General features: G+C 28.9%; 2 protein-coding genes across 3 annotated transcripts in view; both read left to right on the top strand.

Moving 5' to 3' along the window:
- Positions 1-1,327, top strand: part of LOC111682605 (intraflagellar transport protein 88 homolog) — a 10,962-nt gene extending 9,635 nt beyond the window's left edge. For both annotated transcript variants that reach the window (XM_023444594.2, XM_046950500.1), the window contains 3 exons: positions 1-819; positions 892-1,026; positions 1,090-1,327. The exon at positions 1-819 is cut by the window's left edge and continues 109 nt beyond it. In XM_023444594.2, the coding sequence (XP_023300362.2) occupies positions 1-819; positions 892-1,026; positions 1,090-1,211 (1,076 nt within the window). In that variant the 3' untranslated portion in view covers positions 1,212-1,327. The remainder of the gene's footprint in view (positions 820-891; positions 1,027-1,089) is intronic.
- Positions 1,328-19,416: 18,089 nt separating this feature from the next.
- On the top strand, positions 19,417-44,091 carry LOC111682600 (protein pygopus). Its single transcript, XM_023444586.2, has 2 exons — positions 19,417-21,602; positions 41,664-44,091. Exons 1-2 carry the CDS (start codon positions 20,792-20,794, stop codon positions 42,851-42,853), a joined length of 2,001 nt encoding a protein of 666 aa, XP_023300354.2. The 5' UTR covers positions 19,417-20,791; the 3' UTR covers positions 42,854-44,091.
- Positions 44,092-69,232: the final 25,141 nt, after the last annotated feature.

The following is a 69,232-nucleotide window of genomic DNA, read 5'->3' on the forward strand; positions in this document are numbered from 1 at the left end:
AGCAAAATTACACAGCTGCCCGTAATAAATTGGAGAGAGCTTTACAAATACAACCAGATAATTTTGAAGCGAATTATAATTTGGGTTTAGTTGCTATGGCGGAAAACGATTACGCATTGGCCGAGGAACAATTCGAGAATTTAAAGACCCAATTGATGGTACCGCACTCTGTACAGCACAGTCACGTGTACTATCAATTGGCCAAATTGCAGGAGAAAATAAATACGACCACCATTGGTGGAGGTAACTTTAAATTAGCAAATACCTCAACTGCACTACAATCGTATTTGCAAGTACTGGGCATATCAGCAGGAGAAATTGATTCGCATCTGTTTGAAAAAGTTGGTTCGATTTATGAACAATTAAATGATCACCAAGAAGCCAATCAGTACTATAATGAGGCTTATCGTATAAATCCCAGTGATATAAATATTGCCAGTTCTATTGGTTCATATTATATCAAACTGCAGGCTATAGAAAAAGCTTTGTACTATTACGAAAGAGCTGTTTTGGCCGATCCCCAGGATCCAAATCTTATGTTGCGTATTGCCAGCTGTTTCCGCAATTCCTATCTACCACCAAAACAATATTTGGGCATGTTTGAAAAAATTTACACCATGTTTCCGGATAATTTGAATTGCGTTAGAGCTTTAGTGCAAGTTACAAAAAGTTTAGGCATGTCCGAGTTAAATGAGAAATATTCTTTGGAATATGCTAGACTGCACAAAGCTCAGATGGAGCGAGAGAATGAACAGCGCTATCAGCAACAACGTTTGTCATCAGCAGCATCTGGTCGATTGGGTAGTAGTCGTCTAAGAGGTACCAGATAATGCTAGATACTTATATGTAAATGTTTACAACTTATAAACAAATTTTTTATTTTATTTTAAGCTTTTCGTAATCAAAATGAAAGTAGTTTTACTGGCAGATTGCCAGAATCTTCTGCCCATAGCGTGGTATCAAATGCCATCACAGCTAATTTTAATGGAGATCATTATGTTCGTACTACCGATACGTCTTTTTCCGGTAATATTTAAGAAATAACTGTTAAATGCTAATAATAGTAATATAATTATTTTTATCTATAAGCTCATCACACAGATCCTCTTGGCCCACCAGCTGAACGACCCCGTACTGGTATGATAAAACATGATCTCAGCCAGGACTCAGATGACGAGGAAATTAATGCTGAAAGTTTGTTACCCATTTAATTATATTTAGTTCTTGTTGTTTTTTTAATACACTTTAATTTATATCACTTAAGACAATTAAAGACCTACTAAATGATTAATTAATTGAATACACACAATAAATATCAAAGACAACATAAAAATAATAAACAGGTGTATTTCCTTCCTTAATTGTACATTTATCATTCTCCGGTTATTTAAACATGTAACTATATGTGTATATCATAATTTAATCCAAATCTCTACTCCTACGAATGAGAATGACTAAGAACAAATAAAATCTTTTGCAGAAAAAAATCCATTACTTACCTACGATAAATTATTATACTCACAGAAGAAATTCACACATTGAAATGTCCTTGGATATTTACATAGAAATATGCATTCGTTTTAATACTTTTTTATAAACAGGATTATTCGCACCCATATGTTTATAAAAATTTAAGGATTTTCTTCAGATTTACAGGACAATGCAGTCAAGTAGAGTCAAAGATACTTTCTTTATCAGGTCCATAACAAATTTATGGACCTTTATGTGTTTAAGTAATTTAAGAAATTAGACTTTACATAGGAGGTATGATTAGTTATCCATAGTGGAGGGTATTAAACGTTAGTGCTGATGTTTGTAACACCAAAAATATTGGTCCTAGACCCAGCTTAAAGTACCAATCGGCTCAGAATCACTTTCTGAATCTATTTGAAACCTTGTGCGAACGCTACAGTTAGCAATTTTAAAGACAATTTAATGAAATTTGGCACATATGTACTATTTTCTTGGTTCATGGACGAACGCTATTGAAAATGGTTGAAATCGGTCTATTATTTTGCCTAGCCACCATACAACCGTACCCCCCGAATCGAGCCATTAGGTGCATAATTATTTACCCTTACTCCCATATGATCCCTCTTGTAGAAAATCTATTTTTTTTAATAATACGTAAAAATATTCCACAAAACGGTTAAAAAAAACAAATTAAATGCTTAATTTAAAAAAATATCAATTTCTTAACGTACTGACTGGTGTATGATATCATATAGTCGGCAATGTCCGACTAAACAATCATACTTGTTTCATGTTAAATTCAATATAGGATATATGATAACGAACATTTTAAAAAATACTTCCAAAACACCTTTTTTTAATTTGGTCCAGCTCACGAACGGTCATCGCTAGGCTTATTTACATATTTTGGGAAGCATCATAAAACAAAGCAAGGTAAATTTCATACAGAATGAGTCGGTCTAATATACATACAGTCGTCAGTAGGTATGTATGTATGTTCAATAATTGCAATTTATGAACATTGACATTTATATGTAAATAAGTATTATTAAATATCATAACAATCTAACAAATATCTAATACTTTTTACTTTATTTGCTAGTTGGTTTTTTTAATCAAATATTCATGATGGCAATATTTTCAATCTGTATTTCAACATTTATGGTTTATCAAAACCATATCATAAAAAATCATATGACAATATTAGTAAATTGTTATGAGCAGCTGTACGTACATACATAAGTATGTATGTACATTTATATGTATGTAGTTGTTCTCGTGTGTTTGTTCTACTAAGCTGTTTTCTTTGTTATAAATTGACTATTTGTACAATAACAAACAAAACTATGTATATACCCTGCCAGCAACTCAACTAACTTTTAATTTTACTGGAAACACACAAGTTCTAGCGGAACTTTACAGATTTGATTATCGTGAACATTATATATTTGCTGAAAAAGGATTTTTTAGAACCACTTCTAAAGAACCCGTTTAATTATTAAGGGAGGGACCATGCCTCAAAAAAAAGTAATACTAAAACGTTCATTTGAAGAAATAGTTGAAAATTAAGTGGCAAATATTGAAAAAATGTGATTCTTGAAAAAATGTGATTGTTGAGTAAAAACTATTTTTTTTATGATATCGCACTTACATCCCAATGAACAATTGAAGGGCTTATTGCAGTAAGTCGGTATGCCACAAAAATAAAATTTGAGTAAATCGACATTAAAGTGTAAAAAAATTCTTAAAAAATATGAGTTTTTAAATTTGTACTTTAAACACGCTGAATAATCAGGTCTATAGCTATCGGATGCCAATAGATGAACATCATAAATACAGTGAAAACTATCAAGTTACTGCCTAACAGTAATTGCATATATGAAGGGCTTATTGCAGTAACTCGATAACTCCACACACCATCACAATTCTTTTTTATTTGCCTTTTTATTTACTAGGAACTATATCTATTGTACCTAAAAAGATTTTTAACATATTATGGTAAATTGGCGATATAAGGGTCATGCCTCTTTTTCATTTGAAACTATTTGTAATAATTTTTATTTTATTAACTCGATATACCACATATATTTTTTAAACTTTTTAAGAAAGTCCTCTATAATGATAAAGATGAACGCGGAATTGATAATTATTTATGTTGTTGTGATAAAAAAAAAGAAAAGTCAAGTATCACTCTACTAAGAAAAAATTATTCTTGTCAATATCTCAAGAGATATAATTTTTTGAAATTAAAGTGGCTTAACATGTTACTGCATAAAAATAATTTAATTTTAAATATGTGGCCCCCAAGTTCTGCTGATTTGAAAGTCCAATAATCTTTATAAAACATGTCACAATCATCAGCTTATAAAAAATTATTATGCCTGTTGCATAAAGTACATATCGAAACTATTTTTGAACAATGGAATTAAAATTTCTTAAATCTACCATGCATCGAAATTGGTTCAGATGTTCAAAATGACGATATCGAAGTAGAATATGAACTATGCTGAATAAACGCAGGATTATCTCAAATTTTTATCTGAATATTAAGTTTAAAACCCAAGCCAATGTCATTCTATATAAAATATTTTTTGCCTATACCATACTACAGGACTTGCCTTTTTCTGCAGAATAATTTAGTCTTTATTTATTTCATATGAAAAAGTAACTAAAAATATAACAATTTATAAATTGAAAATAAAATTTATATATTTTTTGTAGCAAGAACATTATAAGCCACTTTAAAAAAAAATAGTAGAAATTGGATTTTGAAAATAAAATATGAAGGGCTTATTGAAAATAAAATATGAAGGGCTTATTGCAGTAAGTCGGTATGCCACAAAAATAAAATTTGAGTAAATCGACATTAAAGTGTAAAAAAATTAGAATAAATTTCCTTAGTAGAGTGATACTTGACTTTTCTTTTTTTTTATCACAACAACATAAATAATTATCAATTCTTACAAATAGTTTCAAATGACCCTTATATCGCCAATTTACCATAATATGTTAAAAATCTTTTTAGGGGAAAATAGATATAGTTCCCAGCACTATAGTTCCCAGCACATAAAAACGAATTGTGATGGTGTGTGGCTTATCGAGTTACTGCAATAAGCCCTTCAATTATACATTTTGTTATACAATTTTGTTAGGACTAATAGGTGAAAAAATACACTCATATGAATAAAACCCTGTACTACCACAATGCTCAATTTCGGCCCACTCTGACTTCGGCAGTTCTTGACCGATAGATCTCTGTTTCGGGTCTACTATCCCACAATACTAACATTGCTAGAAATTTTATTCAAATCGGAAAACATCGATTCAATTGAAACGAAATTCCCGAAAATATTTTAGGAAATTGTGATTTGTTAATTATTTTCATGATTTCTATTGCTCCAAATATTTAAATTTATTAACTCTAATTTCACAATGTATAAAGGAAAATGCCAAAAGTATAAGGAAACTAACTATAATAGTTATTTTGCAATTAGTCTTTAACATTCGGACATTAATATTGCTAAATACCAAATTTTAGGATATTTATTAGGGTATTCAATTATTCGGGTTTTTGTCTTATTCGGTTTATTCGACAAATAATTATTTGAGGTTTTACGTTAGCCGGTTAATAATCGGATAATTAAAAATTATTCGGTTATTCGAATAAAAGGAAACTGGATGTTACTATTGCTTTTTACAACAATTTTCTTCATATTACACCCTGTAACAATTTTGAAAAATGCACTCACACATGGAAAAGTTGATAAGCATGTGAAAATAGATTCCACTTATAGAAATCCGATTTTTATGTCCTTATAAAACGATTTCAAAGTTTAAAGGACTACAGCACAGAGTTAATACTAATTGTCCACAGTTTCCTGCACGCATAGATTTTTTAATGTTTAAAAATAACTTTTGCACGGTTTATAAACAAAAATATTATTTTCACTTCTTTCACTTCAATTCTATGTTTCGTTTTTTCTGTAATATTAGAAGTTATTCCTGTTTATGTGAAATGCTTTTCTATATAAGGAAATTGCTGTTTTTAAGATTTTCAACGAGTTCTAGAATTCATACGTTCCATTGAACACTAGTTCAACTATAACTGTTGCTAAAGAATTTATTAGAAATATGTACTTAAGAACACAACAATGTTCCCAAAAAAACTGGTTGTAAAAATAAAGGCGATATAATTATTTCCGTGATTTCTTTTTAAAAATCATCAAATAAACTTTCTTTATTATAGAAAAATATTAAATTTTGTAGAAAATATATAGTAATTTTACTGATAAATAGTGAGTTTTTATTAATCGGTTAATTGATAGAAATTATTCGGTTTATTCGTTATTTGATATTTGACAATTTTCATTTATTCGAACGATTAATCGACAAAAATTAATCGATTAACCGAACGACGATTAATCGTTTGAATACACTAATATTTATACATTACATGTTAGTTAGCTTTTAACAAAAATCTGTAAATGTTAACTAGAAGTGATTTTTCTCGTAGTCGACCACAAAATTGCTGGCAGGATATGCATTAACAATAAAATGTATTTGTATGTTTCTATCTGAATTTTATAGATACTCGAAAGTTTATCTGTATATTCTTATGTATGATGAGATAAACTTAATACATATGGAATTATGACACGTATGTCATTTATATTTGTACACGCTTTTGATATTTTATTAAAAAATTGAGAATGTAATTTTCCGCCGGAAATGAAAACTATCAAATCTGGAATCTGTCAACAAGTATTTTACACCTAAATAGTACATAAAACGAATTTAATACTTTACTGTTTCTTAAACTAAATAAGAGGAAAGATGATTGTTTGAAAACGTAATTTTCTGTACACGTGCATATTTATTTATCTCATTTGATTTGATCGCATTAGCTTTATGAACACCTGTGATTTTGTTATTAGAGTTATGAAATTTAAATGTTATCATGACGGAATGAAATACCAAAAATTTTTACAGCTTCAAAAGTGGAATGGTTACAATTTTGTACCTATATTTAGTTGTTCATGAAAAATGTTGAAAACTCTCAAATTTTGAATTTTTAATTTGCAAATAACCTAGTAAACCTTTTTTGGGCTTGCGCTTGTATGGGGGCTATGAATGAAACCGATATTGCTCAAACAACCAAACCTATACCTATATACCTATAAGGAATATATGTGGAAAAGTTTAGCTATTTTCTTTTCCTGTATATCTGAAGGAACTATATGCTATTTTTTTTACCCTACACCACTATAGTGGGGAGGGTATTATGCGTTTGTGCTGAAGTTTGTAACACCCAAAATATTGGTCCTAGACAACCTTAAAGTATACCAGTCGCCTCAGAATCACTTTCAGATTCGATTTAGCTATGTCCGTCTGTCCGTCCGTGTGTCTGTCTGTCTGTGTGTGTGTCCATGTAAACCTTGTGCGCACGCTACAATGCAATTTTCAAGATATTTTGGCACATACTCTTTTTTTGGTTCAAGGACGATCGCAATTGTAAATGGTTGAAATCGGTCCATTATTTCTCCTAGCCCCCATACAACCATACCCCCCGAATCGGGCCTTTAGGCTCATAAGTACGTTAAATGTTTTATAATGTCAACGAAAATCAGCAACAATTAGTTTTAAAGAACAATAATTGACAATACTAATTTTTATAATGATCGGGCCTCATAGCCCCATACACACTCCCCTTCAGAATATGACTTGAAGGTCAAAATTAACTTATAATTACCTATAAAACGATTAAAATCTACATAAATGTCTCTGTAGTAGACGTAAATTCATCTACCAAAATTTATAAGGATAGGCCCATATTTACCCCTTCTCCCTTATGAGCCCTCTTGTAGAAAATCTGTCTTTTTTGTCAACAATAAGTAAAAATATTCCACAATAAAACAAATTAAATGCTTTATTAAAAAAAATTCAAAATTTTAACATACTGACTTGTGTAGGGTATCATATGGTCGGCAGTGTCCGACTATTAATTCATACTTGTTTTTATTTTAAAATTTCAATTAGGCGAGTTGCACGCCTACTTATTAAATAACTGTTAAAAGTCGTATACCTTGGAAAAAAATTATAAAATTGTAGTCTTCAAAGTCTCAATATGATTAGTTAGGATAAAAAGTGGGCGGACTTACAACGGGAGACGTGGAAAATCCCAATACAAAAATTCGTTTATCTTGGAAACTATTAAGTTAAAAACGTCAAATTTTGCACGAGGAACTTAAGCATCCATGTAAAAGCGGACTTTCATCAGGCGGTGGCTTAGAACCCACATATGAATTATATAGAAAAATTTGATACTGTAGAAGCATGAATAGCTAGTCTATACATAAAAAATCAATGTATGTTAAAAAATAAGGTACAAAATGTACCTTATTTTTATTTTTTTTATTTTTGTACCTTATGATGCTAAACAACTAAAACGGTCTTCTTGAAATTTCCATTGTGGGTTCCTCTATTTCTGAAAGGGACAATATGCTACTTTTTGTTTTGAAATTTCAAGTGGGCGAGATGCCACTCCCATATTAAATCCGTATATTTGAGATAATATAAGAGTTAAAGTCTTAAAATTTTGTCGGAGCAACTTTAGTGTCAATATGATTAGGATGCTGGAACCTCCCATATAAATGAAATACAAAAATTCGTTATTCTTGGAAATTATTACAGTTAGAATTTTTAAAATTTGCAGGAGTAACTCTAATATCTATGTATACATTTTGGGAAATAAATTGACGGACTCCCATGAGGGTAGCGGCACCTCCCACATTAATTAAATACAAAAATTCGTTTATCTATTTAATTATTAGTCGTTTATCAAACTCAATTATTAATTAAACTAAATTCTTCAAATTTTGCACCATCACCATTTCACCATTTCATCTGAACATTTTGGAGAAAAAGGAGCGGACTTTCATCATGGGGGTTTGGAGAAAAATTGGTATATTTGAAACTAGTAGAGCTAAAATCTGCAAATTTTAATTGAAGATCTTTGACATTCATGTGAACATAACGGGCGGCATCTCCCATAGAAAAATTCGTATATCTGAGAAACTATTAGAGCTAGAATCTTCAAATTCTACATGAAGAACTTTGACATTCATATGAACATTTTGATATGGGACTTTCTAAGGGGTCTTGACCCTTCCTATATGAATTGAATACAAAATTTTTAATTCCTTTTTAATATTATCAGAATTAAAGAAAACTATTTTTAAACGTTACTTTATGTTTTATGTTTCATTTTGAAATGGAAACGTATTTTTATCTTGATTTACATTAAATGAATATTAATCCAATTAAAATTTAATTGTAAATATTTTATGAAAAATTTACTATTTTAATTTTAATTAAAAAAAAACTTTGACTTGATTTTCAATTCCTATCTATTAAAAAAGATATGTTTTGTAATTAAGCATTCAATTAAAATTGGAAAAGCAAATAATTGTTTTATGGCATATTCAGAATCGGATGTACGAGTAAATTTAATACGATAATTTATTTTTTAAAAAATCCATCCTTATAAACTAGAGTTAAAAGATTTTTGACATTTAAAAATCCTTAAAATAATTTTATCAATACTTTTTGGTTGGTTATACGGTTGTAAACAAATATAACCAAATTTTTGGGGTTTTTAATATTTGTATAACTAAAATCATGTTGCACATATCAATAAAATATAATGTAATTAATGGTATTTAAATGGTTCACGCAATTTAAGGTAATGTACCAATTAGATATTGGTATAATATTTGACATAAGTAAGTTTTGTACTTATATACATATATTACTGTGAAAAATATTTTTCATAACGGTTCTTAATTGGCTCCCATATAGGTAATGCTCTTTTTCGATCACGTAAACGCACATAAAAATTCGTCATGTATATGTTTAAACCACTATGAGATTTTTTTGATCGGTCCATAATTGGTCATAACTCTTATGTACATATATAAGGTCCTTTTTCGAAAATGACATAAATGCATATAACTAATTAAGAAATAAATAGACTCCAATAATTGTTATAAACATATTTTGTGAAAAAATATTTTTGGATTGGTCCCTTATAACCAAAGCTTGGAAAGAATGAATTCTATTTGGAATTAATTCCCTTGTATTTTTAATTCGGCTTTAAATTTTTGAATGTATCATTCTTTAAAATCATTCTTTTAATTTAAATTCTAAAGCTGAATTCCTAGGTTTTATATTCTATTGAATTAATTCCTAAGAGGATTCATTCTTTATAGGAATGAATTCAATGGAATGATCATTCATATTTGTTTAATTCCTTCTATTACAAATTGAATGAAAGAAAAAAAATTTAATTCAATTTTTAATATACAGAATGCTTTTGAGTTATAAAACAAAACTTTCATTCAATCTATTTCAAATTGAAAGGTTGAAAAATTTTTAAATTCAATTTGTAATAGATTGAATTCAAACAAAATTTATATCATTTAGAGGGAATTTAAAAATCAAAGGGAATGAGTTTGAAGAATTATCAATTCTTTAAAATATAACTCAATTTCAAATAAAGAATTAGGGAATGAATTCTTTCAGAGCTTTGCTTATAACCCACTTCTAATAACCACGTTAACGGACATATTTCATTACTAAACGAAAATATCTGTATAAAATTCGTGATAAATGAAGTACATATAAACCAACAAGAGAAATTATATCTGACTCGTTCCATAATTGGACATATCTGTCATATACAGTGCCGGCAAAGAAATAGAAACAAGAAAATTTTTAACAAAGAATTTTTGAAGCTGGGTAAAAAATTGAATTTACCATGACAAATCGCGTCCCCCATACGATATTTTCTTGAAAACTGTCCTCGAATGGACAACAATCAACGGAAAATATTTTGGGTAATATCATATTACATAACAGCGTATATTTTAAGGGGGTAACTCAAGGACATTTTTTGTTTTTGTGAGACGGTCTAATGTACGTATATTCTGGAGTTATAGCTTCATAAGTTAGCTTCTTGGCAAAAAATTAGAATTTTTTTTTAAACTTTGGGCGACGAGCGGCACGTGTTAACGTCCGTGTTACCGAGGATCGGCCCATATTTGACCTATATAAAGCCTTATTTAGAAATTTTAGTTTTTTTTATCAATAAATGGCTTAAATATTTTGAAATTATGGTAATATTCAACATAAAAGTTTCTTTACAAAAAATAAAAATTTTATAAAAAGTAAAAATTTTAAAAATATACTCATGGTGTAGGGTGTTATATGGTCGGCCATGCCCGACTATACCTTCCTACTTGTTCAATTTTAGCATTGTTTAAACAGTAGAAGTATTTTAAAGTATTTTTAGAAAAATTTACTTCCTTAAACCCTTTAAATGGGGTTTCTCTATTAAATGTATAGTCTCAGCGAAAGCGAGCATTCATACATACATACATACATACATACATACATACATACATACATACATACATACATACATACATACATACATACATACATACATACATACATACATACATACATACATACATACATACATACACACACACATACATAGATACATACATACATAGATACATACATACATACATACATACATACATACATACATACATACATACATACATACATACATACATACATACATACATACATATGCATACAACCGTTTTTTGATTTGCAAGAATTAATGATAGACTAGAAATATTTTGGAAACCAATATAAAACATAACAAAGAATTTTTGAAGCTGGGTAAAAAATTGAATTTACCATGACAAATCGCGTCCCCCATACGATATTTACTTGAAAACTGTCCTCGAATGGACAACAATCAACGGAAAATATTTTGGGTAATATTATATTACATAACAGCGTATATTTTAAGGGGGTAACATATTTTGTTTTTGTGAGTCGGTCTATTAGACCGTATGTTCTGGGCGACGAGCGGCACGTGTTAACGTCTTTTAATCGAGTGAAAATTTCGGCTTTCCCAACATCTTTATAGGAATATAATAATTCATTACGAATTTGATCTATAACTGATCATAGTCCCTGTATAAGGTTACCTTCACTTACTTATTTAAAATACGAGTATTCCTTATTTAAAAATACGAAAATGAAATTCCATAGAAACAAGTTCTGTACAAGACAAATTTTACGAGTATCGGTTCATAATTTACTTTTACTCTTATGACTAATTAAAAATACGAGTACAGCGATGAAAAAAATAAATGTTATACGAAAGAAGTCAATTTTACCACAATCGTTCACATGACTGAATTAAGAACAAATTAAAATTTTTTATAGTACATATAAAAACAATTTTTTCTCTAAAAACTGAAAAATATATTATCTTTTTGCTATTTTTACGAGAAATACGCGTTCTTCAATTTGGAGCTTTTTGAAATTTTAAAGTTGACAACGCTGATTCTAACTTGTTATTTATTAAAAAAATAAATACTCTCAAAAAGACAAAAGAGAGCATCCTGCTGTGCACAGAAATTTCGTCTCGCTGTGTACAGCAAAACCATTTTTTTTTTTTATATGTGATGCGTCAAGTTAAAGTGGGCCTAGGGATACGCAGCAGCCTATCTCCCATAAGATATACACGTGTTTGTGTGATTGCGCAGCAAAATCTGCTGATACGCAGCAACTCTCTCTCATAGCAACTTGAAAGATGAGGTGATGGCGAGTGACAATTTGTGAAAATATTTCTATGTGGTTTCAATAAATGTCATATTTTTTTCATTTGTGATTTGACATCTGGGTGATACAAAAACTGTGGAAAAACGTTATTGGTTATGATTCGAACTCTAGCGCTCAAATTAATATCTAATTCAAAAACCATGCAAATAAAGTTTGGAAAGCACTGCACTGTTTGGAAATCACTAATTCAAAAACCATACCAAAAAAGTTTGGAAAGCACTGCCATAAGTTGCGTTCTAATACTATAACACAATCCACAATGAATTTGGAACACTTTGTTTTTAAAGATATGCCACAAATTCATTAATTTGTTTCTTTCGACTATCAAATAAAATCCATTTACTGGTTTTTGTCTTAAATATTTATTAAAAAGTTGGTTTTTGGCACTGCTATAAAATAAATAGCTTCATTTGTTATAACCAGGGAAACCGAAAACATGCTCTAAAAAAAGTGTTTTAAGCGCTTTAAATAATATGCCGTAAAAAACTCAAAATATGCTCTAAAAAAATTTTTCATTATTTTTTAACATTGAAAAGCTCAAAAAGACAGAAATTGTAATGAAATAATAAATGTTTAGTGTCATATTTCATCCTACAAGATTTTTTATAATTGATTCATCTCATAGTTTGAAGAACTAGTTTAATAGAATTTTACGTTTTACGTTCAGATAACCAATAAATAACATGAAACCATTTGGACCCCAAAAAACATATTTCAAACGACAAAGTTTGACACATTTCTACCAATTGTATTCATAGCTTCTAAACTGACATTTTAATCGGTGTTGTCATAAATTCCAATAATTAGTTTTTTAAACTATAAAAATGGATTGGTCTCATGAAATCCAAAGTAATAGGTTTTATGTCTGATTTAAAATGTAATGCTTTATTGAACAAAAAACTATAACATCGGTTTTCGTGAGAGAAATGTATTTTTTGCAGTTTTTAAGTTCTACAAACGAATTTTTTTTCAAAATTGTAAAATAAAAATAAAAAAATTAAATTTTATTTTTTTAAATAAAGTTTTGAAAATGTACAAAAACGAAAAAAGCGAAAACATCAAAATATGCACTAAAAGAGTAAAATATGCTCTAAAAACTCGAAAATATGCCTTAAATATGCTAAAAAAGTCAAATCATGCAAAATTATGCTCTTATGTGTAAAATATGCAAAAATATGCTCTAACAAATCGATGCCAAAATTCTTAAATTGGTCTGAAACGTATAAATATATTATCCATACAACGTGACTATCGGAACATGTGCCTGACGGAGGGTTAAAGTACCAATCGGCTCAGAATCATTTTCTGAGTTGATTTAGCTATGTCCGTTCGTCCATGTAAACCTTGTAATCAAATTACAGGCCGCAATTTTGAAGATAATTGAATGAAATTTGGTACATGATCTTCTATTGTCCTAGGGACGAACCCTATTGAAAATGGTAAAGATCGGTATATTATTTCAACTAGCCCCTATACAACTGTACCCCCGAATAGGGCTTATAAACATTTTAATCAAACTACAGATCGCTATTTTGAAGATAATTCAATGAAATTTGGCACACAATCTTTTATGGTACTGTCGACGAAAACTATTGAAAATAGTTCACATTAGTCCATTATTTCACCTAGGCCCCATAGAAATGAACCCGCCAAATAGGGCTTTTAAATTCATAATTATGTTTAATATACTCGTATCTCGACAAAAAGCTGCAAAACCAAGTTCTATACTAATCTTGATGACCCTGATGAAATTCATAATTATAGGGCCTCATTTGACCCTAGCCTGTCTAAAAAGCCCAGCAAGGTACAATTCATCTTAAATACTTTATTAATAAAACTAAATCACATTTTATTCGTATACGAGTGTAGGGTATTATATGGTCGGCCTCGCCCGACCATAACATCTTTCTTGTTTTGAAATTACATTTTGTATGGAAATTTTGTTTTATAAACCTTTTATAAAATAAATATTTGTTACTTGTAAATAACGGGGTTATTACATAAATTTATTATATTTAATGAACTCTTGTGAGCCCTTAACAAAGGGTTTTAAAACTGCCGCCTGACTGTATGACTATACCCAAAATACGGTTTAAGTTATCTAACTATATTTAATGTAATCACATAGTTTTATTAAAATATCTCCTGTTTTTTAAATTTTTTAATACATATATCTTATTTGTGACACTAAAAGACCGAAGGAATTTTTAATATTTTACAATTAATATATCTTATTGGAACGAAAATTATTTGCTGTTATAATCTAAAAATGTCCATTAAGTGCCAATATTTTTGTAAAAATCGTTTTCAAAAAAGTGAAAACTATTTGAAAATTTTTTTATCGTCTATGTAATTAGAAGTTCAATATTAGTGTGAATGTAATTGTCTAAGTTCTAATATTTTTGCATATTTCAATGTATGTTTAATTGGTAAAAAATATATCATGATTGTTTCAAAACTATATCATGATTGTTGCATAAGTAACAATTAATGCGAATGTACATGTATACGATGTATTTTGAAGGTTGTTAGTGTGAGGTCTAGGAGAAATTGTGTACTGATTTTGGAATCCTTTAACGTTTTACGGATCATTTTAATAGTCTATTTAGAATTACTCTTTACCCGTGCGTGCAGATTAGTTTAAATTGGTATTGAAATTGGTAGAATAACGGTATGATACCGGCTTAAGAAAAATCAGTATTTGGATACCGGCATTTGTATCAGTAAGTATGGTATCCGTATTAATAACTGTATCTGTTGTACAAACTAATAAAAATATATTCTTACAGCCCAATGCTGCCAGAAAAAAATTTACACATATCCCAATCTTAAGCTGGAAGTCCATAAAAATTCCTGTTTTAAATTTTAAATCCCTATAGTTTTCCCCAAATGTTTTTCGTGAAACATAATTGTTTTCATATGTTTTCAAAATAGGAATAACAACAATACCAAAATTTATAGGAGAGACATGCCATATACTATGGAACAATTTGGGTTTTGTCTACTTTTTACTTCCTAATAGATATGAATAGGGTACATTGCATTGGTGCTATAGTGACCTATTAAATTTTATTTAGTCCTCCATATCGTCCATCGTAGAATTTTATCTAATAATGTATGATAAACATATGTTTTAATTAAGGGATTATTAAATATTTGAACTGATTTCTCAACAACTTAAAAAAAAAACATGATGGTAGCTATTATCTTCCAGCTTCTGCTGATCCGTTTTAAATATATATGTCATTGATATACTAGAAATAATTTGGGAACCATTAAAAAAAAGAACAGAAGCTGGGTAAAATGTTGAATTTAACATGAAAAATCGCGTCCCCCATACGATATTTTCTTGAAAACTGTCCAGCTTACGAATTGACAAAACTTAACAGAAAATATTTTGGGTAACATCATTTTACATATCAGCGAATATTTTGAGGTTTTAAATCAAGCAACATTTTTTGTGAGTCTGTCTAATATAAATTATATATTTTTAACTTTTCCTACCTTTTGTTAGTTTTACACTATACAACAAAAATAAATACTTGGGAAGTGATACTATTTTCTGAAAGATTGAAACGAGTAGAATAAGAATCCGTTATCGAAAATTGTTAAACAGCTCTACCACTAAATATAATATTATTTTAAATGTAAAATTTTTGTCTGGCGTACTATTCAAGAGTGCTAAACTTGGTTTAAGGTTTAAAGGTTGGGTCTCTTGGCACAAAATTGCCCATATTGAAGTAATCATTAATTTATATGAACTGTGCAAAAGCGGCTATAGGGCACGATATCAAACTAATTGGAATGCTGTATAAAATCATCGGACATGCCCGATAGCATACCAAGCGGGAAATTAGAGCAAATTGCCGTAAAAATCTATTGCTACATGGATGGCTATAAATTGATGGGCTCGGGGTTCTATATTGAAGACCCAGAAACAGGAATATACCACCGTTTACCTTATCACAACACTAGCTTCCAAGCATAATTCCGATCATGCGCTTTCCGATGATGATTAAGTTATACCTAAAACTCTATTGGATTGTAAAAAATCACTCACCGAATACTGTCCCAGAGATAGGGTTTATATCCCATTGGTAGTCGTGAATGAAAGAACGAATGTAATAGCTTAAAAGGGAATGAAGCACGAGGTAGTTAACATCACGTATGCAAAACTATTTAAGAAGATTTGGGTGAGAGTGGTATTTCTTCGGGTTTTTATTCAAATCAGTGTAAGCTTTCTCCGGAAAAAAGGAGTTTAAAAATAGTTTGAAATGATATTTAAACAAAATTGGAAAGTATGTCAGACACAAACTTTCAGCTCTTTCGGTGTAAGTTGGAAATTTAGACAATACAGGTCCTTATTCAAATGAATGTAACTTTTCATGTATTGGTCTTAGCAAAAATTGTCCAAATGAGTTCAGATAGCTATTTCTTTTTTAATTTTGCACATTGGTGTAAATTTCATCCAAATCCCTATATATATTTTTTTGTTATGTAAATTTAACTTAAGAAAACGTGCAAAACGTTATCCGGGTGACACCGAAATTTTTTCATTGCGAAACATTTTTGTGAGTCTGCGACTCATGTTAAAGCGGATCGATTTCTTTATGTAATTAAATGATTATATAATTTAATTTATCAAATCTGATTCTGAAGCACCACTTGCTAACCAATCTGAATCTATGGTACTAGATTGTTTTTTTTTTTTAATAAATCAATACAGGTAATTGTTTTTTTTTTTTTTTTTTTTTTTTTTGAGGTAAACGATTATGATGTTTTCGTAATATACATACATATATCAATGTATATGTTAATATGTGTGAAATTTATTTAACCCCTATTGGTATGTAGAAAATTTTCCTACATATTTATGCTAATCGTTGAATGCAAACTGATTTTGTAAAAGACATTTTTATGGGGGCTATGGTCAAATATTGATCTACACACATATAATTTGATATATGGATTGATATTAAAAATAATTAAGGTCACGTTATATGGGAACTAGTTGAATTAAGTATAACAGTACAAAAGTATTGTCTGAAATTTCATTACGTTATCTTTAAGATTACGAAATTTTCCGCATAGCTCTAAATAAAAACTATAGTATTTCCGTTCACCATTAGAGAGTTAAACATTTTTAAGCATCTTTATTGGCTGTTATATTAGTAGACAAATATACACAATTGTAAATATCTTTGTTCAAAGTTTGCATGGTCAAACACAAAATACTAAGTATCAAAACAATTGAGATTCTTTATCAACTTCAATTTTATTATTTTGTTTTGTATATTTCATTTGCGAGAACACATGTACTTAAAAATGAAACCGGTAAACTTGTATTTTTTTAATTTTTCAATCTGATTTTTAACCAAGTTAATTGGGTGTTTTTTATTGTTGTAGCTTATTTATTTGATAGCAGTTGCACAAATATCAATAATTTACTCTATATGCATGTGATACTTTAAGTATTTATAAGAATATTCAACGTGGGCAATCCACATTCTTTGAAAGCCATTCCAAGATACACAAGCATCTATAGATAATTTTATACAAACAAATAGCTACAAAAATAAAATCAAGGAGTGAAGTCAATTTTTTTTAGCATTTGAAATTTATTGTTTTTTTTTTAGTTCTTGCTCTCAACTTATTTATTCATTCTATATTTTAAGACCGAAATTTGCATTTCTTTATTTATACCGATTATTATTATATTACCAGTCCGGTAATAAACATTGTTTTATTTGAAATTTCAAATATACATTTAAACCTATTTCACTCATAGCTAAAGTCTCAATTGGTTGCTTATTGCCCAGATTTTCTACCTTACTGTGCTGGTCTACTAGAATTTTGCGATTACCGGCATTAGCAACTTCGGCCTAAGATGGCGGCTATTTTTTCACGATAATATCTAGATTATTGTTCCTCGTCTCCTTCCATCACCGGGCACGCGTTCGGTAGAAGAAAACTTTCCTCTAGGAGAGTGAGCTCATACGAAACTAATTAATGTCGATTTTCATCGCTGTACTCTTAATTATGAGCCAGTAATGAGTGTTAAAGACATTTATAAGGATATAGTCAATAATGGACCGATTGTCATAAAATTTAGATAAAAGATTTACGTTCGCATAGAAGAATAAAAAACATATATATATTTTTTTAATGAAAAAATAGCTATTCTAACATCTTTGGACAATTTTCGCTAAGACCAATAGGTAAAAAGTTAAACTCATTTGAATAAAACCCCCCCAAAAAAAAACTTTGAACCGTCCTAAATCCGGCAGTTCTGAAACATGCTAATATGTATCTTATGCATTTATACATTTCGGTTTACCTGTTTATAAGATTATCAATTTATTAAAAGATTTGTAAACAAAATTCAATGTTTACAAAATAATGTGTGGTAGTAAATAATATTATCTAAGTTTTAAGCTACAGATGAATGTCTATAACCAGTAACCTTATTGAGAATGTATCTAAAATCCAACTATGGTAATTGAGAGTAAAATAAACTAGATTTAAAACAATCAATAGAATTGTTATACACACTCATATAGATACACATACCAAAACCAATAAATTCCTTACTAAAAGTATGTATAATAAACGTGACTATTTTGCAAGAACACTAACTGACTGTAGTGCTTAAGTGAGTATATTATTTATTACTAGATACACATATATGTAGTACATATACGTTTTTGTGAATATTTTTTCGGTATTTACGGTAATTAACGGGTTTTCAACAGGTCGTAAAATTATGTTGTTTAATTTTTTATTATTAATTCTTAGTAAAACCGTAAAATAACAAGTGCAAATATGAATATGGTTGGAAGTATAATCTTTGTTTAAATTAAAACACATGCAAATACAAAATAAATCAAGAGCAGAGGTATTTCCATATCAGAAAACAAAACGTTAATCCACCCTTAGTTAGAGTATCGAATAATATTCGTTATATTTTCTTTAAGTTAACGTTAAACTACCTGTAATATTGAGTAAGGTAGTACGAGGCCGATAAGCAGAAAGAGAGAAACTCTTAGAAATTTGTAGTATACGATATTAATATATGTGTGTGCCAGTAAAGAGAGTAAATTGTCTAAATGGATTGAAAGTGTGTGTGAGCAGTGTACCTGTAAAATGCCAAAGTCATATGAAAAAAGTGGTAAAACAACTCAGCAAGACAGGCCTAAAGTCTAGACAATAACGAGTTGCTTAAAGATACAAAATACGCTGGAGTATTCTTGAGTGAACCTGCGCCGCGTTAACAACGATCATACGGATGGATTAAGCGGGCATTTCCGAAATACACACGCACACATACAATATACTAAACAAGAAAATAAAAAACACTGACATTTTTTTCATATTTATTCTATCCATTGATACTCGGTTGTGAACTTTTCAAATAAAAAATTATATATTTTTTTTAATTTTTATTACAAATACCAGTACATAACATACACATACATCTGCAACATGTATTGATTTGTGAATACACAGATACATGGAATACAGTGATTTAGTGAGAGTGTATGAGGTAAAACGTCTTTTGGTATGTGAATTGGTGACGAGACGATGTGATGTGATTAACAAAGTGAAAAGTGCAAATTTAAATATTTTTTTGTTTTTTATTTTCTGTCTTCTTTATTTAACTTATAAATAAAAAAGTTTTGAAGAGAAATCGTTAAACTTCCACTAAAAAAGATTTTTAATTTTATTAAGAAATAAAAAAAAAGAAATTCCATAATTTTTTAAAACGAAATTTCTAAAAAAACAGCAAACAAAAACAACATCATTTACGACTTACACAATACGTGCATATAAAATTATAAAAAATTCCTTTACGCCATTTGGATTTTGCAATTTGTTTAAGTTTTTAATAAAAAAATCAAATACTTGTGAAATATATTTTTTAAAAAATTCTAAAGAAATTAAGTAAAACTTGTGCATAAAAAACGAAAAAGGAAAGAAAATAATAATTCCAAAGAATAAAGAGTTTCTAAATTCTGTTCTCTAAGAAACCTAGAAATTCTACTACGTTTAAAACCTGAAATTCAACCTTTTTGCCAACAACAAAATATAAAATAAATACGAAAAACAGAAAAAATAAACAACAAATCAAGACAACTGGATCGCAACACAAAAGAACTAGCAAAATCCAAGTAAAGAGATAGACCTGAAAAGAAAAGACATAATCGTATATACGTACTACGATCGGTCGTTCGTTATTATTGTTCAATTGTCGTTTTGCCGCTTTGTCGTCGTGTCGGTTTGACGTGATTGTTTAGTTTCTATGTTTTACGGTCTTGTCACATTTTAAGCCAACGATTCGTTTTAAACATTCATCGTCTTCATTTCTTCAAGCTGTTCTTGTTCTGTTTTCCTTACATTTTGTTGTTACGTCTTCTCCTTTCATTCTTCTACATCGTTTCATTTGTTGCTTGGCTAATACTGAATTCTTCATTGTTGTTGTGCAGAATACCAACACCAGCAAAAATACTTTGAAAACGTGTTCTCAAGGAAGTAAATTATTTGCTTCCACAGAATTGCCAAGTCTTGCTCTTCGTCTCTTTATTTCCCCATCGAAACGACTGTAATTAAGAAAATGGGTGATTCCACACCTATATGTCGTTGCCGTGTATTGTATCTGGGTAGTGCAGTGCCGCGTCAAAGCAAAGATGGCCTCCAAGGCATACAAGAACCATTGCGTAGTCTTTATCCCTCAGAAGGTGCAGTTGGCGCCAAAGGTATAGATTCCTGGTTGAGTGTTTGGTCGAATGGTATTCTTCTGGAAAATGTTGATGAAAATCTCAAGGAAATTACCAGATTTTTTCCTATTGAATCGCTGCATTACTGTGCAGCCGTAAGACAAGTGCTTATACCAGAGCGTGGCAACTCTAATCCAGAGCCCAAATTTCTGCCTCTTGATTCACCATTTGCACGAATGCCGCGAGCTCAACATCCACCCATTTTTGCAGCCATTCTACGTCGTACTACTGGCATCAAAGTACTCGAATGTCACGTGTTTATTTGCAAACGTGAGGCCGCTGCAAATGCTCTAGTCAGATGCTGTTTTCATGCCTATGCCGACAATTCATACGCCCGCCAATTGGAGACGGGCAGTACGGGCGGCGGTGCTGGCAGCAGTGTATATGGTACACTGAAAAGTAACATGGCCAGCAAATCGAATGGTGATCTAACCAGTGTTGGTCTCTCTAACGGCAATAATCATCATCATCACTTTCAACAGCAGCATTTATCACCATCGTCGGCTAGTCATGCCGGTTGGCGTTCACGTGCTGGCAGCATCACAACGCTCAACAGTGTGGGACGTCAATCCAACGGTCATCTAATGAATGGTGGTGGGGGTGACAATACCAGCAGTGCAGCTGAAGGATATACATCGGTTAAAAATTGTAAGTATTAAAGAAAAATGTACCATCATTGCGAAACAAAGTATTCGTGTTTGTGTTTTCAGTCTTTTGATTTTCTTTTGCATTTAACATGATTGGTGGTAGTACGCTACCAATTAATGATGCAATATTTATTATTAAAATAACTATTCAATAAATGTTTTTTGCATTTTATGTAGTTACTGCAAATGTTTTTATTGTTAAGAACACCAGTAACTGTTTCTGACACGGTTATGAGTCATTTTATTGTTGTTTAGAGTTAAAGTTTTGTTTTTATTTATATTTGTGGGTTTATTTCATTGTTATTCATAATTTTTTTTTTGTATTTACTTTGATTTAATTCAGCGTCACCCAAATAATAGCCACTTAGTAATAAATTTTGAACTTTAAATTCACCAAAAATGTTATTTCTTAAGCTCTAATTTTATTCAACGAGTATAACTTCCTGGTAATTTATAACAATATATTGTTACACTTAATCGTTACACTTTTAATAACTTTATTTTAATTATACATTTAGTAATGAAAAAAACATTTATTTAGAAAACTGAACCTATAAAACGATGCAAAAAACCAAAATATATTTTAATTACGAACAAATCACCAAAAAATCACCAATTGGAAATTAAAGAAAGTGCAGCGAACTTAATACTCGGAGAGTGTATTCTTGGAAAACCCTTATGCTTCACAGAAAGCCATTTATCAAAAATATATTTAATTTTTGAATTTTAAAGAATAATTTCATAATAAAATAACTTTACTTTTTAAATAAGAAATAATGCCTCAAAAAGTGAATTAAGACGTTGCTTTTATTCAGCAAGTTTAAGAGAGTTGTTTAATTTTTTTTAAATTTTTTTCCTAAGGTTAATGTCAAATATATACGACATAAAAAGACATTTGTAAAATGTCTTTTTACACTTATCAATACAATAGAATTTTAATCTGTATAGACCAATCTTCTAAAATATAATTTTTTGGCCATTAAATGAAGATGTTTTTGGACGTTGTTAAAAAGCCCTTCTTAAGGAGTAGTAAAAAGTGACAATTTCATAAAACCTGATTTTAAAATACTTCAAAAATACAGAAGATTTTTTAAAATGTAATTTATAAATATAGTAAAATCTTTATTTTCATCTAGAAATAAAAAAATAAAACTAAAAGTAAAAGTAAAATAATTACAAAAAAAGCTAGAAACAAAAATCACGGGTGTTTTTCTAGTAAATCTTCCTAGTAAACACAATTACAATTAAGAGTAATGAGTTGAAAGTTATTAAAACTACTTTTCACTACCAATTCATTAACAATTTAGTACCTATCACACTTGCTTACAAATAAGTACTAAAATAAGTCAATTCAAAAAGTGAGTTAAAACTTTGTTATGATTTGTGTTTGTTAGTTTGTTTTTTGTGTTGTAACACCTCTGCTTAGTTATTTATTGTGAATAAAATAATTGTTTTTACACAGAAATTCGATACTCATCCTGTTACAGCACTATAGCGCAACTAAATAGAATGTGCAAAGAAAATGGCAAACCTAAAAATAACTACGTGTATGTAAGTCATTATTAAACTTCTTTAAATAATGCATACAGTTGCTTTATTGATATTGCACATCATACAAATTTATGAATATTACTGTCTGAATTTGTGGAACAATAGGGTCAACAATCCTGCGATCAATATCCATATTAACAACCATTTACAGTGGAAACAAATCTTTAAATCGAGACATTATACTGAGTCTAAGAATATACTCATTCTGTAGTGATGCATAGTATAATTAAGCAAATTTCTCTGTTTTTTGATAATACATATATTTTCTATATATATACACTTTTTTGTTTTATTTACAAATTACATTTTTATTACGTACAATGTTAGACATTTCTAGATCATTTGCATTAATATTTAACTGTTGACCTGAATAGCTTTTTGTTGATTTGTTTTCTTTTTAAAATACAACCATTCTATTATATCTTCATGTTTTTATGGCAATTAAAGTGTGGACATGAAAGTATAACAAAAGTAGGTCTGTTAATAAATTTATTATCAGTTTGTTACAAATTTTATTTGACACTGTACTAAGAAAATAATGCAATCACTGCATTTTGATGGACTAAATTTAAGTATACTACTCTATGTAGTACTTACTCATACATACATACATACATACATACATACATACATACATACATACATACATACATACATACATACATACATACATACATACATACATACATACATACATATATATGTATATAAATATTTCATCATACTAAAATGTATTTTCTTTCAACTTCCCCAAACAACAACGGCTACTAACTAAAAAATGCGGTATTTATTAATTTTTTTCATTGGTTTTTTATTTGTTTTTTGTTTTTCTTTTTTTCGCAGCAAACCTTTTAATGACTTTTAAGCGCGGCCAGTACGAACGAGTACAGTTTGTGGCTTAAGGCAATCACGGTTTTTGTTTAGACAACTTTCTTTGTTGGTCAGTGTGACTAAAAAATTTAACCAAGAAATTATTTCGATTTGCCTTTTTTGTTAAAAATTATGCTTCCGTTCGAATTGTTTAACACGTTTTCCTCATTTTTTCTTCTTTCTGTGCGATTATTTGTGCGTTTTTTTTGGAATGTTCATATGTATATTAATATGTACATATTGATGTATGTATGAAAATACATATAATCGTTTCTTTTCATTTCTAACTTTACCTACATAATAATTTCAAACTCGTATGTCAATAAAAATAATATATATTTCTTACAAATGTAGTTGACATGATGTAGTATGTCCATACTATTTGTTTATGCATATTCACTTAGTACTTGGACTAAATATTTATCTGGATATCTGCGAATATCAAAGATCAACATGAAGTTTTTACATTTTCTAAATGAAAAAATTAATCTTTTTTACAAAATTTTTGCATATTTATTATATTATTTTAAAAAGAATATTGTTCATTAAAGCCCTGTTATGTAATTTCTATAAAATCGCGAAAATATATCGTATATAGATAAAGGTTTTCATTAAAAAAACGAACAAATACATTTAGAAACTTCTTTTCGTATTTAGAAATTTCTTTTCGTATTTAGAAATTTCTTTTCATCTTTTCGTAAAAATAGAATTTGCTGTCGTATTGTGCCGTTTTTATGTCATTTCATTTATTAAAAGCTTTAAAATATTATCTGTGAAAATCAGATGTTTTCAAGTACCACGGCCACTTTCTTTTGCCATTGATTAAGCTTGCATGAAAATGGGTATTGGTTTGAAACAAATGTCAGCTTATCCCTTTGGAAAAGTTATCTCTATTTATTTTATACTATAGATATCAATTTGTTTAAATTATCGAATATCTCTTAAAAAATCTAACATCATATCACAGAAACACAAGATGGGAAATTTGTTATAAAACATTTTAGTCAAAAAAGAATCTACTTAATTAACAATTAACCCACGTATTTTGTGAGTGAAGTATCAATAACTTCATATCAAATACTTAAACGGGTTTTACTTGTATATTAATCTACAACATTTTGGATTAATGGTTGTTGCGTTTCTTTGATTTTTTATGCTTTAGAGAATTACAAAATATTTCTGGTCCAAAAATACATAGTAAAAATCTGTGAGACAACTTAATAAAATATATTATCATTTTGAATTTCAAGTATTGATTAGGCGTAACACAAACAAAATCAAATGTATACAAAGAAGTCTTTATGAATAAAATAACATTTATTAATAGAGAAATTTGCATTTGAAATAAAAAAATACAATTATTATCACGAGTGAATATTGAGCATAAAATTAAATTATACATAACATGTATGAACATATACATATGTATGTATATGTATTATGTGTATACCCGGCAGTTCTGTCGAACACTCCTGAACTATTTATTTTATCTACTATATACTTGGGGTAGTCGGTGGGGTAGACTGTACGTGCGACAAACATGTGCTAGTCCTACAAGGAAGTTAATCGTTACTCCATAGACAAAATGCTTAAGTTAGTTTTTTTAAGTTTTTACCCAATCGCTTACAAAGGGGGCTTATTTTCACCCTCGTGATGATGATTATTTTCACCCTCGTTTACAAAGTGTACTCCGACGGTTAGACGTTAGTGGAAATCACTGTCATTTCGGATGCATTGTCTCTTTGTCGAACTACTGGGTACAAATGTATTTACTACAAATGTATTGGCATGAATGGATGATGATTTAGCTGAAAGTTGTAAAATTATGATGATGATGGCATTTTAACTGCAAAACATAAATAAACATAAATCCTTATACAGAAATAAACTTTTGTAAACATTATATTCAACCCAATTTATGTATGTGTATACAAATGTAATATATATTATATTACATTTGTACATACATATTTACATATGTCTGCAACTTGTAGTTGTTTTCATCTAAAAGATAAACAACACTTGTTTGTTTTATTTATTTGCAATGAAAGTGTATGTTTGATTATTTATCTGAATGTTTAGTTTTGTAAAATATTAAACTTTGTACAAATATTTGCATAAATTTACAACATGTGTAAACAACTATTTGCGGTTTTAGTTATTTCGTTTATTTTTAAGAAAACGTGTGCATTATGTGCTTTTTTAAATTTTGTTTTATAAGTATCTAAAAATTTCCTAATATAAGTTCTTGTTTCTATTTATATAGAAATTTAGAATTAATGAAAAAATAGCCTTACAAATTTTAATATTATTTTTTCCGCAGGAAAGAATAATATTAAATAAAAATAATATTTTATTAAAATATTACAAAAGACAAATTTTTATCCATTTTTGCACTTTTTATTCGATTTTAGGCAATGGTACTTGTTATCTGATATGACTAAATTTTAACACCAATAACTTTTAACAATAGGTACGTTCAGACCTATCAAATATTTGATGAAAAATACGAAACCACTATTTTTTGTAAATTTATTTTTGATTTTGCATAATTTTGAATTACAAATAATGTAAAAAACCAATAAAGAACACTATCTGAATTGATGTCGTTTAACATATATTATGTTTGGGCAAATAAATATATATTTCGAAGAAATCAAAATGTCAATTTTTTAAGTGTGACGGCATTTTTTTCAAATATTTTATGGGTGTGAAAGTAGTTTTAGACCAAGGATGCCTAAAGTTTATTAGTATGTATGAAAACGAAATATGACAGAACTGATATATTTAAGACATCTCTATTATACGTATGTGTACCCAGCAAAAACGTGATAACGACAACATATGTATATTTAATCCCCAACTTACTTTTCAATGACTACTACATACCGTTTACTTACAAGTATAGTAAAAATTTACAAAAAATATTATATGGATGTACTCACTTCTTAGACTTGACATATTGTTTTCAAAATCTACTTTTTACACAAATTTTGAAAAGTAATCGTAGACACTGTACACGTATCCTCAAAACCTATATGGTGGTAAGTACTTACCCATTCGCCACCAAGGTTTTAAAATTTTACCATTTTAACCCCTTATGTTTCAATGTATTTTTTTAATGTGTATTTATAATTACAATGATTATAATATTTTAAGGGCTCACGCTTTTTTGTCAAATATTTTTTTAATATGAACGAACTTTACACACACCAAGAACCACACACGTGTATTTGTAATAAAAACCACAAATATTTTTCCGCATTATTGTTTTTGTTGTTATTGTTCAATATTTAAAGGTATTTATTTTTTTATTCATTTGTTAAATAGGGTGTTGTCTTTGTTGTCGTTATAGAGATTTAATACAACAACGACGACAAACAATAATAATATTTCAAAAGCAAAAAAGTATAAAATATTTCAAAGGTGAGGCTCATCTTTACGATTTATTGTTGTATGTACATTCATACATTCTTGAATAAAAATTATGTTATAATAAGACGTCGCTGTATTTTGACTCTCTCGTTTTTAAATAAAACACAAAACAAACACAGAAAACTTAATGATGCTGATTTTAAATATTTGTAGAAATTTCTAAAAAGTGTTAAATGACTGACATACACATACATTTGTACATGCTGAGTTAACAAAAAATTTTATATGAAATAAATGCATTTTTTATTTCAATTACTTGTTTTTTATTTTTATTATTATTTTTAGACACAATTAAAATAATGATGATGTGAACACACATCAAAGTACTCACATTGAACAATTAATTAAGCTAAATTTGGGAAGTCATTACAAATTGTGAGATTTTGTATGAGATGGCTTATGTTGTGTTATTTAGACATCAGGGTTTGAAAAGTTTTTTAATTGTTCTTTCAATAACGCAGTTAGTTAATATAAAATTCCTATGAATATACTATGAAATATATCATTAGATGTTATCATAGCGAGATTAGATTAATAGAGTTTATAAATTATTTGCATTCGGAATATTTTATATGTCACGCTCGTTAATATATGTATGTATGTATGAAATATCCATTAAATGCTATAAATTACGATTCAATGTTCAATGTTTTTATTTAGCAATTTACTCTATTATAACATATCATGATTGTATTCAACTGTATAACATGTGATTCTAGAGCTTTAAAACATATGTAACTGCAGCGATTTATTTGTATTTTAAAATGTCTAGTCTATGTCTAGTCTATGTCTAGTCTATGTCTAGTCTATGTCTAGTCTATGTCTAGTCTATGTCTAGTCTATGTCTAGTCTATGTCTAGTCTATGTCTAGTCTATGTCTAGTCTATGTCTAGTCTATGTCTAGTCTATGTCTAGTCTATGTCTAGTCTATGTCTAGTCTATGTCTAGTCTATGTCTAGTCTATGTCTAGTCTATGTCTAGTCTATGTCTAGTCTATGTCTAGTCTATGCCTTGTCACATAACTGAGTAGTCTAGATTTTATCTAGTCTGCGTCTGGTCTTTTCTCAGAAATAAGTTGTATGGTCTGCGTCTAGTCTCAGAAGTAGTATTTTTTTAATCTATTGCAAAATTATTATAGTGGAAATATTTAACTCTCTTTTGATAAATTAGTCATGACATTTCTTAATATTGTCACACCTATACATAAATAATAAATTTATATCGTTTTGGGAGAAACCGCCAAACGAATAAATAGTTGCTAGATACATACAATTTTAAAATACTTGAGTTGAAAAATACATAACTACAAAATACATACATACATAAGTACATATATTGATAGAAAAGCGAATAGATTTCCAAAAAAACACAATTTGTGCATTTTACTTTTTCTATTTTTTTAATTTTTGCACATTTTGTTGGATTTTCTTTGTATTCGGGTTACTAAAGGTTCATGTCAAGTGTTAGCGTTAGTGACTAGATGATTGCGGATAAGGTTTTTGTTTTCCTCCAAGATGTTTATAAGTGAAAGAAGGTAAGGAAAAATTCATCAGAAAATATAAAATAAAAAACTACCGTATGAATGCCAAAAATTAGAAACCAAGAAGAAGAGATAGCAATATTTGTGAACAAAGCATATTATATTTGGACAGACAAATACTCATAGACTAAGTAAATTGTAAGGTTGTGGATGACGCGTGAGAAAGTTTTTCTTTTAAAATCGTTAAAAAACAACAAATGTTTAAGTATGAATTTCTTAACACTCTCATACTTAAGACAAAAACTAAGGGGTGCTACCTTTTTATTCGTCGTTCGTCTGTCTGCGTATCTGAATTAATTTAAGCAGCTCAATGTTCAGACTCATAAAAACAAATAAAAAGTTTTTGTGTTTCTTTCCATTTCATGTTTATGGTGGGACTACTAAATATTATTGGAGAAAAATAAAATTATTTATTCATGAGACAATGGAATTGTATTTTTTGGAATTTTTTTGTGATTATTGTTTGAAACACACAGACAGACAACATTTTCAAGATTAAGGTTGATTTTGATGATGTGGAAAGTTAATTTAATTTATTATTTCGTAAAACATTGGAAATAAATTAAATAATAATTGTTTATTTATTAAAAAACTATAAGAGCAACAATACAAGATTTTATTGTTGTTGTAGTATGCAAAAAAGCTTGAGAGAATGTGTGTGATTATGTGTGAGAGTGATGTGGTTTGGTTTTACAAGCAAAAGAAAAGCAAGTTTGTTGCTTAAGTCTTTTGTATTTTAAATTTTTATTGAAAACTAGTTCAATTTGCAGCTGCAACATAACTACATAATCGAATATTTAGTAATTTTATTGTATAAATATCACAACAAATAAACAACCTTTTGTACAAAAGTTAGACAAACGTAAGTTTGTCCGTCTGTCGGGCTGTTTTTAGGAATGTTTTATGCTGGTATAATAATGAAATTATGTATTTATTTAATATTTGTAATTACATATACTTTGCAAACCAGCAAAGCAACACATGCGCCATTAACAGTAACTGAAATAATGTCGGTTTGAGTTAGTGAACGAGTTGCTTATTAAATTTAATGACATATTGTTTTAATTTTTATATTCGGAAAATGCCAACAAATTATTTATGTATGTATGTTTCTTTTACTTCTTTTCTTCTTTCATGTTGACAACTACCAACCGCTGTGTAACCTTATTCTTTCTGTTTATTTTTTCTCTTCTTAGATTGCTTTTTTATATTTCTAAAGTGTTCTACAACAGATACATTTTTCTAAATGCAAATATTTACACTATATACATATTTACTTACACATGCAAGTAGTATATACATTTATACTACTTGCATGTCAGTATATCTGTATCTATGTTTAATTGTGCATATGTGTTACATTCTTTCTCACAGGTGTATTTAAAAAATGCACATGTATTTACACATACTTCTACATTAACTTATATATTCAACTTACCTGTATATATATACATACGTATGTATATGTAAGTCTGTTAGCCAACTAAAGTAAGAAGTTAAAGACCAAAAACAACAAAATAATTAAATAAATAAACTTAAACAAAGAACTAGTTTTATTTACGATTCTGTTCTAGTTTTTTTTTTCATAAAAATATATCCCAATTACCGAGAACAATTATTTAGATACATTTTGTCTATAAAAATGTAATAAATTACAATATTGTTTATTATTAAAAAATGTGTACTTTTTTATTTGTTTAATTATATGCGATTGTACTTATTTAATGTCAAATTAAATACTTTGATATTTTTATTTTTAATAAATATTAAACAATAGGAATTTGATTATTTGTACTTGTATTCTTAAAATTCTTATAAAATTAAAATTATATGATTTGGACTTGTAGTTAATGCGTTATTTATTGCTTAAACATTGACAAGGATACTAAAAAGTAATACTTTTTATGTTTTTATCCTGGAGTATTTAACCAAGTTATTTTATTTATTCCTGAGAACGCAATACATTTAATTAAATGTTTATATGTAAGCAAATATCATTGTGGCTTCAAAGATGTTTTTGTATTCGGCTTTGCCAAATCACCATAAACTCTTGACATAAATTATCAAATTTAATAAACTGATTTGAGTCTTCCTTTACATTACCTTCATATAAACATGCATCCTTACGCGTCAAAATATGCCATTATAAACAGAATTACCAATTAAGAAACTATTACAGAACTTCCTAAATTTGATGAAATGACAATTATCATCTTAAGTATTTACCCACTTTATTCATAAACAACAAATTTTGTTTATGAATATCGGGGTTAAACTATTGTCTATGAAAAAATTTTAAGATTTTATTTTATTATTGAACCGAATTTTATTTCATTCATTACCAAACTATGTATTTATGAATATAATGAAATTTTTAGATAAAGGTTATTAATTTGAACGTGTTATACACAGATAGATGATTGGTCAGGCGGATATAGCTACTCTACTGAAAATTCCATAAGAATAAATTCTGGACCTAGTTGAAAAAGTAAAAATTAATTAATTTAATTCTTCATATTGAAAAGGATTTGACATGAGAAGAAATAATATCTATTTTTTAATTAAGTATTTATTATCGCTGAAAGCATATAATAGTATATAGGCGAAACTAATTGTCAAGGACCTAAGTCCCCTGTCAAAGACCTAACTGGTGAGAATGTATTAGTAGAAGCACAAAAATAAACACAGTTGTTCAAAAGGTACTAAATAAAAAATGTATTTTTTGGACGTTATTCTTTGTGTGTTATTAATGAAATTTTATATGGCAGTGAATGAAAATATTAGTTATTTATTGTTTTGAAAAGAGATTTTATTTCAAAACGTATTATAAATACCTACGTCTTTTTGTTAATTTTTTGTTGAATTCAAAAAAGTATGTAAAATACTTTTTTGAATTTTCAATACTAAAATGTACAGTTTTTCATTTTTCAATTTTTATTAAAATAAAATGTCAAAGAATAAAAAAATATTTTTTTTCGTTTGTAAAATATAAATTATTTTGGGGGTTTTAAATAAATGAAAAGTGTTGAAAAAAATAATAAACATTAATTTTAAGTGATAAGAAAAACTAATAAGTGGTAATATCCTCGCAATTTTGTGAAGAAAATTTGATGTTTAGTGAGTGCGTTTAGTTCTCACAAGTTTGTTTTATTCTCTCAGAGCTCGTCTGTGTGAAGAGAATAAAAATGTTTCTTTGAAAACCCCTTCAGTTTCGCCTATATGTACTACTATATGGCTTTAACTTTTTTTGAAACTGTAATTTTACTGATTCAGTAATCAAAATAAAAAATTTGACTTTGATATATGTATATATTGTATAACAAACAATATTATGGTAAATAAAAAAAATATGATAAAATTTATAGGTGATTTTAATTATAATATGATATTTTAGAATTGTTACAATAACCATAATATCTTTAAACTACAATCATAATTCTAACCATAATATGTTGCTCTTAGAAAATAGTTACCACAATGATGTTTTTTCTCTGCGTGCTTCTACAAGCTTTTAAAATATCTTACGAAAAGGTTCTTTTATTGGGGTAGGGTCAATTATATAAAGTGACAGTCTTAATATTTAATAAAGAGATTTTGTTCTATATAAAACTCGATTGCAATACTGGAATTTTATGTCAATTACACGCAGAGAAAAAAACATGGTTCGGCATGGTTAGGAAAACTATTCTATGTTTTTTTTGTAAAAATAACCAAACAATTGTTATTTTTATTAAACTTCATCAATATTTTAGTTACTGAAAACATTTATATGTTTATGACAATTATAAATTTGAGAATGATTCTCTGAAAAATAATTATTTTTAGAACAAATAAATAATGATAATTATGTAAACATATTATATTCTTTAGAATCATTTAAACTATAAAATAATCATTAAATGGTAGGATTTTACAAGCTTATTTTGGTATCGCCATTTTTATATCAGTTGTATGGTTTAACCGTACTAGATCGGTTTAAATAGATTGTTAATCAAATGCTGTATTAAAATAATTGTGAAAAATAAATACTATCTAAAAATATAATAGGGTACAGAAAAATTAATTATTAAAAAAAAATTATATTGTATTTATATTGGCTTGAAAGTGTGGATATATATATTTTATGGGAATATCAGTGCTTGGAAGTTTTGTGTTTGTTTAAAAGAAATAATTACATTTTACGCCGAGCACATAAGACTAACCATATTATGTTTAATATGTAACCATAATATGGTTACATGAAGACATGGGACTACTTGTAACCATAATATGGTTAATAGAAACAATAATATGATTACTTGAAGCCATTATATGATTACATGAAACCATAATGTGGTTGCTTGAAACTACAATATGATACTACAACATCACATTATCACTATATTATGATGAAATATTCGGACTATATTTAATCATAATATGATAGGTTGTTATACTAATAATGACCATAATATGTTTTAAATTTAACCATAATTCAAACTATAATATGTTGCTCTTAGATTATGGTTACCACAACTATATTTTTTCTCTGCGTGTATGAACGCGGAAGTAACTTTCTGAGGGAGATAGCATCAAATATGAACCTGTCCTCATAAAACTCGGTAAAGATATTTCGTTTTCTACAAAACGAAATATCTTGATCCACTATTATGAAATTAGTTTTCACTTTGACATTAACGTATTTTATAAAACATTTCATTATATTTCAACTACTTTGCATATTTCATTACTAAGTTTATTAATAAGTCAATTGTGTCTTACATAATTAATACATTTTTCAGCAATTATTATGCAATGTAGATCATTTCGAAAAATAATTATAAACATATTCTACTGCTACAGGTATTTATAAATAACAGCTTAAGTAGTGAAAAAATAGAAATTTACACATATACTTACTATAAAAAACTTTATATTTTACAAAACATTATTTCATAATCATCTGACCGTGACAAAAAAAAATCTATATAAATACATCAGTTAGTTTTTAATAGTAAATCTTTGCATAAAAATAAGTGAATAAAAAAACATTGTGTATTGGATCGAACTGCAATGAGGTAGAGGAGTTACCTCATTGCATTTTCTTCACTACTTTTATTAACAAGATCGACACTCAATGTAAGCAACCACAAATGCAACACTAAGTAATATTGTATATACTATGCATGCATGTATGTATATATGTATCATCATCCTCATCATCTTCTTTATTGTAATCATGATTGAATATTTTTCTATTAATAATGTTAATGATTATGATGATGATCTAGTCCATGTTGTTTAAAACTAGTTGAATAGAGATGATGGATAGATGAATATAATAAATAGCACATATTTACTTGAATTCGTTATTCTTTTCCTGTTTTTATTTAATACTAAAGCTGTTCAGTTGTTATCACTCAAGTTATGCAAAACTTAATTAATAAAGTTCATAGAAAACAAAAACATACTTAATAAATTGAAAACTGTTTGAGGATTGTCTAATTCATTATTCTGTAATATTGTTCCCCTTACTAGTAGCTCAATATATTGCTTAAACATGTTACAGTTTTTGCTCTCAGTTTTTTGAAAAAAATATACCATATATTTATGGATCTTAAAGAATTTCTATAGTTTTTATGACCTATTTAGAAAATTATACAATGAAAATCCAAAACTTGTTTATGTCTTTGTTTATGCTTTTTCACCAAAATATGTATAATTAAATTTTATTTACTATATTTTCAAGTTTGTGCAGCTGCAAATATTTGACATTATCAATTTTGTTTTTTTTTACTGTAAAATGTGTTTATTGTCTGGCCAACAACAATAACAATAAAATATCTATCTACTAAACAGCTTTTGTTACATTCCTTGGATAAATTTATATTTTCTGTTGTTGTTTGCTGTAATAATACTCAAAGAAAAAAGATTTTAACAAACATTTACCACAAAATATTTGCTAAAAATGGAAATCAGGTTTCATTGAGTAAAATACTTGTCTGTTGTAGATATTGCTGTTGATGTTGCAGTTTGTTTTTCTTTTTTAACCGACATTTGTGGCAACATCAAATGCCACTCCTTTTAATGCCAAAAACAAAAATCAATTTAATATTTCTGGTTGCATATACATACATATATATTTATAAAAATGTATTAGGGAGGTCAAAAAAAATGTTCATATTTCAAGTAACAATGTTTATCAACAGTGCACATTTTATAAATTGAGTTAATATATGAGCAAATATATATTAATAAATATGACAAATGTGTATAAAATTATCTCATTGTCAATTCCATTTCAGAATTTAAGAAATTTTCAATTGATTTTCAGATACTTCTAATATATTCAGATACTTATTTTTTTTATTTTTATCCTTTGGGCCATTACTAGACTCATTCTTAGTAATTCAGATTGTATAAGTCGTTATACAGGTTTTGCTAGGTATTTATAATTATAAATTACTAAAATGTAATACATATCCACCCAGTAACCTCACAAGAAACATGCTCTAAATCTGGAAGGGATTAAATAAATGATTAATATAGACTATTATAGAGATTGCTGTAGTTCTGGTCATCTCAAAGGTTCAAAATATACATATGTATGTTTTATTGTTATTTCTTAAGGTACGTTCAGACCTATGAAATATTTGACGAAATAGACGTAATCACTATTTTTCGCATATTTATATATGATTCTGCTTGATTTTTGTAACTGCAAATTAAGTTGAAACAAGTAATAAAGACGTTCTGAATTGATGATATTATGTTTGTACAAATAAATATATATTTCAAGGAAATCAAGATTTTTCGACAATCGAATTGATTTATAACTTATTTTATCCATTAAAATAGCGCCACCCCATTATACACACATACATATTGTTTACTCTCTTATAATTTGAACATGTTTGTTTTTTAATGAACAAAATTTCATAAAAAATAACAATCCTCTTTTTAAAACTAAATCACATGCAACTGTGCATCCAAAATATTCACATCAGTGCACTCATGCATATAAAAGAATTTAATCCTCGTTAATCATTATATACCAAATCGGTCAATAATTGATCTAGCTCCAATCCTATTCAAATCATTTTTTTTCAGCCTCATACAAACGATACTAGAAAATACGTAAAATTTGTTTGTATCTTTACAAAAATCGGCCCAATTAAATTTTAGATTTTTTAACAGCATTTTTGTCGCCATTACTTCAAGAAACCGTTTTGTGGAACATCGTTAGTTACCAAATAACTAGTCCTTTGACACTGTTATATAGTTTCGAAACAACTTCCTGGAAGCAATAGAAACATAAGTTCATTAAAAATATGGAAAAGATGTATATGTATGTTATATAAAATTTCATTAGAACTAGTTCCGAGGGTGGCAAATTTGATAATAAGTTTATTTAATTTTTCCTGAGCCGTTCAATAGATCTTTATCTATCGGCTATAATGCATACAAAGAACCATAACTCCGATGATGACATTATCTTTGGTATCAATTCCAACCTAGAACGAGTACAGGCTCCAGAACAATACTGGAACTGGTATCAAAACTGGTTGACTAAACGCATCCACGGAGACAGTTCCGAGGACGACAATATTATTGGTATTAGTTCTAAATTAGAACGAGTACATGACTAATACAATTTTTCCTTCGATACTTCTTTATATGTACTAAATAACATCTTACTGAAAATACAATTTTTTTACTAATGTTTGTAACTTAAATAATATTGTTCCTACACTCTCCTTAAAGCGTCCTGTATACCCGTTGTGTGTCATGTAGTCCATGATTTAAATAAAATTATGTACATACTAAGTAAAAATTCTTTCAAGTTCTGTCTTTAAGTTTATAAAAACCTCATAAATGTGAATTTAAAGTGAATTAGTATTAGATACAAGTGCTTGCACATATACATACATACACATGCATGTAACAATTTTTTCTTTCGAATTCAACAATGCGCAACAAAATCTAAAACCAAAAGTTAAACTGTTTTGCAAAATACGTAGTAATGTTTATTATTTTTGTTGCTGTTGTTGAATGTCTATATATCTGTCTGTCAGTCCATCTGTACTCGTACTTGTGAATAAAATGATTGCATGTTGGTCACTACAATTCATTATTAATAGATACATGTATATTGTAGACATGCTAGTATATATGTATAAGAATGTATCTTCTTAATGTATATAAAAATTTTTGTAGAGTTTGTGTTTTTATTACGCAAATAAAATTGAAAAATTACTTAATATGACAATATAAAAAAATAATGGAAAAGGAATTTTTTGATTTGTTTTTTAGTAAAAAGATAATTTTCTTCAACAAAAAGAGCGCCATATATATTACAATTTATTTAAAAAAATTTCTGCATCTTCCTGTGTGTAAAATCATTAATTTACAACTAAACTTTATACACAATCAACAATTGCAATATTTTATAAATAAATATAACATGATGAGTCCGCCAAAAATGATTTGGTGCTGCACCCTTATGAGGAAAAATCAAAAATGTATAATGAAAACTTGCAGTAAACTGCAAGCACAATAAATAATTTACCCTCATAAACTTAACACGGAAATTTACTATTCACGCACGCATGCTCTTCTGCTTAGATTTTGTTCATTATAGTACTTCCATCATAAGTATTGAATATTTGTTAAAAAGAGCACAAAACCCATAATATGATGCACATATATGTATGTATACGTATACATGATACCAATTTACAATTTACCACATTTCTTTAAAATTTTCATTTTGTTGCAAGTTATGCAATTCATTTGTTATAATTGCCTCAAACATTACACCTTTAATTTGTATTATAAAATGACTGAAGCGGAAAATCTGTTTGTTTCTATGTACTTGCATTCATGCAGCCATAAAGAGCTAAAATGTTCATATTTATATAGGCCGAAGTTTAAAGTCAAATGAATAATTTTCAGCATATGACATCTGTTTGTATAAAATTTGTGCACATGTTCTCAAAAATAAAACGATTTGCATAAATTATCTTTTTATAGGAATTTTTCGCTGTTAAGAAATGAATCAATCACATTTATTTTTGCAAATCAAATTATTTACTTTAATTAAAAATTTAATGACCACTTTCTCATGTGAAAATTAAATTATTTCTAATAGATACCTACCAAAAACATTCATGATTTCATGGATGTGACACTACAGGCATGAACTTACCATGCTTGTTAACTAATAGGAAATTAAAGAAGTATTTACAGGATCTCTTGCTTATAATGCAGACGCTATATAAAGGTAATTGAAAAGTAAGTTCTTGGGTGATTGCAAGTACTTAAATCGTTTTTAGTAGATAATTATTACTTCTATGAATATAAATAATTATTTTGCATAATTTGCAAGTACAGCAAAGTTATGTATTTGAGTGAGTTATTCTTAAAGCAAACAAACAGAGCAAAACGAACACTTTTCAACTAACACTCTTTTCTTGGAAGCTTATTTTAGCATTAATAGTAAAAATAATTTTATTAACAAAAGAAAACATATTTTTGGCAAAGACGTCATGATGGCAAATAAAAAGCACTTGACAAATAATAATGAACAAGTTAGAGTGTTAAATTCAGATGTGCCGAATTTTAAATACCCTCCACCAGCAAGCTACTATTTAAGAACACCAATTTAGCTATTTAATTTTTAGATAACTCGACAAAACTTGTGTTGCCGTAGTAAGGACACGAACATTTATGATTATGTGAAACAAATTTTGATTAGGTCCAGAAAAATTTATAATTTTAAGTCAAATTTTTCCCCAATGGCTTTTAAAAATAATGAAATATGTGCGTTTAAGTGATTTTTGGAAGTTGACTTTATATGACCAGTTACGGGCCTATTTGGAAAATGTATATAAAAATATGTGTGTCAATTTTTCCAAGATAGCATTGTTTATTAATACGATATGAGCGTTTAAGTGGTTTTCGGAAGTGGACGTTATATGAAAGCTATAATCAATTCTGGACCGATACAGATCTACTTTGATAGAATGATTTTTGTATATATATTTGAGGGGGTTATTAACGATAAACAAATTTCAGGATATATACACCTAGAGGTTATAGGAATATATATACATATTTTGTTGGATCTAAAATGAATATATATTGATGATACAAACGGAATGACAAAACTCTATCACCATTGATGGTGGTGGAGTGTATAAAAAATAATAATCAACATTTGTACTTAAGCCATCGTCATCTTCATTAACACCATGGTATTTCGTATAACAATTATTGTAATTGTTGTTGTTACTTTTAGTGTTAAGTTCATTAAACTTTTAAAGAAACGAAGAAGAAGTAAACAAAACAAATGTGTTTTTTCTCATGATAGAGCTAAAAGTAGATAACAAATGAATAATAAAAATTACAGCAAAAAATGTGAAATATTTTAAAAATAAAATAGGAAATGAAAACAGATCAACATACCAGTAAAATTGAAGTTTGTCACCTAAATATTAAGCTAAGGTATTCATAAATACATCTAAAGAAACAAATATAAAGTTTTAATGTTAAACAGTCAACATATGTATGTTGATATATGTAGAGGTATTTGGGGCAATCACAGTTTGATTGAAATACATTTGCGAATTATTTTTGTGTTTATAATTTGTATACTTTCAAATTCTTCAAAGATTTAGCAGTTTTTAAGTTGTTTGTACGATAGGAGTGCTGGTCAGAGGGGAATGGAACTGTAGCAAACTGTAGCTGTTGATAAGAAATGTTTCTTATTGAAAATTGAGAATAAAATCATAATATAAATTGTCTGTTCATTTACCCAAGTAGTTATAAAATAGAAAAAAATATATAGTAGAAGTTGCAAAAGCAAACACCGAAAAAGTGTTATATTCGACAATATCTTGTTTGTACAGCCACCAATAAAATTAAGAGTTTTCCAAAAGTATTTTTTATCCAGTTATATACGAATCATTAATTTTCCGAATAGAACCTTGGGGTTAGAGTTAAATGAGATCTGATTTTAACAAATCTGATCAGTAGTGTACATTTCAGTAACTAGACACTAGTCAGAGGGTATTTGTTTTAGCGAAATCGTGGAAATATATTGCTCATTTTCGATCCCAAATAAATTTTGAAGAAAATTTCTTTAAAAATAATTCAAGAAGGAAAATCTTAAGGTATTGCTATATGTATTGTGATCTGTGACGTGCCGTATTACTTATAACATAATGTATGAAAGCAATATTTTTCCTAAACGAGGTGTATAAATATATAGTTTGCAAATGGTTTTTATGTTCAAAATAAACCGTTATACCGGCCACCATTAATATATAAAACGTCTTTTCTAAAAGAACATTTTTTTTTAATTTCTTATGAGGTATTTTTCTCATTAATACATTCTTCTTGTGTACTCTTTATTGCGCTTGTGACCATTAATATTGAAATAAAATTATTTTAAGTTTTTTGGTATAACTAATGCAATAATTATTAGACGAATTTCATGTCGGTCTGGTTCATATGATAACACATTTTAGCATTGAACCATCCTATAACAAGAGTGGACTAAATAATTTGATCAAATATAAACACAAAAAAAGGTCAGCCGGACCTTCAGCAATTTAGGCTAACATTTAATATTTTTCAAAAATAATAATAACTAATTATTCAAACTCATAAACTTGAGAATTTGAATTTGTTTTGAAATAAAAATTTCACAATTATTTATTAAAAAACCTGTAACGAATTCATAAATAGTTATAATAAATATAGTAAAAATATGTTTATTTTTATGCACATTCGTACGTGTTCATTTCTTTAAAACGAGGATGATAAAGTCACCAAAAATTTCGTTAAAGTATGTTAAACCTGTGTACCTAACAAATATTTTTGATTTATTTTGGTCATATGATTATGATGATTTTTCTAGTCAATCGTACAAACATTAATACCAAAAATATGACACAAGTGTATTAGTATTATTTTTTATTTTTTTCTTTTTTAATATATTTTAATAAAATTTATATATTTTTGTTGTGGCTGTTTTTAGATTTTCATTGCTAAACGAAAGGTGATAGAAACATTCAAGGTTAACATAAGTGTTTAAGTGCGTTTATATCTAAGTATCTGTCGTAATTGAAATTGAGTATAGAAACTAATTCTGCTGCTATTTATGAATCCATTCGATGTCAGTTATTGACTATAATTGTTAAGCAAACAACATGAAGCAATAGAATATTTTCAGTTATTAATAGCGATAATTGCGTATGATTGAATGAATTGATGAATGTTCATCAATATTAATGTGGTTTCAATAAAAAAGCGAAATCAATATTATGAAGGACTAATTCATGGGGTGTAATACTAATATAGAGAAATAATATAAATTCTTAAGGTTGACTTAACGGAACATATTAAAATAGTAAACATCATTATTATTTTCATTTAAGTCTTTCCGTTTTATTGCCTTGACCTACCTACAATATTTCTATTAATATAATAATATTTTTACCACCTTGTTTTTCGCGTATGTATGATAGAATGCAACAATTGGATGTTTGAATATATCAGGAACCCAATTCTTGAATTTAGGAGATAATATTTCTGAAAATTTAACTTAGAAACAACATTCATAATTATTAATAATATTTGCATAAGTTCTTAGTAATATTAATTTCCATTTTTTTATTTCAGTTTATGACAGCAGTGCAGATCTTAATGTCGCTGTCGATGATGGTGATGCTTCATTGTATAACGGCGATGCGAATCATAAAGTGTGGAGCGGTTCACAAGATCAATTAGATAGCATTGTAATGGAAAGTCCCTATGACATGTACTCAGGCAATACATCGACATTAGGTCGTCCAGCACGTTTACGACAAATTAGTCAACCAATCGATGTCCCACCACCACCCATGAAAGAAGAGAGCAAAAAGAAGAAAGATAAAAAATCATCCAAATCCTCAAGTAGTCAAAGTCTATCGGGTACACTAATACGCCCAAAACCAATACACCCGGCCACTTTACAACGTCATGGCATACCAATGGGACCAGGACCGGGAAGTATGATATATGGAGCTCTGCCCGGACCTCCACCACAACAACCACCTATGGGTAGAAACTACCATACGATAAGTCATCGAGGATTTCCACCAGGTCCTCCATTACCACCGCATCATCATCCAGGCATGCCACCGCAAATGCATCCACAGATGATGCATGGACCACCACCACATCACATGGGTGTACCAATGCAGTTGCCCGTTATGATGCCACAACAATACGCCACCCTGCAACCTTCAACTTCGACGAAAAAGAAGAAGAAAGATAAGAAAAGCACAGGCATTCCGGTAGGTATGCCAATTGTACCACCGATCTATGCTTACCATCATGCACAGGCTATGGGTGGCCCTGCACCCCCACCACCACAAAGTGTCATGGCTCAATCGATGATTGGGGAGCCAAGACCTCTAGCAATGTCAAGTCGAAAATTAGCCGCCTCCATGGGTAATGGTCTTGACGATTCAGGCAACTCTGGTGCAGAGTCGCCTGGTGGTACCGGCATCTATAGGCGAAAAGGTCATTTAAATGAACGCGCATTTAGCTATTCCATACGTCAGGAACATCGCAGTCGCAGCCATGGTTCCCTTGCTAGTCTACAATTTAATCCTCCCGATATGAAGAAAGAACGTGAAATCGCTCAAATGGTAGCCGGCCTTGATCTAAACGATGGACCCGAAGATCCACGATCTATGGGACCGGCCACACTACAGCGTAAACAAGCAGCCATGATGAATGGTAATGGCGCCATCTATGGCAACGGTGGAGGACAGGCCATATATGGGAATGGACCGTCAAGTAGTTTTGGCAAACCCAGAAGATAAAATGAACCGGCCATAAATTTGGCAATTAGTGTTGTATGAAGGAGAAAATCAAATCGAATCAATTTGAATTTGATTGAGAATATTTTGATTTTGTTCACATTTTATTGTTATCTAGGTTTATCTATAAAAACATTATCTAACACACTCACAGACATTTTTAGATTTGATATTATTTTAAATTGGTTATTAGCACAAACACTCATACATTCAGATGATTGCAGAGAGACAGCCATGCAGACAGACATTGAAATTATTTAATTTTGCTGAACTTTCAAACCACATACCAAGATAATTGAACTTGATCGCAAAACATAAACAATTAAATCGACATCAAATTTAAACAAATATTTCAATTACAAATATAATTGACTATCTACTGTCTGTCTGATGATCTGTGTGCGGCTGTTTGTGTGTGGTGGCTGTGTTTATGACAGAGAGTGTATGTGGATGTTAACATATTTAGCGATGCTGGTCAATAGAATTGCTTATTATATCTTTCTTTTTCATTTATTTTTTTTTTTCAAATTAAAATAATATATTTGTATGTATTTAATAATATTTTTTCTTTATTTTCCAATACAATTTGAAACTAATAAGTAATTAAGTTATATTATAAATACAAGTCGTATTTCTTCTATTGTTTTAAATAAATAATTTAATATAGTTCGAAGTAATTTTATCAAATCTCTATTATTAATACGACCAATAATGCATATATATTTCCAATAATATATGTATATAAGTGCGCGTAAGAAACTTTATTTGAATTATAATTGATAAAAAAATTAAAAAAAAAATAAAACAATTTTAATCATATGTGCCTTATTAGGTTTATTTTAATATTTGCTCAATGTAAAATTTTTCACAATAACATAACATTATATTTCTTGACGCAACATTTTAAAAAAGTACTGTATATTAAAATAGGACGAATCAATTGTATAATTTTGTTAAATATATACATGAATATCTAAATACTATAAATACAAAATAAATACTTACATACGTATGTATGTATGCATACATATACTTACAATTAAAGTTTATTTGTAGTTATTAAGTAAGTGTGTATGTTTGTCCATATTAGAATTATTTAGTTGTAATTTATTTAGGATTTTATCTAAATAATATATTAATAAAAATACATACGAACAAATACAATATACATACATATGTATACACAGAAACATATTATAAATATATTTATGTAATATACACAAAACAAATAAATTTAAAAAATTTACTATTTATATAAAAAAACAAAAATAAACACTTAAAATATTTACCAATATTAATACAATAATATGTAACAAAGTAATAAATAATTAAATAAATATGTTTAAATTTTGTATGTATTCCAAAAATAATAGTGTTTTTATTTGAATATCGATTAAAGTTCTTTATAAAAAAGATATAGTCCAGTATCTCCGACTATACATTTCGCATTTTATATAGCAATATAATTTATGTATGACATTGGCGGTTAACCGATTTTTCTAATTTTATTTTATTTTTTAATAAATAAAAATTTAACAAGGGATTTATTTATTATAATACATTTATGTTTATATATCAGCGTCCAGATATCGATCTCCTTTTGTTGTATATTTACAAACTTATTCCTGTCGAGCTTTATTCTGTAATTTTTGAAAAGACGTCGATGACTTTAAATCGGAACTATAATCAATATTAAGGTCAGTTCAAAAACATTTTAACAGGGTAATCTAGTTTTATACAGAACATATTCATGTCGAATTTTATTCAAATATTATAATTTAATAGTGAATTATGTGGTATTCAGTGATTATCGGAAATACGCATTTATGTCGAATTTTATCTCTAAGTCTTTGATATGTGCACACATAACAAATTCCAGTCGAATTTTACCCCAATTGCTTTATTAATTATTATGTGCATTTAAGTGATTATAGGAAGTGGATGTATATGGGAGCTATGACCAATTACGGGATTATTCAAAAAAATATTTCGGAGAGCAATTCATATGTAAACAAAACATAATTGTGTCAAACTTTATCCCGATAGCTTTATTATCCAAAGAAATATATTAGTTTGGTCAATTTTCGGAAGTAAAGTTATAGGGATAAAATTCGTTTCGTGTTGGTAGCTTTGTCCAATAATAGACCAATTTGGTAAAAAATTGGTAGAGTGGTTTAAATGTACACAAGATATAGGTATTGATGTTAATTTTATCCTGATAACTTTATAATTCAATGAAACATATGTGTTTAAGTGATTTTCGGATGTGTATATATTGTATAGGAGGTATGAAATTTGGTGGAATGGTTTATATATACACAAAACATATGTTTGTCAAATATAATACCGAAAAAATTATAATTCAACGAAATATGTGCCTTTAAGCGATTTTCGGAAGCGGAACATGTATGGGAGCTATGACCAATAATCGATCCCTCAAAAAAAAATTTTTTTGTAGAATGGTTTACATGTACACGCAACATATTCAAGTCACATTTTATCCCGATAACTTTACTATATTTAAAAAAATATGTGCTTTTAAGTAATTTTCGTTGGTAGTATGATATCATATGGGGAGACGGGTCAATTATGGACCGATTCTCATAAAACTCGGTAGATAGATTTATGCTCATAAGAAACATGCTAATTCTCAATACCAAACCAACCTTATCTATAAGAAATATTTGTTTGAATATTTCAACTCTTTAGTTTTTTCGTTCGGACCCTATTATGTATAAGTATTTCAGTTTCACAGTACAAAATAATACTTTCTAGAGTATGAAATAAAATTGTTTACAAAATTTTAATTTTATAAAATTAGTAAAATTTTTGTTAAAATTCAATATATATTTTTCAACAAATTTTTTATGGATTCAATAGGAAATCTTGTGTATTATCATTGTCAAAATACAATAAGTAATTTATTTGTTTCAGATAAAAGATTGGCTTGAATTGCAGTACAAATACAAATAACTTGCGTTATTCTTTCAGTAAAATAATTGTTTGGAAATGTTGCGAATATTTTTTATTGTTTTTCGTAAAGAGTATATTATTTAAATAAGAAAAATCCTGAAATTTTTTCAATAAAAAAATTACGAATTTCCTGATAGGTCCTATTTTATTAAAAAAAATACTTGGCTTTTTAATTTTTTGTTTGATTTTGAATTTATTTTTTTCTGTAAAGATTTTGGCTCATATAACTTATTTATGTCAAATTTTAAAACAGATATGTCCGTTAAATGGGTCCACTTGTATGGAGGCTGTCCGACTGATATTTCCCATTTTCAATACCAAACAAACCTAGAAAATCCGGTTAACCGAAATGTATGGAAATTTTTAAAATATACAAATATTTAGTTAGAAGAAGACTGTGGAATTTAAATATAATTCAATTAATTGTAATGTGTTCAGTTTAAAAATTATTTGAATCACGCAACTAAAAAGTGGAAGACTCAATTATTTCAATGTTTTTTTCTCGACTCGATAGTTACAGAACACGGGCACTGAAGATGTAATTCACTAGTTACGTTCATGGAAGTAGTCATAGTTGGGTTGAATTCACCCTGCAATACTATTTATTTATGTACTATATATGAGAAAATAACAAACAATATTTTTGAAAAAAGCCTCAGCGATTAAAAATCTTGATCTCAGTACAATAAATATTAAAAATCTTGATCTTAGTACAATAAATATGTTTACAGTCAAACTCAAACATTCTTATAACGAATTCTAGGTTATTACGAACAAGTTTTAAAGGCCTGCTATATTAACTATATATAACTATTTTTATACAAAAAACATCTCTTGTAACGAATCCTGTGTAAAACGAACTATCTTTTCAGTCGCTCAAAAACAATTTTCCTTTTTATAACGAACTTCAGAATTATGTGTTGAAATCATAACAAAGCTAAATATCTTTGTTGAAAAAATCTTAAATTTGTTAAGAAAATTATGAACAAATAAAATCAATGGTATTATTTTTTTAAAAATAATATAAAATAAATTTATATGTATGTAATATTCTTAAAATTTCGAAAATTAAATTTTTTTTGGAACTACAAAAACTTCAATTGTTTTATATATGTAAGCTTTTTTGCTCCATCGTTTTTTATTGCTATTTAAACAAGTAATATTTCTATATTCGGCTGTGCCGAATCTTATATACCCTTCACCAAGTATGTTTTAAAAAACAGTTTTTATTTATTTTGTATCTCTGCACACATGTCACACTTAACATACACACAAACAAATATAAACTGTAGCAAAAAGAAATATTAACCGTTGTACTGTAATACCACCGTTGAACTGTATTACCACTCTCAAACAAATATGAGCTGTATTACTAACATATTACTGCTTTATCTCCTTGTTCCTGTTATACCCTTCACCTTCGTGATAACAGAACTGCATCCAAACATACAAAAAAATACACAGCTGAATAAAACCAAATACATCTCCACACGCACATGTACATCTTTATCCGATTCACAGTGTTGTTGTTGCTTTTTTAACAAAGCATGAAAAAAATGTGGCTTTTTTGATGAAATTTTTAGAGGTTGTCTCGGAGTTTTGCTCATATCTCCGTTATTTATAGACCGATTTTGCTGATTTTAAATAACGATCTTTTCGAAAGCATGTCTGACTGAATTATTGATGATTCGGATCTCGCCGATATCTGGGGACCTCTAAAAACTGATTTCAACAGACAGACAGACAGACGGACATGGCTTAATCGACTCCGCTATCTATAAGGATCCAGAATATATATATTTTATAGGGTCGGAAAATTATATTATAGAAATTACAAACGGAATGACAATCTTATATATACCCTTCTCACGAAGGTGAAGGGTATAAAAATGAAATTCTTAAATAAATATAAATGTATACTTTTTACATTAATTTTTACTTTTATTACATTTGATTTTTCAAAGCTTGATTGACCATATGCATCCTGAAAGCTGAATCAGAGGCGAGTTTTCTTAAAAAAGAATTTCAGGTAGTGAAAGAAATGTCTTCTAATGGTTAAATTATCTAAAAAATTAGTTTTTGAGAAGATTTCGAAAAGAATAAGTTTTGAACCCACTTATAGATAAGAACAATCCACCGATTTTTGGGCCAAATTTCGAGCAATATTTCGCTATTTTGCAATTCGACCTGTTCTTGGTGGTTAAAAAGCCTCAGCGATTAAAAATCTTGATCTCAGTACAATAAATATTAAAAATCTTGATCTTAGTACAATAAATATATTTACAGTCAAACTCAAACATTCTTATAACGAATTCAAGGATATTACGAACAAGTTTTCAAGTCCTGCTATATTAACTATATATAACTATTTTTATACAAAAAAAAGGGGCTTAAATGTCAAAGTATATTGATGGACTTGTGAAATATTGCTAAATTAAGTTATATTTAACACAAAAAGTTCACAAAACCTAAAAAATTTTAAATTCAGTTTAAATTGTAGGTAGTCTACTGTAACGTAACTTCAGATAAAATGCACCTTATCATATTAAAACATCAGAAAGAATATTCTTTGAAATTTTCCCATAAAATAAACGTATTAGATTTTAGAAAAGGTAATGAAAAAACATATTTTATTTCTCTCGTTTTATTTTTTAGTAGTATTTCTAAACCGGTTATCCGGTTAACTTAAAAAAGTTTTTCCGGTTTTATGTCTCGGTTAACCGGCTTCAAAAAATATAAATCTTTAGTACAAAAAAAATTTTTTTTGACAAAAAATAAAATTTGTAAAAAATTTGTATAAAAAATTTTAAATATTATAGTCTGTTCGTGTTAAACAAAAGTTAGGATATGTTAAAAATATTTTTTGTTTTTTTTTTTCGAAATATGTGTCAAAATTGTCGCAATTTTTAGGTTATACAGAATAATACATATCTTGGGTTATGTTATACATAACAATAGTTTGGTCCATTTCAGAAATTATTAATTTGTTTTGGAGTTTTTATGACCGTTATAATATAACAAAAAATTATAATTATTTTTTTTCGCGATAAGTTCTCAAAAACGGAAATTTTGAGACCAATTTCGAAAAAGATTGCAGAAAATATTTTTTTACAAATATTGTTATTACTTTTCTCATATTTAGTACACAGAAAAAAAGTTTCAACATAAATATTATGAACTGCTTTCATTGGCAAAAGTTAATCTAGGAGCCTTGACTTAAAATATTTTCAATTTAATTTCATTTATTTTTTCTTTTTGTTAAATTTTTTTTATTTTTTTGAAAATTTCTTTTGAAATTTTTTTATTCCTTTATAATTTTTAGATTGAAATGTTCGCGAAATTGGATTTTATGAAGAAGACGTTTTACTATGTTTGCTGATGTTTTGTTGCTAAAGATTTTGTTCTTCAAGGATTGAATTTTTATTTTTTCATTTGTACAATATTTGCTAATATAGAATTACTATCTACTAAATACGGAAACATATTAGTAAATAATGGACTTCTTTTGCAATTTTTTCATTAATATCGTAGAAAAAAGTAAAAAATTCAAAAAAAAAAAAAAAAAAAATCGTCATGTACAAATTCATATATGTTATGAACTTTTAATATTCTGCATGAAAATGGTTTGGGAAAAAAGTCATGTTCAATTCATAATATTTATTACCAAATTCATTCCAGATATGAATTATTTTTATCTGTGTACATACATAAATAGTATCATATATGTATTGCAAGGTCAATTTATCCCTTTTATGACTACTTCCATGTACCTAACTAATCAATTGCAGCTTCAGATCTGTATATGATTGCTTTCTTATGATATATTACTGTACATAGCTGAACTAAAAAGTGCAAATATCTTATTCAGCTATTCATAATGTTACGCAAAATATTCTCATCAAAATAAATACATATAAGTATATTAAATAAATTTCCGTTAATTCGGTTAACCGGTTTTTTGTTCTCGGTTAACCGACAAACCGGTTCATTCAAAAGTCGATTTTTTATAAACACTATTTTATAATGAGCCAAATCCTCTCTACTAGACTGATCGACCCAGCCGCCCATAAAGGTCTCTTCAGAAAATGACTTTTACTCATTACTGGCTTACAAATACAAGTAAAGCAATGAAATTCCACTCACATCAGTTTTATACGAACCAAAATCTCTCTACCAAGTTTGGTGGCTTAAAAATACGAGTTAGGAAATACTCCATAAGAAACTATTATACAAACATTATTCTGGCTACCGAATTTTATGCGGAATGTGTCGGAAAATTACTTTATCGCTAATAACTGGCATAAAAATACGAGTACTGCTATCATATTCTAGGTAAACAAATTATAATATGAACCAAAATCAGTCTACAAAATGTTATGAGGATCGGTCGATAAATATAAGACCATGAGGACTATTCAGAAAATTACGAGTACACGATAAAAATCGACATAAAGTTTATACTTGGAAAGATAATTCTTCATTCGAAATTTATTAAGGATTATTCTATAACTGACCCTATATAAAAGGTGCTTTTTAAAATACTAGTTTTCCTTATTTAAAAATACGAGTAATATGATGAAATTTGACATAAACAAGTTCTAAACAAAATCTGAGCATTTTATTTATAAATTACTCTTACGCTCATTGTATAGAAATTGAAAAAAGTATATATTGTTTTCAAAAATGGGGGTGGGTATATAAGATTCGGCACAGACGAATATACGTTACCCTAATATATTTTTAACTTTATTAATCTTAAATTTTTTTGAGAAAATTTAATTTTTAATAATGTTTGTATCGTCACCTTAAGGTACATCGACTCAGAATTATTTTCGATTAAGACATGGCCGTCTGTCCATGTAAACCTTGAGCGCAAGGTACACTCTGCAACTTTCAAGATATATGGAAGATTTAACAAATACTGACGTCAGGACAAAACTTTTATATAATAAGAAAGAATATTAAAATTTTGGCAGGAACATCAGTATCATGCTATCATACATACAGGACCACCCTAACCCTGCATACTATATTTGCAATTGGAAATTAATATTAATAAACAATCACTTTCTTACAACTTTACGTTGTATATTGATGAGAAACCGATTGACCTAAAATGCAAAATATGAATTGTCCACCGAAACAAAAAGGTTGAAATAATAATTTATTTCGCGTATAAATTTTGTTGTATAAACAGTATAATCGTGGATCTTGATAATTGAACATTGCGACTACATACCAGGATAAATACCTGACATGGAAGTATGTAGTACTACATGCCATTAAAACATATCCATCCAAATGAAAACATGTGTCCACTTTAGGTCCCTCTAGGTTAATCATTTCTTGTTTCTTGTCTTTATTATTAAACGATCACCTGACCATTCCAAAACCAACCCATTTAGACAGCAAAAAGAAACATACATAACAAGGCAATAACTGCAACAACAAGAAATAACTTTTGACTGGTTATTTTGACCTGAAAATTATGTTCCAAAACATGTTTGTTTATAGATTCACAAAAATTTTTTAAAGTTTGATTGCAGGCAACTATGTCGATCGGCCGGACGGCTGTCTTGTTGAGTCAGTTTGGTATGTATTGGTTGGCATACAAGGAATTATGCTAGTGAAAAACGATTGCGACTTAAACAAAATTGCGTAAGATGCAAAGTACACACACATTCACAAACTCACACATTTAATTAAACATATCTACTTACAAGCATAAATACTTTTTCAAAATATGTAATCTCATAGATACAAATTGCAAGCAGAAGTAAGTAAAGTAATAAAAAATATGTATTAAGTATACATATTTACACTGGTACATACATATAATGCATATTTTAAATAAAAAGTAAGCGTATGTGGCATGTTATGTCGGTTTAACGCAATTTAAATAAGAAATTGTATTAAACCACCAACGAAATCCTTTAGTAACGTGCACTTATGTATGTATGTATGTATGTATGTATGTATGTATGTATGTATGTATGTATGTACATTAGAGATATAACTAGGTATTGACATTTCAAGCGACCCAACTTTTAAAATCGATGTATTCAGATTTGGATAAAAAGGCCAGATAAAAATTTGGAGCTTTATCAACTAATAACTGCCGACGTTAGAGTTAGACATTTTCATATAGGGGGTTTTCAATTGGGTAGAACTTTTCAACCATTTTTTAAGAACCCAAAATGTCCAACTTTGACTTTTTCTAAGTAATATAAAACTTTTTAATGAGGCATTTAGTAGGTTAGGTTGATACATCAAATCCGAAGAAATACACCTAGGCTACAATCGGGCCTGTTGTGAGCTCCTTATTATGAGAAAAAAGGAACTGAATGAATTATTTTACAGTGTTCAGAAACTCAGTTTCCTGGGAGTAATTCCCAAGAATCTTCCAATCAGTGTTAGTCAGGAATGTTATTTCCGGAATAACATCACTTCCAAGATACTTGGATCCATCTTCGACGAATGCCTGACAGTGGCAAAGAAAGTGCTCCAGAGTTTCACTGTCCTCTCCACATGCTCTACATACGTCTGAATCCGCACGTCCAATTTTGCATAAATGTGCTCGTAATTCTGTGTGTCCACTCAGAATACGTACTATCATACTAACTTCAGACTTGCTCATTTTAAGGAGATTTTTCGTCTTGCTCTCATCAGGGTCACTCCATAGGATTTTCGTGGTTCCACCCACTGTTTCATTATTCCAAGAGGTCTTATGGGATTCTCTTACTCATATTTTTAGTTCAGCTTTTGTTGCGTCAAATGGTTTTGCGTTATAAGTATAATAAACTGTAAAACCATTTTTAAATCCGGAAAAGTCGGGTAAGCAGATTTGTAACCAGTTATTTTTTGGTTATCGTCGAACAAAAATAAGTAGTTATTCACCCTTAAAGTAATTACTTACACTTTTCTCCAATATTACTTTCCTACTTACAGGGTAAGTAATGATTTTGCTGGGTAATATAACTAGATTCTTAAATATTCATCTGAATATATAAATTAAATAGAAAAATTGTATATCTGAGATACATTTTTTGAAAAAGGGGCGGAATGTGGGGATTGACACCTCCTATATATAATTTTCAAAATCATTAAGTAGGTTCTATGACTGGTACTGTTTGGTTTTTATCATCCCACCCGTCAAATTGATTGAATGAATATCATACACGGGGACTTTCATGTACTTTTTCGTTTTATAACTGGTATTTATTATTTTTATACCCTTCACCTTCGTGAGAAGGGTATATATAAGTTTGTCATTCCGTTTGTAACATCTATAATATAATTTTCCGACCCCTGTCTGTCCCCAGAACCCCAGACCGGTCCATAAATACCGGAGATATGAGCAAAAATCCGAGAAAACCTCTGCAAATTTCATCAAAAATTGAGATTTTTTTCATGCTCAGACAGAAATTGCAAAAAACAAAATAGTTATTGTACGGATTGGTACGCATTAGGGATGCCAATTGGATTTTTAAAAGTCCCGGTATTCGAAATTTTTAAATGATCTTAATAATTTACCGACAAAGATAACATTTTCTATTTCATATTACAATATAAATACATTAAGTATCTGTTTACTAAAACAGAAAGCTTTCCCATAAGTATTTTGTGAAATTTTTTGAAAACAAATTAATTCAATGTACTAAAAATAATAAAATATGTAGTTATTTAAATACAGTGCTTTCTAGATACACCACTCATGTGACCAACCGTCTTAAGCTCAATATCGGTTTTCAATGACCGTTAGGGAAACACTACAAAACTGGTCTATACAAAGTATAGCCATCGTAGTTCCAGCTTTTGCCAACTTATCATCAATATTATTTCCAGTTATATATTGTGTCCTCTTACCCAAATAAGAGAATTATCATCTCGCCATCTTATTAACAGGTTGACTGCCAGTATAGAATATGATATACCCATATTCGAGATTATTAGAGTCATCTTAAGTCTAAAAAATTATTCAATTAATAATGTAATTCGATTTAAAAATAGACCGAAATGTTTATTTTATTTTATGATCCTGCTTATTTTTTAATCAAAAACTATTAAAATTCTCTTATTTAATATTTTATAATGTATAAAAATCCCGGTTTTCGGTACTTTAAAATCCCGAAAATACCGGGATTTTTCCGTTTGGCATCCCTAGTACGCATGTTTATAAAAACAAGGAAGAGCGAGAACAGCAGAGTAAGAGTAGCAGAGCGAAAGCAGCACTAATGTGTTGTTATTAAATAGAAACATGAAATTAATTATGTGGAGCCTGGCTTAAGTAAGAAGCCATAAAAGGGATCTTTTTGATACTTTTTCGTTTTTTAAAAGGTACTTTTTGAATTTTCTATTATATTGAATCTAGAAATATGAAATTAAGTATGTAGAGTCTGAATTAGGTGAGAACCCATAAAAGGGAACTTTTTAGTACTTTTTCGTTTTTCAAAGGATACTTTTTGAATTTTCTATAATATTAAACCTAGGAACATGAAGTTTAGGATGTAGATTCGGAGAATATACTAATCTATAATAATGAACTATGAACCATTAAATTAAGTATGAAGAGCCCGGATTAGACAAAAACATATCAAAGGGGATTTTTTGAATTGAATTTTCTCTAACATTAAACCTAGAAATATGAAATTAAGTATGTAGAATTAGGCGAAACCCCATAAAAGGGATTAGACGAGAGCAAATCAATGGGAACGTTTTGGTACTTATTCGTTCTGCAAAAGGTACTTTTTGAATTTTCTATAATAATAAACCTAGACACATGAAATTAAGTATTTAGAGTCGGAATTAGGTGAGAACCGGAAAAGTGAACTTTTTAGTTCTTTTTTGTTTTTAAAAGGTACTTTTTGAATTTTTTCTAATATTGAACCTAGATAGAGAACTCCAACTTGTTGTTATAAAATTCGCACTGACTGTTCTTTTAATAAATCATGCTGAAGGGTGTATAACATTCTTTAAAATCAACCGAAAAAAATTCTTCCTGAAAAATTTAAAATTGAAACTCAACCATTGAATTTTAGTAAATAGGTAGATTAATCAAGTCAAAAATTTAAATGAAAAGAAACATTAAAGTCAAAGTCGGTTTATATCTTTGTAAACAACATTCCAAGGTACCTACGGGTATTAAAAATTAATAAAATTTACATGTATTATTTACGAGTGGATTTTTTTGTTATTTTGAAAATATAAATATCTGTGAAATTGCAAATTGTCTATCAATCTATGCCAAACTTATCTATCTGTCACGTCTCATGTTTTGAATATTGTACGACAAATATTATAAGTGCTGGTACTGTTCGTAATAGAGGAATTTATTTTAATATTTTCATTATAACAATTATTGTAAATGGTGGATGGATTTAGTTTTTCTTTTTGTTTTGTGCAAATTATTTGCATTGACTCCTCTGACGTGGGTTTGCATGTTTTGCATTAATTACAAATCTAATCAACCATTGTTGTTCATTGACTTTAAAAGCTCACAGTTAAAGTTGAACTGGCACAGCCACAATTGAATTGTTTTTGAACCCTGATAAAGTATATTTTGTTTTTCATACGGTATGTAGCACGTGGAGGTTACAATTTTACTTCTGAAACCTCAAGAGTAGAGGCCGCGTTAGATTCGTTATAGCCGGTAGCAATATTTTTACTTATACAAATGCATATTAATGTAAACAGTCAGGCTGGCTTTTATAAATACTTTGGCGACAACATAGATATTTTCTGTTTTCATTTGTCTATTATTGTTTTTTCTTATTTATACATAATTTTATTTTGTCATGTCTTTGAAATATTTCCACATTCTGCATTCAGACAAGGATTATAATTGTTGCTCAGAAAATCGCATTCAGTGTATGTGGGCTTGTTCTTAACAAAATTAATTTCTAAATATTACAAAAGCATTTAATAGGTTTTTAATATCAAATGATAAAGGTGTGCTCAAGAACTACCACTAAGAACTACCACTATGAAAAGTAAAAATTAATTCTGAATCTGGGGTTGAACTTTCAATTTGTAGTTAGAAACATATTTGCCAGATGATTTGGGCCCAAAATTTCGTGAAAAAACGTCAAAGTCGTGAAATTATATGTTATAAATAATAAACATATTTGATGAAATTTCTTCTAATTTTTAAACTTGCGAGACATTTTTATCATTTTCAATTAATAGCAAGTAAGAGTGTTATATTCGGCTATGCCTAATCTTCTATACCCACCATCAAACCTCTTTTGACTCGAATAAAACTTACTTATGTCGAAACTTACTCAATCATGGATCGATCCTCATAAAATTTTTTAGATAGATTTTGACTTGTATGAAACTTATTAATGTCGAATTTCATTTATATACTAGTATTTTTAAGCCAGTAATGAGCGTTAAAGCCATTTTTTAAGGGAACCATATATGGGGGTAGGGTCAATTATTTACCGATGCTCATAAAATTTTGCATAGTGATTTTGGATCATAGAAAATTACTTATGTCAAATTTCATCGCTATATTCGTATTTTTAAATAAGTTATGACTGTTAAAGCTGCTTTAGAGGGGCCACTTGTATAGGGGCTATCCAAAAACGTGGACTGATATTGCACATTTTCAATACCAAACAAACCTTACCTATAAGAAATATTTTTGTGAAATTTCAACTCTCTAGCTCTTTCCATTCGGACTATATCCTGCTTTCAACAGACAGACAGACATGGGTAGATCGTCTTAGAATTTAGTGAGGACTCAGAATATATATACTTTTGTGGGTCTTTGACTTAAAATATGCTATTAAAATCAAATCATGTATAATTATGATTACAATGTGGAAAAACATAATCGATGTGAAAATTCTTTAATTGTTGAAACGTGCAAAAAATTTGTCCTGCATTACGTAATTACTTTTCCCGCAAGAAAATAGTGCAGCTGCAGATTAATGGATGACCATGATTGAGATTTTCCAAATAATCCTCCATCGGAGCGAGACGCTCTGATGGCTAAAAATAACACAGGTAATGTACATATAGCATAAATCCATGGACTTCGGACGATCGCCCCAGAACATTTCTCTTATCTCATAAGAACTTATAATTTCTCCTCTCTACATGATTATCTACATCCTTGCATATGTTAACGTCAGATCCGAAGAGTCAAGAAGAAAAATAAGAAAATTGAAATAGGTTTTGATGCCAATTCCCACCACGTAGCTTGGGATAGCACAAACAGGGAACAAACCCTCATGGATTTCCTTAATACTAAGGACTTAATCACATTGAACTTAGGTTAAAATTCTACCTTCCTCAATAGAATCAGAGAAGAAGTATTAGATATTACTTTATGTTTAGAAGAGCTTATAAATGAAAGTCAGGATTGAAGAGTTTCCGAATAAGTTTACAATGTTCGGGAACTTATTAAAGAACCGTTAAGTTAAAAACAGTTTGCAATGTTGAAACAAGTACGAAAGTATAGTCGGGTGAGACCCTACACCAGTTATGAAAAATATGGACCAAGCCCGATAAAGTTTTGTGAATATATTTATATAATATTTATTTGTACTGAATTTCATCGCGATATTTGTGTTTATAAGTTAATTTTAGACATTCAAGTAATTTTCTGAAGGGAACTTTGTATGGGAGCTAGGCCCGATCTTTATGAAATTTGGCAGGGTCATCAAGGCTTGTATAAAACTTAGTTGTGCCGCTTTCTATCTACATACAGTTATATTTAACATAATTATGAGCTCAGAAGCCCTTTTCGGGGGATTTTGTTGTATGGGGGCTAGGTGAAATAATGAACCGATTTTATTCATTTTCAATAGGCTTCGACATTGGGTCAAAAATGTGTGTGCCAAATTTAATCCAATTATCTTGAAAATTACGATCTGTACCTTGCCAGACGGACGGACATAGCTATATCGGCTCAGAAAACGGTTATAAGCCGGTTGGTATACTTTATTCTTTTTGGGTATAGGACCTCTAGTGTGTGTAGGGTATAAAAATGATACCTTAGTATAAAAATTCTCAAGTGCCCTGGTTGAATCGTTCGAGCACAGCTGCCTTCTGCGACAGTGGAGATCGTCCAGGAGAAACCCTGGGCAACTGGGACATCCGGAAGTTTCGAAAGACTCTTCGAAAAGTTGTCAAATCAAAAATATAAAAATTCACAACGTTATCAAATAAACAAAATAGTATATAATACATGAGTTTTTCAAATCTTAAAAACGTATTCGAAAATTTTTAAATGTTTTTAAATTTTTTTTATTTATTTACATATGTATGTGAAAATGGCCCTAAAATTGTATGTAACCCTGCCACATAAATATGCTATTCAAGATTTGTAGGATCTCATATTATAATTATTAAGCTTTGGTATATAAATATTATAATATTAGTAAGAATGTCCGCGATATACATATGTATGTAAGTTTTAATTTTATTCGTATCTAATATATTTAGAAAAATCAACAATCAACCGGTTTTTTACTGTTCCTACTTGTTTTCAAATAATTTTATTTGTTTACAGATCTATTAAAGAATCAATTCATATTAAACATGAATATGTAAAGTGTTTAATAACAAAGTAAATCACAACATTGAAAATCGCATATTTGCTAATACATATTTATATTAAAATAAAAATATTGGAAAACATTACTTATTGTGGTTTCGTTTAATGTTCCTTTAAAAATTCGATCAATATTTTGATATAAGAAAAGCATATAAGAAAACTTAACAAATTGTTATCATGATAATTTTATAATCAATATAAAATGATCCACCTCAATATAAAATGGTCTGTACCCAAACAAATTAAACAAATTTTTATTAGATTGAATCACAGTTTAATTTATCAAAAACAAGTGTCTTTTATTTTATCGAAATATATCTCAAAAATACTATTTATCCCAGGAAAATAAGTCTATTATTTCATATCATTATTTGTTATCACAGCATCACTATCAGACCCATAGTGTAATGTCTGCTATTCCGAAGTCTTCACTATGGGCAACAGTAAAAACGTGCACATCTGAACTAAAAATTTGCAAAAATTTAAGACCCATTTAAAGAAATTTAAGTAACTTTAATTTGTCAATTTGTACTGAGATCTGGAGAACGGTTTCTTTTTTCGTTCAATACATAAGCATGCATTATTTGAGACTTGTACCTACATCAAATTCGCAAAAAAAACTATTACTTGACTCTATTATACATAAAGTGTATATGTGATTAGCCAACTTGAAATTACAACTTATTTTTCTTCTTTTCCATTATAAAATGTCAAAATTGTGCTAATTTTAGCCAGTTTGCTAAACCATTGATTACTTAATCGAACCGCTAGTAAATTGATGTTTGTCAATTGACCTTGTTTTAACCATTTTCCGTTGACCTAAGTTTCTCCGCTTTTTATGTGATTTTTTAAGAATTAAACCTTCATTATCTGTATAAATGTTTATAGTTTTAAGTGGTAAGTAAAACTTGCCACTACAAGTACGTTTGATCCATCAAATATGGTTTACCTCAAGTCAGTAAGTAAGGTGCGACGCATTCATTTGCTGTTTTCTCCGTCATTGTAGACGGCAACAACGACGTGTTTGTCATCATCGTCTCACTCACCTGTAATAAACCGTGTTGAGGTTGATTTTTCATTACCTCTCTCTTACATATCGTGATGAAGAGAGAGGGATGTCTGTTAGTGTTTTGCTGTGGTAAGTAGAATGGTGCGGTCGATTGTCTCAGTTTATTTTTATTATTCATTCAAACTTCCAGATACTTTATTTGATGTAGTTGTACAAACGTTTACATACATATTTATGTATGTATGTAGATACTAAGTACTCGTATTAGTACATAGCTGTTAATTTGGTCATTTATAGCCAAACACTTGGCCAACTAGTCAGTCATCTAGTAAGTATTACTCTGTTTAGATACACACACACATACATATGTATGTGTGTATGTATTTGAGTTTGTCTTAGAGGCTCTAACTAAATAAGTGACTGACTGAATAAATGACTGACTAAATACATTCATACATAGGAATATGCTAACGTACAATATATTGGGTTTGTATGTTTTGTATGCTGGTTTGTTTCTTTCTTGCGATCGATTGGAATGCGGACAATCTGGTCAGCAATGAAATTTTTACGCTACCAAAAGTTATGAATGCCATCTATAGAAAGTCAGTCAGTCTTATTGGAAATTGACTTTAGTTGTACGAGTATTGATGTATGTATGTACGCTTGTCTATTTGTGAGCTTGGCTAAAGGTATAAACGTAAGTATTACGTTGAGATACTTGTCTTAAGTTAACTCTACACTTGACACATCTCTAACCTGTTGTCTTGGTTAGGTTGGGTTCGTTGCGGTTCTGTTTGATTTGATGTCTTGCTGACTTATATATTTATAAGATAGCTGCGACTGCATTAAATGAGTTTTGGGCGTCCACTATTTCAAACATGTACTTCATATATATTGCTTTTTGTTACCTCAATATTTGGATGTCTTTAAATTTGTATGTGTTTATTTCGTGTTGGTTAGATTAGATAGTTGGACTTGATTAAATTTCATTATAAACTTAATATTTCGTTTTATTTCTAATCGAACAATGATCACAAATGCATTTAGTTTTCATCCAATTATACCCTTCACCATTGTTTGTAATTTATATAACATAATATAATTTTCCGACCTTATAAAGTATATATATTCAGAATCCTTATAGATAGCGGAGTCGATTTAGCTATGTCCTTCTATCCGTCTGTCTCTGTGTATGTTGAAATCAGTATTCAGAAGACCCCATATATCTGCGAGATTCGAATACTATTTAAAATCGGCCCAATCTGTCCATTAATAACGGGGGCAGGAGCAAAAATCAGAACAACCTCTGAAAATTTCACACATAACCACACTGTAAATTTCGTTATTGTACGCTTGTTTATAAAATCAATGCAGAGCGAGAGCAGCACTAATGTGTTGTTATTGGCTAAAAACACGAAATTAAGTATATGGAGCCGACTTAAGTTAGAACTTATAAAACGGAAGTTTTTGGTACTTTTAAATATTCTATAATATTGAACTCAGAGACATGAAATTAGGTATATAAAGACCGGATTAGGTGATAACACATAAAAAGGGACTTGTTTGTACTTTTTTGTTTTAAAAAATGTACTTTTTGAATTTTCTATAATATTGAACAGAGCAACATGAATTTAAGAATGTAGAGCCCGGATTATGTAAGAACCCATAAAATGGAAGTTTTACGTGCTTTTTTGTTTTTCAAAAGTTACTTTGGGGATTTCTTGTACTTTTTCGTTTTTCAAAAGGTACTTTTTGAATTATTTTATAATAATGAACCTAGAAATTAAATAGAGTCAGAGTTAGGTGAGAATCCATAAAAGCAAACTTCATTGTAGTCTTTTTTTCAAAAGGTACTTTTTTGAATGTCCTTTAATATCGAATATAGAGACATAAAATTATGAGTAATAATAACAACCTTTAAAAGATATCATGGTGAAGGGTATATAATATTCGGCACAGTCGAATATAGCACTCTTACTTGTATTTTATTATAATAAGATTTTAATACAGTCTAAAAAGCATGCATGATTTGATATTACTTAGCAACAAGGACTATCTCTTACCATCTGCATTGCTTGAATTTACAAAGTAAAATTGAAGCCAAGTTGAAGGATGCCAATTTGAAAATCCCGAATCCCTGGATTTGCTGAAATTTTAGTTTCAATTTATCTTTAAGCCATAACTCATAATAAAATAATTAAAATTATGTAATCCGAAAATCCTGAAAAATTGAGGGATACACTAATATACCATTGGATTCTTTGATTGTAGTATGTAGTTCCCACAATAAGTTAGAATCCATAAAATATAACCTTTTGTTACTTTTGTTAAAAGTATGCAAATCCCGGAATAAATAATAATCTATTATATGTGACTTTTCATACGTTTCCGTTTTTCAAAAGGTCATTTTTGAGTTTTTCATAAAATTGAACATAGAAGTATGAAATTATGAATGAGTGAGTAAAAACTAGGGATACCAAACGGGAATTCCCGATTCCAGAAAATCCTGGTATTTTCGGGATTTGAAAGTACCGAAAACCGGGAAACCCTATAGGAGAATGTATACAACATCACATCCATAGAGATATACCGAGGCGACTATAGCGTCAGTTGTGCCCTTTTTCAAGAAAACATGTTTGTTGGTAACTAAAAACGGTGGTGTGTTTTAATATCCAGTGTCATAATGTCCATAGACCTTATGACACACTAAATTGAGTCATAATGTCCATGGAATTAATGACAATTTCAAAAATGTCACAGTGTCCAAGAGCAATGCGACAGAAAATCCATGGATTTCAAAGAGTCCATTTATCAAAAAAGGCTTATTTTAGCGAAGCCGGTATTCGAAATTCCACAGAGTTTGAAACCCATCCAGGACACTTTTTAAATGAAATCTAAAATGCAACATACACCAAATTTAGGAGCAATTCTTTTCGGGATAAGTGTGTCCCTTTCTTAAATTCTAAACAAATTTTCCAATACATTTCTATTTTGTGTCACAATAACCATGGACATTATGTCACTTTTATGGGTCTATGAACATTATGATACGCCACAACTAAAAACCTTATGGGATTCACTTACCCATGTTTTTAATTCAGCTTTATTTTGTATTAAATCCAATACAGTATTAATTGTTTTTTGATCGTACCCTGCCATCGTGGTGCCTCTATTTTAATATCAGTTTTAGGATTACAATTGTATTTACAGTTCATAAATTAAATTTTGTAATAATTTTTCTCGGATTGATTGAATGTAGCAATAACTTTCAAAAAATTGGATTAAAGGCCAATTTTTTTATATTTCGGATTTGTGAATAAAGTCAATATTCTCCTCCACAGTGGGGCAGAATGGAAATTTTTTGGAAATAAATCTGGCATTTCTAAACGGCTGATCCGATCGGGATAAAATTTGGCATGAGCGTAGCCAAGGAGCATTCGAGTTTAAGTTTTGAAGATGAACCCCGCAGATGCCCCAGGGACGGAGCTGTGGCGGCTCAAAGTAGGGTACCTACGACATGTAAAATTTTTAAACTCGTGCCATTTTTTTGGTTTTCACCCAAATATTTTCTGAAAGCGCTCGACGAGATCTTGAAAAAACATGCTTGGACATACTACTTATCTCTTATAATATCCGAGTTATAGGCATTTAAAAAATTAGTGATACAAAATTTACCATACGTTGGTCCGCCTTTTTTGAATACCGGGCGTAATTTTGGACCAAATGGACTCAATTTTTTCTTGTTAGTTAGACAACAAAATTTCCAATAATATACAAAAAAAATTTCAGATCAATATCATTTACAGATCCAAAAATATACGTTTTTTAATTTAAAAATTCAAAAAATTTTAGATTTTTGACATTTTTTTTTTGCCCAAAATGTGTCTTAACTTTTTTATTAATAAAAGAAAATTTTTTTTAATAACATATAACAATTTTAAAGTTTTCTAAAAGGTATCTTTACGCAGAACGCTTTGGCGTAAAAAACTTGTCCTATTTTTTGAAAATGTTGCCACTGCGTCCTTCCGAGTAAGACCCATTTTTTATTAAAACTTCAACTTTGGGCGACGTGTTCTAAAATCCCAAATCTGGGATCAGAAAACTGAAAGCAGTTTTGGAAACCTCAATATGTTTTCTATTTACTCCAAAAGTATTTTCCCAGCCCTGAAAGAAATGTGGACCCTATGGGCAAAAATGTAAAAAATCCCATTTTTCTTATTTGAAATTTTCTTATTTGAAATGCCAAATTTAACATATTTATCATATTTATCCCTTAATATCTTTTTTTAGTTAGATATGAAAATTATCAACCCTTTACAAAAAATTCAAGCCAATATCTCGATTACATTCAAAAATATGTTCATTTAAACCTGTATCCTTTAATTTCATATTTTTCATATTTTAGTATTAAATATGACAGAACATGTTTAAATCTTATATTTACCTATTTTCTATTTGTTTGCTTATCCTTATAATTGAAAGGTCCTATCACGCTTAAATTTTCAGAAATTTATAACTATGTTTTACCTAAATTTTTTCGACAGATCATTTCGTTCTGTTTTGTTTATGATCATGTAGGTAAAAATATACAGGTAATGATAATTTCGATTCATTCTATATAAGAAATATCAATGACTGAATTACAGGTTATAGTAATATAGTCCTAAATGTTAATAGGTAGACAGTTCTTAATTTTTTACTTTGGAATACCTGTATCGGAAATGACAAGAATTGGTATATAAGTAAACTTCTCAGATTTTAAGTACCATAGTTAATAAATCTACAATGAAGATTACATTAAAGTACGAAGAGTTGTGTTCCGTTTTATGGAGTGTATCTTCAAAAGAGCCAGAAAGAATTGAAGACATTTCAAATTATATAAAATCTACATACAGTAGAAAAGTAGACAAAACAGGCATATCAAAAATTGAAAACTTTTTGATGTAAAAAGTAAGTCTGTGGATGAAAATAAAAAGTAATTTCGATTAAAATTTTGTAGTTGGATGGAAACTACTACGGAAATCTCAACTTACAACACATCAGCAGGAGCGCCTTGCAAGTCATACGAAGACTTATGTTTAAGGTCAAAAAAAGAGGGTCACACAAATACTTTTTTCAATCTCAAATGAGGAAATTGCTGATACATTTAACGAAATGCTGAAAAAGGAAAACCAACCTATGGATGCCGTACATATTGCAACTAGTATTCCTAATGCATCACCAAAACGACTTAAGCGAATTGTCGAAAGTATACCAACTCCAACATTACAATCAAATTTTACTAAAGAGGAAGCAATAGCGCTTATGTTGGAACTGGGTCTCAGTCGAAATAAGTACCAAATATTAAGGAAAGCTCTGCATGAAAAAGGACACAATATATTACCATCATATAAGGCGATCCAGGAAAAAAAACGAACTATCCTACCATCACCTATTGCTGTTAATGATGTGGAAGCTTGTATTGATATATTATCTTTGCTCGAAAACACAGCATCAAGAATTGTGTCAGACTTTTCAGAAGACCAACTAAGGAAAATTCATAACAGTGATGTTGTCTTAATGTGTAAGTGGGGATGTGATGGTTTATCAGCACTTCCAGAATACAAACAAGCTTGTGGAAGTCGGACATTAGCAGACTACAAAAGTGTATTTATGTCATCATTAGTGCCATTACGAATTCGTTCATATTCCCTTAATCCAACATCGTCAAGCATCGGAAATTCATTTGACGATATATGGATCAATACAACTCCGGGTTCAAAAAATTTTTGTAGACCCATTGGATTTTGAATATATAAAGGAGTCAAAGAAAACAACAAAAGATTTAGTGGAATATTTAAAAGATGAAATAAATGCACTGGAGCCCATTTGCATAAAAATAAAGGAATTCTCTATTAACGTATCATATCACCTAAGCTTAACAATGATTGATGGAAAGGTCAGCAATGCCATAACAGAAACTTCTTCCTTCCTCAATATGTAATGAGAAAAAGTCGCAATTCTCAAATATAAACAAAAGCAGAAGTATTAATGAAGAAGTCCTGTCTTTCGGAATTTCACCACTTCATGCCAGAATACGATTTTTGGATTACTTTTTACACATAGCATACGACCTCAAATATAGAAGTGTGCCAGAGAATATTACTAAATCAACAAAAAATAATGAAGAATTGAAAGAACTGAGAGCTGCGGAAAAAAGCAAAATCCAAGAAGAATTTAAAGTTCAGATGGGATTAAACATCGACAAACCACTTCCAAGTTGCGGTAGTACAAATGACGGTAATACGGCGAGAAGGTTTTTTCGTGATTTTGAAATTACTTCAAAAATAACTGGAATCGACAAGGAGTTGCTTCGAAGAGTTAACACTATTTTAATGGCACTGAATAGTAAACATAAAATTAATGGAAATCGATTTGGGGAATATACATCTCAAAAATTTCTAAATTACTTGTATCTCTGTATCCATGGAGGGAACTAACACCAACAGTACACAAAGTATTGTGTCATGGTCAAATAATAATTGAATCGAATATTCTTCCACTTGGCGAGTTAACAGAAGAAGCCCAGGAACCGAGGAATCGGGATTTTAAGTATGTTCAACTTTTCAGCTCAAGAAAATGCTCCAGGCAATCACAGAATGAAGATATTTTTAATAGTTTACTTCTATCTTCTGATCCTGTTCTTTCAACTATGCGAAAAAGATGGATTTGTTAAGAAACTATATCATCTCAAAACGAGGAAGATTTAAAGGACTTATATTACCTTCTGGATATGTATACCGATATGACAGATTATTTTATAGAAAATAAGTAGTGTTAGGAATTAACTATATAAGTAGGTTGTAAGAATTAATTGTATTATGTTTAAGATAAACAGTTCAAATAAAAAAGCTGACGATATTGTACTAAATTGTGTTTTATATTTCGGTGGGCGGGAAAGGTGGTTTGTGTGGTGTGATTTAGGTGTTGTTGTGCGTGGCTCATAATAAAATTATATTTTTTTTATTGTATATACACTAACTAAATAATTTTTAAAAATTGTCCAAATATTTTATTAATACTAAAATATGAAAAAGATGAAATTAAAGGACACAGGTTTAAATGAACATATTTTTGAATGTAATTGAGATATTGGCTTGAAATTTTTTGTAAAGGGTCGAGAATTTCCATATCTAACTAAAAAAAGATATTAAGGGATAAATATGGACTAAATTGTTGTAGCTATCTGCGACCCTATTAAAATTTTGATATAAATCATAGTTTTAGAAATTTAACAAATATGTAATATATGACAAAATCTTTATTTATGAACAAAACTCAATGAAATCTTCAACGCTTGTTAAATTTATCATTTCAAATATTTTTATTTTACATTTTTGCCCATAGGGTCCACATTTCTTTCAGTGCTGGGAAAATACTTTTGGAGTAAATAGAAAACATATTGAGGTTTCCAAAACTGCTTTCAGTTTTCTGATCCCAGCTTTGGGATTTTATAACACGTCGCCCAAAGTTGAAGTTTTGATAAAAAAATAGGTCATATTCGGAAGGACGCAGTGGCAACATTTTCAAAAAATAGGACAAGTTTTTTTCGCCTTTTAGAAAACTATAAAATTGTTATATGTTCTTAAAGAAAATTTTATTTTATTAATAAAAACGTTAAGACACATTTTGGGCAAAAAAACGGCAAAAATCTAAAATTTTTTGAATTTTTAAATTAAAAAACGTATATTCGTAGTCCATTTGGTCCAAAATTACGCCCGGCATTCAAAAAAAGGCGGACCAAGGTATTGTAAATTTTGTATCACTAAATTTTTAAATGCCTATAACTCGGATATTATAAGAGATAAGTAGTTTGTCCAAGCATGTTTTTCAAGTTCTCGTCGATCGCTTTCATAAAAATCTTTTTAACTTAATTATTTAACTTAATCTTTTTTTCTTAGAAGAGTGATACTTGACTTTTCTTTTTTTATCACAACAACATAAATAATTATCAATTCCGCTTTCATCTTCATTATTATAGAGGACTTTCTTAAAAAGTTTAAAAAATATATGTGGCATATCGAGTTAATAAAATAAAAGTTCTTACAAATAGTTTCAAATGAAAAAGAGGCATGACCCTTATATCGCCAATTTACGATAATATGTTAAAAATCTTTTTAGGGGAAAATAGATATAGTTCCCAGCAACTCAAAAGGCACATAAAAACGAATTGTGATGGTGTGTGGCTTATCGAGTTACTGCAATAAGCCCTTCAATTATACATTTTGTTATACAATTTTGTTAGGACTAATAGGTGAAAAAATACATTCATATGAATAAAACCCTGTACTACCATAATGCTCAATTTCGGCCCACTCTGACTCCGGCAGTTCTTGACCGATAGATCTTTGTTTCGGGTCTACTATCCCACAATACTAACATTGCTAGAAATTTTATTCAAATTGGAAAACATCGATTTTAAAAGTTGTGTCACTTGAAACGAAATTCCCGAAAATATTTTAGGAAATTGTGATTTGTTAATTATTTTCATGATTTCTATTGCTCCAAATTTTTAAATTTATTAACTCTAATTTCACAATGTATAAAGGAAAATGCCAAAAGTATAAGGAAACTAACTATAATAATAGTTATTTTGCAATTAGTCTTTAACATTCGGACATTAATATTGCTAAATACCAAATTTTAGGATATTTATACATTACATGTTAGTTAGCTTTTAGTAAAAATCTGTAAATGTTAACTAGAAGTGATTTTTCTCGTAGTCAACCAGAAAATTGCTGGCAGGATATGCATTAACAATAAAATATATTTGTATGTTTCTATCTGAATTTTATAGATACTCGAAAGTTTATCTGTATATTCTTATGTATGATGAGATAAACTTAATATATATGGAATTATGACACGTATGTCATTTATATTTGTACACGCTTTGAATTTGAACTTTTAATTTGCAAATAACCTAGTAAACCTTTTTTTGCTTGCGCTTGTATGGGGGCTATTTGAAATCGTGAACTGATATTGCTCAAACAACCAAACAAACTTTACCTATAAGGAATATATGGAAAAGTTTAGCTCTTTTTTTTTTGAACCCTATCGTGCTTTAAAAAGTGTCAACAATTTTAGGGCAGTTTTTCGTAATGAAATATTGGGGTCCTATTTCATTCCATCTAGAATCTAAATTAAAAAAAATGTGTTTTGATAACTTATGTATTATTTGGGGCAAATTTGTGTTTAGATGTAATATATAAAAATGAATGTGTTGTGTTTATTTGTGGGTTTGTTTGTTTGAAGTCTATAGACGGCTAAACGGCTGGACCGATTTTATTGAAACAATACCTTCCTGTATATCTGAAGAAACTATAGGCTACTTTTTATTTTAAAATTTCAAGTAGGCGAGGTGCCACGCTTACTTATTAAATAACTATTAAAAGTCGTATACCTTGGAAACTGGCAAAATTAATATGATTAGTTAGGATAGAAAGTGGGCGGACTTGCAACAAGAGGCGTGGAAAATCCCATATTAATTAAATACAAAAATTCGTTTATCTTGGAAACTATTAGTGTTAAAAGCGTCAAATTTTGCACGAAGCACTAGAGTTTTGAAATTTTAAGTGGGCGAGATGCCACGTCCATATTAAATCCGCATATTTGAGATAATATAAGAGTTAAAGTCTTCAAATTTTGTCGGAGCGACTTTAGTGTCAATATGATTAGGATGCGTGACACCTCCCATATAAATGAAATACAAAAATTCGTTATTCTTGGAAATTATTACAGTTAGAATTTTTAAAATTTGCAGGAGTAACTCTAATATCTATGTATACATTTTGGG

This window comes from Lucilia cuprina, chromosome 4 (assembly GCF_022045245.1).
Source record: "Lucilia cuprina isolate Lc7/37 chromosome 4, ASM2204524v1, whole genome shotgun sequence".
Lineage (NCBI taxonomy): Eukaryota > Metazoa > Arthropoda > Insecta > Diptera > Calliphoridae > Lucilia > Lucilia cuprina.

Excerpts from the sequence above, each read along its gene's own strand:
- LOC111682600 (XM_023444586.2), top strand. The coding sequence starts at position 20,792 with ATGGGTGATTCCACACCTATATGTCGTTGCCGTGTATTGTATCTGGGT. Across the intron at positions 21,603-41,663 it reads ATATACATCGGTTAAAAATT|TTTATGACAGCAGTGCAGAT; the intron begins GTAAGTATTAAA and ends TTTTTATTTCAG.